Consider the following 72,089-nt stretch of genomic DNA (forward strand, 5'->3'; position numbering starts at 1 on the left):
ATGAAATTTCTTTCACTGGTTTATATAATTCTTAGAGGATCTACATTTTTATATGATGATCTAACATAGGGATGGTGTACAAAGCTCAAAAATTACTTACCCATGAATATATTTCTTATGGTTTTCATTTAAGCTTTGTTTTGCCCATGACAATTTTCACTCTGTTCATCTATACAGACTTTTGTCTTATTGATCAAATATCCTGTATTTTAGTTATATTTTCTGAGTTCTTATTAGCACATTTGGGTCTTTTATAAAAATGTACAGATATAGTCAAGTGTTAAAGAGGCTTTGGAATTAAAAATTGACCTTCATTGCATGGATTCTTTTGGGATTTAGGGTTTCTTCCCTGGAACTCATTCATTTCTAGAGAAGATTTTTGTTTTTCATGCTCTGGCCTCTATAGGTTCTGTTTGAAGACAACTGCTAAGCTTCCCTAACTTCTTTTTTTCTCTCTCTCTTTTCTTCTTGGTTGTGGTCTTGAACTCTGGGCCTGGGCACTGTCCCTCAGCTCTTCAGCTCAAGGCTAGCATTCTACCTCTTGAGCCACAGCACCACTTTAAGTTTCTGAGTGGTTTATTGGAGATAAGAATCTAATGATCATTCTTGCCTGGGCTGGCTTTGAACTGTGGTCCTCAGATCTCAGCCTCCTGAGTAGCTAGGATTACACATATGAACCAGTGGCACCTGGCTTCCCTAACTTCTTATAGGTGGGCTTGCACATTCTGCTCCTGAAACTTCTCAGACAAACTGCCTATATATGAGGGACTGCCATGACTACAAACATCACTCTCTTTGAATTCTTTTTTTTCTTCTGCTTATGTGGTGCTGAGAAATCCAACTCAGGGCCTCAGGCATGCAAGGCAAGCGCTCTACCACTGAGCCACCTTCCCAGCCCCACTCTCTTTGAATTCTATCCCTAAACTAGATACTCTAAAAATGAGAGAAAACAGAAGCCAAAAAAAGTCACGAAATATAAATTAATAGTATATATTTAAGTGGGGCACTGTGCAGGAGAGGCTGGTAAAATTATATTGCCCAAGTGTGAATTATGATTTATTAGTTTCATCTGCCAATAGTAGCCTTGGTCTATAGAAGATATTAATTAAATATTATATTTGCCAAAAGAATAAAGAATTATCTGGAATTCATTTTAGAAGAGTTTTCTGGAAGTACGTAAAATTCCTCAAGTGTCTATAGAATTAAAAGGGTATTATTGTGAAGTGATTATTATAAAGTATATTATTGTGTTATATATATACATATTTGAAGTGAACTTACTTACATATTACAGTTGAAATCCAATCTTATGAAATTGTACCCGAATACTTACAAACTTGAAGCAACATGTTCTACAGACTCACAAGCACTTATTAAGGCATCTACCACTTTTGTATCTTTTACAAGCATATTTTGCTTTTTTGTCTGACAAATTGAATCCATATCACTAAATTTTTGTTTATAATGTTCCCAAACCATCCATCTTAGTACAATCTCTCTCTCTCTCTCTCTCTCTCCTCTCTCTCTCTCTCTCTCTGAGCTAGTATTGGGGCTAGAATGTATGGTTTTGTAGTCATGACTGGCTTTTTGCACTCAGAGCTGATGCTCTACACTTGAAACCTCTCTACTTCTGGCTTTTAGATGGTTATTTGGATATAAATAAGGCTCTCTGAGATTTGTCTGCGTGGGTGGGCTCCAAACTATGACTCTCAAATCTGTCTTCTTAGTAACTAGGATTATAGACATGAAGTACCAGCTCTGTTCTGAGTATCTCTAAACTGTAACTCTCAACTTTCAGTATTCTTGGTAGCTAGAATAATGGAAAAAACAAATTATCTTAATAGGGATACAGGTGGACTCATTGCAACAATGAGACGTACAAGACGTCATGTTGAAAAGCGAACTTTACAAGTTTGGCATGGGGGAGGGAGGTGGTAGAGATGGGAAAAAAAGAAAAAATAAAATTATAGATATATGTCACCAACCCTAACCTGTGTATGATTTCTTTATTTTAATTTTTTTGTTGCTGTTTCTGGTGCTTGAACTCTGGCCATTGTCCTGAGCTTTCTTTATTTTTATTTTTGGACAAGTCTAGCACACACTACTAGAATCACAGCTCCACATTTTTTTGATGGTTAATTGGAGATAAGAGTCACAAAATTTTTTTCAGCTCAGGCTGGCTTCAAACCGTGATCCTCATATCTCAGCATCCTGAGTAGCTAGACTTTTAGGCATGAGCTGGTGACACTTGACTCTAAGTATGTCTTTTATTGGATCAATTGATTTTTTTTCAGCTTTTAAACTTCCAGTATATAAATGTAAATAAATAAATAATTTAAACAGATTCCCTATTATTCTAGTCTTTTATAATGACAAATATACACACACCTATATATACATATATTTCTTTAAAACATCCACAAGAATAGTAATTTCTGTTATCAAATCCCAGTCCTTTTATTTGCTTAGATTCTTGAAGTCATTTGCAAAATGATAATATCCATTCACATAAGATTTCTTTACGTATTAACTTAGACATACTTTCAATAGCAAAAACTCAGCTTGCAGTGTAGACAAGTTTGAATATTCAAATTATAGACCACTTATTAAAATAAAGAATGCTACTGAAGTTATGTGAATGCAGCACAAACTGAAAAAGAAATAAAAGGGGAGAATTTTTAGTAATGGAGAATTAGGGCTACTCAAAACTGTGATATGCAGTTAGAAAAGTATTTTCCAATGAAAAGGTATTATGTAAATATCTATAGTAAAGTACCTGAAACAGAATTTTACAAATCCTATTTCAAATTGGTCTTAAAATGAACAAGATACCTAGGAAAAATTATAACCAAAGTGGCAAAACATACTAAACCTACTGATAACGCTGATAAAATAAATTAGAGAGAATATAAAAAATTGGAAAGACATTCTATATTCATGGATGAGGAAACATACTACCCAAAGCAAGCCACAGATTTAAATCAATTCCTACAAAACTACCAGTGACATTTTCAACAAACTAGAAATAGCAATCCTGAATCCATGAAGAAGAAGAAAAAAACCAGAATGGAATGGCACAAAGCAGGAAGCATTATGCAACCTGACTTACAACAAAGCTAAGGTAATTAAAACAGCATGGCATTGGCATAAACTCAGACACAGAAACCAGTGAACAGAATAGAGGCCCTGGAAACAAACCCATACATCTCTAGCCAACTGATTTTTGTCAATGTGCTATGAAAAGACATCAGATAAAAGCTTGTCCTTTTAATACATGGTGCTGGGAAAATTGAGTATCCACATGTGGAAGAATGAAACTAGATTGCTCTCTTGCTAAAACAACAACTCAAAATGGAATAAACATTTAAAGGTAAGAATAGAAATAAAGCATAGAAAGAAAGCACTAGAGGAAAGCATAGAAAAAAGAAGGGCTTCAGGACATTGGAACTTGTAAGGTTATTTGGACAAAACCCCCAAAAACACAAGAAAAAAAATCAGAGAGAAATCAGATTATCGTAGCTGGAATAACAGGACTGTGCTACTGCCACAAGCACCACATGCACGTATTTTGCAAGGGACTGTAAAACTGATGGCATTCGGTAGCAAGTAATTTATGGTAACCTAGCTGGGGTACAACTGATGGTGGTATTGGGAAAGTTTTGAAAAGCAAGATAAGTGAGCAAGGTCTAAACTTCAGCTACAGATAGATTTAAAATGTCTCGATCCCTTGGAAGAAATTACGTTAAATGAAATAAATCAGGCCTGTTTTCCCTTATAGTTACAGCTAGATTTAACTTATAAACTTATAAGTGAATATGTTGGGTGGTATGCAAGTAAATACAAATATATTAAATGGTATATGCTATATTCAAGGAAGGATTCAAATAGCGTAATTCCTTAGAAAGGCCAAGTCAAAGTTCAATAAAATAACACACCAGGAAGCAGGTACTTGAAAGGAGTAGGGTGGGGTCAAGGGGAAAGGAGTAGATGAATGAAGAGAATTGGGAGAAAATGCAGTCAAGAATCCAATGTATATCCTACAAAATTAGAAAGAGGGAGGAAAAGGATGGATAGGGGAAGGGATGTGTGAGAATGTTGAAAGGGGTGACATGGATCAAGATACATTATATTCATAAATTACGTTGTTAAATGGCAACTCTGTACAACTACTTAAGCATTATATATATATATATAATTTCATATTATAATATATTTCATATATATATATATCTATATATATATATGAAAAAATATCTCTACTGCCCAGATAACTCTTTCCTTCTTTAACTCAATTTTTTAAAAAGTAATCACACCAGCAAAGAATTTGTGGTATCTCTTGCAAATGCACCATGGTCTTAAACATGTGTCCACACGACTGCATCTTTTTCTTCTTTATCATCTTTGTTTTTCTAAAACTAAAAAAATCTACATTCTGCTACACGTATTTGATTCACTTTTGTAACAATACAAAATGATGGAAAATAGGTTTGGAAATTGAAATTTATTTCCAAAAGAATACAGATGGCTTCAAAACCTATTATATAGTCTTGGGTGTAATAAGCTGAGAACTTAAAGTCTTATACAAGTTTTCAACAGCTTTAATTGTCTCACCACATTCATTCCTCACTGTCATCTATTGGGGGCTTTCTGGAAAAGGGTGTGCTCTAGCCTTTGATGGTATCTTCAATTTAATTTACTCTATCAATGAAAACAGCACATTTGTGTCACACAAATCCTAATGACTGGTTGAGCACACATCCTTTTCTCTTGATTTCCCTATTATTCACATATCTCTGGTTTCTTTACCCCAGAAAATAAATTTGCATCTCTAAGGGACCAAAGCCAATGGTTTGAGTATCAAAGCCAGTTGTTTGGGTAACAAATATTGAGCACTGACATCCTAAAACACAGAAGTCAATTCTCCCCAGCTAATCTGGCTGGCACAATCTGCGCACAGATGACACTAGTACTTATTTTTTTGAGTGACAGAAAGAGAATGAGTCATTTATTAAAGTAAATATAAAGATCATCCAAACCATCAAGGTCCAGAGAAAAATGGTGGAATACTACTTCTTGATTGTATGTGTTTATAGTTCTTAGCAAGGAAAGTTATTTGTTTTTCTGTGTGACGCTGTGGCCTCTATGACAAGTTTGTTTCCTTAAAACTAATATTTTACTTTGTCAATGGATCTGTGAGTTAGATGTCAGCATTCCATTTTATAGATGAGGACATACCAGGCTCAAAGACAATAAATCAGTCTTTACAAAACAAATACCTAACTGAGATCGGATTTGAAGGACTTTTTGCTTCTAAAATGCATTTTTTGTTTGTTTGTTTGTTTGATTGATGGAATGCAGGGACTTAGACTTGCTAGACTGGTATTTTACCACTTGAGCCATGCATCTAGCCCTGTTTTCCATAGGTAAATTTAACATAGGATCATGAGGTGTCCACCTGAGTTCCAGTCCATCTACTTTAGTTTCCCTTCATTGGTGGGATCATAGGCACAAGCCAACACATCTGGCTTCCCTCCAAGGAGTCTTACAGACATGTTTGCCCAGGCTGGCCTGAAACTGTGATCCTCTCAATCTTACCCTCCTCAAAGTGGCTCAGATGGACCATTGGCACAAACTTCTTTTTAATGTTAACACTAATCTTCATACTTGTCTTTGCTTACCATTTCTCCTGCTTTGTGCAACTTACTTATTTTATAAAATCACAGTAACCAATGGACTTCCCGTGTAACTTAACCCCCACTAGTATTTCATAAACAGGATCATCACAGAGCTTCCCTGGCTTTGGAAAATTAACTGGCATCTCAATGCCTTAGACTTTTCAGAAGAGCATTCGTGTTCTGAATTTGTCACTTGGTTTTCAAAGATTTTTTGTTCTGTTATCAAACCCCCAAAATGGCACAAATAAAATGAGCAAACTACTTCTATAGATAGTGTTCAGCTTTAGAAATTTATTTGCTTTAATTAGTTGTGCACGGGGCTGCATTTTGACATATGCATCTCTGTATCCCGCATGCATATCTGTCACTGTCTCCTGTCACTGTTTCCATCTGTCCCTCTCTCATGTCCACTATGCTCTTTCCAAAACCAGTCTAACAAACTTCAGTGTTCCATTTTCATCCATATATATAAAATATTTTTCACCCAATTCATTCTCATTCGGCCTTCTATTCACTCTCCTTCCTCCTATTAGTATTCTTACACCTGACAGGACACATTTCAACTTTCTAGCATTCATTTTTGTCAGAGTACATGCATGTTATTTGTTCAAGGGGGCTTTGCTATGGTATCCCACTCATGCACATGCTGCATTTTAATCAGATCTACTCCTGTTCTTACTTTCCCCAAACCCTGTTGTCTATTATTTGACAGTTTTAAGGAGTTCATTTTTGCCAGCTCCATTCACAGATACAGTGTTTTAAGTATTGTTCATCCTCCAAGATTCTCTTCCTTCCTCTGGTCCCCTCAAGTTTACAATAATAAACCCTGTGTGTGTGTGTGTGTGTGTGTGTGTGTGTGTGTGTGTGTGTGTGTGTTTATCTGTGTGTATATATGTATATGTGATCCTACAAGTATTTACACATATGCTTACCTTTTAGGTCCAGCTATCACATGTGAAAGAAAACATGATTTTTTTTATATTTGTATAGCCCTTTATTTGATCTAAGATAAACATTAAAATATAGTAAATTAGGGGCTGGGAAGATGGCTCAGTGGTAGAGCGCTTGCCTTGCATGCCTGAGGCCCTGGGTTCGATTCCCCAGCACCACATAAGCAAAAAGAAAAAAGCTGGAAGTGGCGCTGTGGCTCAAGTGGTAGAGTGCTAGCCTTGAGCTGAAGAGCTGAGGGACAGTGCCCAGGCCCAGAGTTTAGGCCCCATGACCGGACCCCCCCCAAAAATATAGTAAATTACAACATAAACTTGTTAGCTACCTAATGCCCCATTGCAAATTATCCCAAAATCGGATGGATTAAATAATATTGATTAGGTCATGGTTTCATTGGTAACATACCTAATGTGGCTTAGCCTGGTATCTCTGGCTCTGGGTCTTTCACAATGCTAAAATTAACACAAATATGTGATATTTGTTGTGTGTTTTATTTGCCTTTACTGCATTCCCTATCTTATGCAGTATTTCAGTTGAGAAGAAATAGCTCAATTTCTAGCTCTTTTTCTTCAGCTAGAAAAATCAGATTAGAAGCAATTTGTTGTGACCTGTCTGTGCATTGAAAAGGAACTGATATCTGTCCTTGGAGCATGGGAGGGAAGAGTGGCACAGTTTGGATCTTAGGCTAGAAATCATGAAACCAGTGACAGACACATGAAAACTACACGGAGAGAAAGCAACAGATCCATCAACCCAGGGTCAACAGTTTATTGGAGGAGTGGTAAAACAGATTAGGGCATCAAAACTATAATAAAGTGAGACTAAGAGAAATTAAAACACTTGACAATATCTGTATGTGATCTCAGAAATGGGGTAGGATGAGGAAAACAAAACACATAAAATAAATAGATACAGAATGACTCTATACATTTTGGGAAGCTGAGGAGACTCAGGAAATATCTATAGTGCACATGAGGAGAGGGGTAGAGAAGCAGATACTCTTAGCCAGATCAAACCCAGAAAAATCCTAAATGGACATTAACATTAACTTTGCATACAGGTGGGCCAGTGAAAGCATTCTCCTCTTAACCATAGTCTGAAGAGACTAGGAAAGTGACTTTTTTGAAAATGACCACTTATCAACCAAACCAAAAATAAAAACAAAAGCAAAAAAAAAATCATAGAAAACCACAAGGTGTTCAAACACATGGAGAAACAAGGCCCATTAAAAGAACAAACTAAATCTCTAGAAATTGCTCCCAAAGAAAAACATCAAACTTGCCAGATAAGACTGATACATTTGCCAGTGGCTCACGCCTGTAATCCTAGCTTCTCAGGAGGCTGAGATCTGATGATGGAAATTTGAAGCCAGCTTGGGCAGGAAAATTCATGACCAATGCAAAAAGAAGGTATTATTACAGTATTGGTTTATATTTCATTTTTATTTGTAATAGGAGTTAGAAGATAAGTATGTAATAATATATATACACAAATATATAGACATATTTTATATATCTATATCTTATAGATATGTAATGTATATAAAAGTATACAAAGTATATAGAAAGTATATAAAAAGTATATAAAGAGATTGTTAACATTAACAACACAGAGAGAGATGAAATGACTAGAGTTTTCCTAGGCATTTAAGCAAGTATGTGAAAAAATTCTGAAGATGGTTATGGTGGAAAACAATAAAATATATTTAATCCTATAGAAATGTACATTTACATAGTTAAAATTAGCTGGGCACCAGTGGTTCATACCTGTACTCCTACCCCCTTAGGAGGCAGAGATCTGAGGATGATGGCAGTGCAAAGCCAGTTCAGGGAAGAAAGTCTATGAGACTCTTACATCCAATCAACTACCAAAAATGCTGGAAGTGGAGCTGTGGCTAATGTGGTAGATTGCTAGCCTTGAGAACGAGAAGCACAAGGATATTGCTCGGGCCCTGAGTTCAAGCCATAGAACCATCACACACACACACACACACACACACACACACACACACACACACACACACACACTTACACACACAAGATAAATATTATATTTTGTTTAACTACAAAACCAGAACTAAAATTTGCATTTAGCTAATTTCTAAAATTATGGCTTCATGAAAACCATGCCATATGACATCTTAGAGAAAAATTATACACATCCTAATTGTCTCAACAACATACCAACTAAGTTTTCAATGTATTTGGAAATGAATGGTACAAGAAACAAATGAACCTTCACCTAAATCACCAGGGAAGTGATGGAGCTGTCACACTTGCTGCATGGGTGAGAGCCCGGGGTCCTCTGTCAAAATCACGCTGTCCCCCTGGATCATTTTAATGCCTATTTCCCACGTGCCATCCCTAGTTTCATATGACTGGACAAATAATTATTTTTCCCAACACAGAAATGGAGCATACAATCATTTTCCTGCAACAACTTCAATCATTACCACTCAGCTGTGATTCCAATGTCAAAAGATTGGTTGATACCCAATAATACAAGGCAAATGTAGATAGACTACAATGCATTAATTAGCTAATGGGAAAGTAAAAAATAGAGCAAACAAATTGAATTGTAAGTTGAATGGTATTTTCAGACTTGGATATATTAAAAGAAGTGAATTTTTATATAATATCTCATTTTCTTATAAAGGGAAAATGTAAGTCTCTTTAGACAGGGTGTTCTTTCAACATAGAATAAAACTATGACATCATATCACAGATCTTAATACTTCCTTTAAATTTCTATATACCTTTCCATTTGAAGGTGGATTGAAAATTCTTGTTGTGGGGTGGTATACCCATAATTTTCAGTTATCACAAAAAATACCAATTGAAATCACACTGTTTATCACCACATAAATATCAGAATCTAGAACAAAAATCTTTGAAATTATTAAGTGTTGGGTAAGTTGTAAAGCTAGCCAGTGAGAATTAAATCAATCTGCTCATTAGGGAACCTGGCAATTAAGCCACTTAAAAGAAATTGTACAACCAAAGTATCACATCCACATCCCAAAAGACATACAGAAGGATAAAAGACCACAGATTTCCCATGATGCAACACATTAAAGAGATTCTATAACAGAAATCAAAGGTAATATTGAGAACAAAAGACCATCTGTAAAACAAGTACAAACCTATAGTTCCCTTTCTATAAAACTAAAAAACAGATGGAATAATCCATATATTAGAATTTAGGAGAGAGATTATCCTATGAAGGTTTGGATTTGTGGATTTGTGACTTGCACAGCATAAAGGGTAAGCACTATTGTCTTGCTTACGATCTATTGCCCTAGTCCTAATGGATGATACAAGCTTACGAGCCCTGAAAATTCTTTAAGTGTTTCACTTATGATTTGTATGCCATTGGTATGCACAGATTGACAAAAATGTTTAACCTCTGATAAATGATTATTTTATATGATTAAAGAACATAATAGGAAAAAATTAAAATCAGTGATTATTCCCACAAAGGCATTGTATTTTTAATATATGGAGGTTCACACATGGACAATAGCTCTTAAAAAGTGTTGATGGTTTTCTTAGGTTAACACAAAATTATTAAAATCATTTAAGAGAAAAAAGAAAACCTGAATATTCCAGTAACTAGAGAAGCATAGGAAATTAAAACTACCAGATTTGTTTAAGTAAATCATTAGTTTCCCATAATTTTTAAAAATAGGCAATTCTCATTATATCATACACACACACAAACACACATATATACACTCATGCAACCATGCCCACACATGACACATACAATCTCATACACAGCAAATAATATCTAGGATGGCAAAACTCTCCATTTAGGTTGCAAGCAAGATTTTCTCCTGTGATTTTTATTTCCCACTTCCATTTTCCACATTGAACATTTTCCCCTGTCATTTTCATCATGTGTCCTGGCCCTTGGCAACTGGGAAGAAACTCAGTGCTCCATCGGTTTGCTTTCTACAAATCTGAGTCTGTTCTGTATTGTCTCCAAATGTAGATTTAATTCCTCCCTTGCATTTTTCCATTTTCTTTCAATTCTTTGTAAGTCAATTTATTTATCGCTAAGCCTTAATTTCTGGATCTTTCACCGTAGAAGTTAGGATGGTAAACAATTTCCTCACATTAATTTCTGGTTTCTGTAGTAACTGGTTATGCACATGGGTTTTTCCTTTGGAGCGTTTATTACTTCCATGCAGATCAGTTTTGCTCATCTTATTTTTTTAACTAATCTGAAACTAGGAAATGTGTTTTCTAATAGACAATTGCTAAAACCTAACTTCTCCTTAGCCCTTTGTTTTACAGATAACTTGGATTTTAGCAGAAAGCTTCTAATTAAAGATTTGGCAGCAATCACTACCAATCTCCTGCCAAAATTCCAACAATTGGGTAGAGAGAAGCTGTTCAAATGCCTGTGCAAATAAAGCAAGCTTGCTAGAATCTTTCCCTCTCTGTGAACCTCTCCTTGATCTGATAGAATTTCTTTCTGTCTCGTTCTTTCTTCTCCCTCTTTCTCGCTTTCTCTCTCACACACATACCCATAAGCACTATTATCTCTATTATTGTTACAGATGGAGAGCTGTTTGAAAAAGTATTTCTCTTTCCTTTATTATAATGCATGACTTCAATTGTCACTCTTTTCTTTTCAGAGTGATCAAGAGAGGTTATCTGTAGACTGACATGGCTATGATATCACTGAAAAAGTAAACTGTCCACATATGATTTCTTACCTACCTAATAGAAATCTTCAACATCTGAGTTAAAAGGGAACATAACAGGAGCAAAGTGTCTCCATATACTATTTAAGGCATTTAAGGCCTTAAGTTTGTTCTCATTCATAATCACTTGCAATTTAACAATACAGTATTTTCCCGGAAGCTAATAACAAGATTTGCTGAACATCTCAGTGATTTTGCTTTAATTTTTATGTTGCTAGTGATCCAGTCTCACCAGTCTCACTGATCTACCTCTGTAGCCTTATTATAGCCATTTTAAGTTGCATCTGACACGAACGTGCCAGTGGAAATTTACAAAACCTTATTTGGATAAAATCTCAATCTTCGAGTATTTACTCACAGTCAACAGTTATGTCTGAACATCTGTGCAATAATATTTTGACACAGATGGTAAAATAATTATAACTAAGATAACACATGTAAATATTTGGATTCAGTTCTGGAGAACTGAAGAAGACACAAAAATCGTCTTAGAAAATTATTTCTCTCTGCTGACTTCATGTGCCTTTTTCCTTGCCTCACAAGTTCTTCAATTTTCTTTAGTCCTTGTTGAAATGAACAACTATTTTCAGTCCTCTTGAAAGTAATGGGGGAGATGTAGGCCCTTTTTTATTTCATAGCAGGCCAAGATGCGTTTTTATTCCTTAAAATTATATACAGATCTCTATACTGGTTGGGAAATGGCAAGGTCTGGTCTTCTGAATACAACTTAACTTTTCAAAGAATAAATCACAAGCAATGAAAGAATAAATAAAAATAACATCTTGAGAAAGTCTTTCGAAAGCATCAAAGTGTTTAGAAGTTTTGATGTCATAGTCTATCATTCCTATAGACTTCCAACTGTTTTTCACTTTTTCTCATGCCAGTTATTTCCTGAACTTTTTCAAAAGATATTTTGTCATCAGTTTTCTTACACCTGCTTCATTGGAACTATTTGGAACTCAATCTTCTTTTCCCTTAGATAAATGAGGGGATTCTAGCCTACGTTGAGGCTGTCCAGAGTACTAGGAAAAGACCTGAGCTAGAAGCAGACAAAGGAGGGTAGGACGGAATGGGACTCTTGCCTCCTACGAGCTCTCTCAGCACTGAATGATTTGTTTCCTGACTAGAATATTACTGTCAGTTTGCAGACAGTAACAGGTCTGCACCATGAAGAATATGGAATTTGAGAAAAAGCATTAGAAACTTCTACTGACATGTCATGGAATTTTTGTGTTTGCAGAATAATGAGAAAGAAAAATAAAATACATAGATATGCAAATTTTCTCTCTGCTTTTCAATCATTTAATTTCTCTGGAACTTACTCTTTAGAAAACTTATGAACATTTGGTCTTCAAGGGATTAAAAAAATACCACAGAAAGTTTGAGAGACACTGCACTCTAAGATATCCTGTTAACTTCATCAAACCTTCAATTTCTCTGTCTGTAAAAATAAAAATGATCCCAGGCTGCTTTCCTGACAGTATGCTAATACTAATTAAATTTATATATTCATAACTATTTTTAAATTATGAGATCTCACATAAATACAACTTGCATATTGTCAGTATTATCTTTAGAGAAGTAACATGGCATATCAGCTAAAAGTAGTTGGGAATACATTAAATACTCAACAAATGTTTGCTATAAATACAAGAGCAGAAGTTTCGCCAGCAGAAAGTCATTCTCTGAGAAAGCTATGTCAGGGAGCATTGCATGATTTAACAGCATAGGTTCTTCAGATTTTATTAAGAAGGTAATTATGCCTACAAACTTTAAAGTGAAGATTACATAAAATAATGAAATATTTTTATGCATTATTTGGCATATGTAAGTATTCCATGAGTTGTATGGTTTAAGTTCTTTCTCTATGCTACAGAAACTCCTAGTCTTCATGTTGTTTCTTAGTGGTCTCAGAAAAATCTAACACAATAACAATTACAACCTACATTTCACAATGAGGAAATTAATTTCAAAGAATGCAAATGATACTTATAAAATCAGCTACTTGAAATTATACCCCTTTTGTACAACTAAAGATAATAAAAGATAAAACAAATATAGCTACTTTATATCCTTGTCTGTTTATAACAAGTTAATGATTTTCCCACCAAAATACCTCCTAACTTTCATCCAAGGCAGGAGAATCAAGGCTAAAGTTTTGAAGAATTTCTAATAAAAATATTAGAGGCATTGAGAACCATTGGGGTGGAAAGCAGGACCAATCTATTCCATGATACATATAATAAGAGACCCATGGATCACATTTGACCACTTACCAGTTTCAACTGTAAGGATCTTCATGCTGGTGGTGGCTACTTGTAATATTCCTCTCAGAGCCTCTTCTTGTAATGTTATTACTAGGCTACAAAATAAGACATAAAAGAAAAAAAAAAGAAAAAGAAAAATGATCATTTCAAGGAGGATATTCATGAATTAATAGCCAAATAATAATTCATATTTACATGGCACCTGTTTTGCAAAACTTTTGAAGAAACCCAATAGAGATTAGCTTACTTGCTCTGTGTGGAGTTTTCGGTTTTAAAGACAAGCATATTGTCACATTTATCTTGGCATTCCCAGCATATGATCTATCTATCATCCAGGCACTCATTCAATTATTTTATTTTTTATTAAGTTCATAAATAAATGACAATCCAGTTTAAATTCACTCATGTTTATGAAAGCCCATGTAGTTCAGATTAATAAGGCAAGCATTTCTTTCATAATGCAATTATTTGCTGGAGCACAGAAAATATACCTCAGGAGCCAAGCGTTTTTGCTATTCCCCTTAAACCAACCATTCCAATGTTTAAGAACTGTCACAGGTAGTCAGCATGTGAGTCAGATGATTTCTTGAAGTCTCAGTATTTATTTGTTTGGCAATTATTGGACAGATCTGAAATCTTATAAAATAATTATGATAAATTAAGCCAGGAAATTTAAGTGTAATCATATAAAAGCCAGAATTTGCTTTTGGACTGAGTTTAAAGTTGCAAAAGGAAATGGAATACACATTTTTTTAACAGTTAGAATTTTATCTTTCCATCATCCTTATCAATCTTTCCCTCCTACCCTTCTTTTTACTTCCAACCAAATCCTCTTCAATTATCCATAAAGAAGATAAACAGAAATACAAATTAACACAGAAAATAGTAGAAAGTATTCTAGATAGATTCAGTTCACTCAAAAGCAGTATAGTGGAGTGAAATAATTTCTTAAGATAATTGGAGTGTCAGTCACCTTCTTTCAAATGTCATATTCACAGATCAGATTTACTACCTGACATTGCCGTGTGTATAAACAATAATAATAACAATTATTATATATTGCTCACAATGTATCAGAAATTATTCCTTGCATTTTATAAACATGATCTCACTTAATATTTGTAACTCTGTGTGTGTATCCATGTGTACACTCACACATTTATATGTATATGCATACATATATTTATATATACATATATTTGTATACATGTATATATTTACATATATGCATCTACATTCATATGTGTGTATACTATATATAATTATTTTAATCCTTCATCCATTGTTAGGTATCTCAAATAAGTTCACAGTTTGGCTAGTGTGAACTCTGCTATGAAGGTGAGTGTACAGGCTCTTTTGAGCAATCTCCATACTGATTTGGACACACTAATGTACATTCATACCAACATTCCCATGTTCTCTCCAGTAGTGTTTGTTGGCTTTTGAATTCTTGATGATGGTCGTAAAACTAACCAAGAAGTGAAGGACATCTACAATGACTACTGTAAAGCATTGAAGAAAGAAATAGAGGATGATTCAGGAACTGGAAAGTCCTCCTATTTTAATGGATTGGCAGAATTAACATTATGAAAATGGTCAGACTGCTAAAAGGTGTCTCTGATTTTAATGCAATACTTATCAAAGTTCCCAAATCATTTTCCTTAGAGATAGAGAAAACAATCCAAAACTTCATATGAAACCACAAAAGACCCCAAATAGACAAAGCAATCCTGAATGAAGAAAAGCAATGCTGGAAGTATTTCACTTCCAATTCAAACTTTACTACAGTTGTAATAAGAAATGCAGCATACTATTGGCATAAAAGGGACCCCAACCAACAGAACAACTACAAAACCCAGAAAACCCACACTCTGAGAATTACCTATTATTTGCAAATGAACCAAAATGTATGTTGAGAAAAATAAACAGCCACTTCAACAATTGATTATGGAAAATTCTGGATATCTATCTGTAGAAGATTAACATGATTTATCACGTATTAGTATCAATTCAACGTGGATCAAAGATCTCTCTATACAATTGGAAACCTTGAAGTAGTATAGGAAGGAGTGAGATAAAGACCAGAACTCATTGGCATTGGCAGTAAGTTCCTGAGCCTTCCCAAGGACTCAGCCAAAGGAAAAGATCATTGACAAATGGGATTGCATCAAGCTAAAAACGTTCAGCACATTAGGGATACAGTTTCTTAGCCAAAATAAAATAACAAACAACAAATAAATAAAACTCAACTTAGAGAATGGGAGTTCTTTGCCAGCTATCATATGACAAGGACTCAATATAGAATACAGAATATACAAGGAGCTCAAAAAGCAAAACTAAAGCCCCACAGAATCAGTAACTCGATAAATAAATGCACAAAGGCACTAAGCAGACACTTCTTTTTTAAATTTTTTATTCTATTGTAAAGATGCTATACAGAGCGGTTACAGGTACATATGTAAGTTAATGAGTACATTTCTTGTGGCACGTTGTCACCCCCTTCTTTGTTTTTCTCCTACTCTCCCTTCCCTCTCCAACTTTCCCCATTCCAGAAGTTGTAAAGTTCATTTTCAACATAGTGTCTTGTGAGCATCATTGTTGGGATGGGTCATCCTGTGTCCTTGTTTTTCCCCTTCCCCTCCCCAAATTAGGAAAATGTATATGCAAGATGCGGAGTACCAAAATCAAGTAGTGTGACAACAGGGGATATACGATACAGGGAAGAACATACAAAAGGAACAAAAAAGAAATCACATAGCACATTAAGAACAACAACAACAAACCAGGTGCCAGTGGCTCACACCTGTAATCCTAGCTACTCAGGAGGCTGAGATCTGAGGATCGCAGTTCAAAGTCAGCCCGGAGCCTGGGAAGGTGACTCAGTGGTAGAGCACTTGCCTTGCATGCATGAGGACCTGGGTTCCATTCCTCAGCACCACATAAGCAGAAAAAGGCAGAAGTGGCGCTGGGGCTCAAGTGGTAGAGCACTAGCCTTGAGCTGAAGAGCTCACGGACAGGCTCAGGCCCAGAGTTAAAGCCCTATGACGGACACACACACACAAAAAAAAGCCCAACAAGAACAAATAAAAACCTCTTGTGTCCTTATCTTGGGGTTCATTTTGTTTAGCATCATCTTAAACAAACACTTCTAATTAGAGCATATGTTCACTAATCTTGGCTATAAAGGAAATGCACATCAAAACAACACTGAGATACCATCTCACTCCACTAAGAATGGCTGGTCATCATGAAGAATTGTTTCCTCATTTACTAATTGGATTATTTGCTGTTTTATTTTCTGTTGAATATTTAAGTTTTTGTATATTCTAGATACAAAGCCTTATCTATTTAGACAAAAATCCTTATCTATTCAACAGCTAACAATAATTTCCTCCCATTTCTTGGTTTGTCTCTTGGCACTGATAAGTAGGTTTTTTTTTTCTCTGCAGAAACATTTTTAATGCAGTCCCATTTATCAATATTTTCTGGTCAATTATGGCCCCATTCAGAATAACTTTGTTTGTGCCTAAATCTTCCAGAGTTTTCCTGTAGTAGTTCCAAAACCTGAGCTACTACATTAAGATCTTTGGTCCATATGTTTAAAGATGAGAAAAGTAAGGCACACTGAAAAGGAAAACAAAACAAAACAAAACAAAAAACCCCCAAATCCCAACCAACTGAAAGAAAATAAAAACACCATGGAAATAAAAAGGCTTTGGTATTATTCAAGTAGTAAAGGACTTGTTTATAAGTGTAGTTTTAGGGGATTCATGTCTAGTAATAAGGAAAAAAGAAAATATGTTCTTTGATAAAAATCACCCATCAAATTGTCTTTTAACATTTGGTTAGAGTCCTTTTCTTTTTTTTTCTTTTTTTTTAAATTTGGTTTTTCTATAACCTATGTAACTGAACTTCCAATCCTCCTGATTTAGCCTCCTAAGTGTTGAGATTACAGGTATATGTTAACGCGCTTGGTCTTGTCAGTATTTTTTTAATAATTAATTGTGCTGTCATAAGTTTAGTTTTACAAAAAAGTTAAAATGTAGTATATCCTTTCTCTGTATGTTCCCTCATTCTCCTAGTGTTAATGTACCAGTATGTAATCACTTTATGTGTGTAAAATAAAAAAGCAACATTGGTCTATTGGTATTAAAAAACAGTAAGGCATACTTGTTCAAGATCCGCTGCTGAAGAAACAACTGCCTAATAAATAAGTGGGCTAAAGACTTAAAGAGAAACTTCTCTGAAGAGGAAAGAAGGATGGCCAATAGACACATAAAGAAATGCTCAACCTCCCTAGCCATAAAAGAAATGCAAATCAAAACAATATTGAGATTCCACCTCACCCCAGTTAGAATGGCTATAATCAAGAACTCTAATAACAACAGATGCTGGAGGGGATGTGGACAGAAGGGAAACTTACTGCATTGTTGGTGGGAGTGTAAACTTGTTCAACCACTTTGGAAAGCAGTATGGAGGTTCCTCAAAAGTCTCCACATAGAGTTCCTCTATGACCCAGCAATCCCACTTTTGGGCATTTACCCAAATGATCACAAACAAGACCATAGTAAAGCTACCAACACAAGTATGTTTATTGTAGCATTATTTACCATAGCTAAGATATGGAACCAACCCAGAAGCCCCTCAGTAGATAAATGGATCAAGAAAATGTTGTATATATACACAGTGGAATTCTATGCCTCCATCAGAAAGAATGACATTGTCCCATTTGTTAGGAAATGGAAAGACTTGGAAAAAATTATATTAAGTGAAGTAAGCCAGGCCCAAAGAAACATAGGTCCATGGTTTCCCTTATTTGCAATTACTAGTATATGTTTGAGACAAGCAGAAACGGTTAGATAAGTTGATGTTAGGCGAAATGAACCCCAAGATAAGGATTCAAATGTTTTTTTTTCTTTCTTGCTATTGTTTCTAACATATTTATAAGATGATTTCTTTGTTACTTTGTATGTCCCATCCCCATGGTATAAACCCTGTTTTCACTGTATATGATGTTGGTAAAATTTGTGGAAGGGAAGGGAAAAAATTGTTTAAATAGGGATACATGTGGATCCATTGCAACAATGAGATGTACAAGACATTATGTCAAAAAACCAACTTTACAACTTTGGCGGGGGTGGGGAGGTGGGGGAGGAAAAGGGGAAGGGGGAGGGGGGAAGATGGATGGGCAGTGGAAACAAAGGAGGAGGCAACAATGCGTGATAAAAAATGTACTCATTACCTTGCCCATGTAATTGTAACCCCTCTGTACGGTATTTTCACAATAAAATAAAAAACCCTTACTGGTAAATACTAAAGTAGGATGTGACTTTGTCCAGAGTCTATTCTCTTGAATTCCAGTTCATTCTACTACCTTACAAACTTCACCGAAGTTGGACTCTTGATTTTTCTGATATGCCTTCTCAAGTCATCGATTTTCTAGGAAATCAATGCATGTTTTGTATTCAATTCAGAAATCATCACTGAATGTTCTTTTCCATGCGAATTCTATGTTAAATACAACTAGATCACATATCACTACCTTCCCTTACTCCAAACCCACGTAAGACCACCTTTAGCTATCACCTATACATGAAGAGGACCTTCTATTTGTTCTCATTTATCCCACATATGGCCCCTTCTAAAACATATTGTTCACAGGATTGAACTTTTTCTTTTTACAGAATAAATCATCATTGCATTTCTCTGCTTACAATTCTTCAATGTCTTTCTGTTGCTCTTGGAATAAAATCTCATCATCTGATCACAGTCTACAAGTTTTGACATGAGCTGGTTATAGCCTGTCTCTAAAACATTATCATGTTCAATTCTCTATTTTCCAATAAGCTCCTCTACTTGTAAGTTATCATCTTGAGCACCTAGTTTGCTCTTCTAAAATTCAAACCTGGACTAATCTGTGACCAGATTCATCCTATGGATCTTAGTTTAAAAAATTATTGTTTTTCAAAAGGTTTTCTTAGCATCCTACAATGTTTCCCTTCCTACCACAGCCTATAATCATACTCTTATTTTGTCAATTTTCTATAATTTCTGTTATTATGCTAAAATGAAAACTTTAATTACTTTTTAAATCTAAATATTCCTTTTTAAATAATCACTATTATTCATATGGGACAATAAAAGACCCCGAATAGCTAAAACAATCCTCAACAGAAAGAACAGTGCTGGAGGAATATCAATACCAAATTTCAAACTCCACTACAAAGCCTTAGTAATCAAAATGGCTTGGTACTGGCACAAGAACTGACCTCAGGACCAGTGGAATAGAAATGAAAACCCAGAAATGAACCTACAGACCAATAGCCATCTAATTTTTGATAAGGGAGCTAAAAAAATAGAATGGAAGAAAGACACCCTCTTCAATAAATGGTGCTGGCAAAATTGGTTAACTACTCGCAGAAATCTAAAGGTAGATCCTTACATAGCACCCTGCACCAGAATCAACTCCAAATGGATCAAAGACCTCAGAGTCAAAGCAGACATCCTGAAAACATTACAGGATGGAATAGGAGAAACCCTAGAACTCCTTGGCACAGACCGAAATTTTCTTAATAGAGACCCAGAAACACAACAAATCAAAGAAAGATTGGACAAATGTGATTTCATGAAATTGCAGAGCTTCTGCATGGCAAAGGACATAGCTAGCAAGATAAATAGAAAGCCCACGGATTGGGAGATCTTCACTAGCCATACAACAGACAAGGGTCTCATATCTAAAATATACCTGGAACTCAAAAAATTAAATCCCCAACAACAAATCCTCAAAGAAACAACTGCCCAATAAATAAGTGGGCTAAAGATTTAAAGAGAAACTTCTCTGAAGAGGAAAGAAGGATGGCCAATAGACACATGAAGAAATACTCAACCACTCTAGCCATGAAAGAAATGCAAATCAAAACAACATTGAAATACCACCTTGGAAAGCAGTATGGAGGTTCCTCAAAAGACTCCACATAGAGCTCCCCTATGACCCAGCAATCCCATTTTTGGGCATTTACCCAAATGATCACACTAAAGCTACCAGCATGACATGTTTATTGCAGCATTAGTTACCATAGCTAAGATATGGAACCAACCCAGATGCCCCTCAGTAGATAAATGGATCAAGAAAATGTGGTATATACACACAATGGAAATCTATGCCTCCATAAAAAAGAATGACATTGCCCCATTTTCAAGGCAATGGAAGGACTTGGAAAAAATAATATTAAGTGAAGTAAGCCAGGCCCAAAGAAACTTAGGTCTCGTGGTTTCCATTATTTGCAATAACTAGTATATGTCTGAGTCAACCAGAAAAGGTTTGATAAGTTGATGTTAGGGAAACGAACCCTAAGATATGTTTTCAAATGTTTCTTTCTTTCAGGTGATTGTTTCTAACACATTTATAAGATTATTTCTTTGTTTCTTTGTATGTCCCTCCCCCATGGTATAACCCCTGCTTTCACTGTATTTGATGTTGGTATAATTTGTGGAGGGGAAGGGAAAAAAACAAATCGTTTAAATAGGGATACAGGTGGATCCATTGCAACAATGAGATGTACAAGTCGTTATGTGGAAAAACGAACTTTACAACTTTGGTGGGGGGGAGGATTAGGTTGGGGGGCAGGGAGAGGATAGGAAGGGATGGGAAAGGGAAACAAAGGAGGATGCTACAATACTTGATAAGAAATGTACTCACTATCTTGCCCATGTAATTGTAACCCCTCTGTACAGTATTTTTACAATAAATAAAAGTGCACTAAAAAAAATCACTATTATACTGAATTAGCAATTAGTTATCAAATCTTACATACTTCTGCTTTGGCTGAATTATTAATGATTCAGAATAAAATTGTTTTCCTTGCTTTGGAAATAATTGTACATATTAATGTCATGTAGCACAAGTGTTCATAAGTTTAACAACAAACAATAAATTCAATTAAACATTGTTATTGCTGACTAATAAAAATTAAAAAAAAATCTTGCATCTTCCACATTTATTTCTATACTTTTAATGTCACTTACCATACATGTTTTACAATAATTTACTAAATAAATATTACAAGAGTCTATGCTAAATATGTGTTGTTTGTATATGTCTTATGCTATTTCATTGAATTGACAAATTATAAAATTAATAATAGTAATATATACATTTTACACATTGATTAAAGGCCAGGAACTAAACTGATGTTTCTGATATTAATTTATTTTTCTTGCTTTAAAACATATTCCTGAAGCACTGAATTTTCAGATGGAGGAATTAGACCATGATTACATGTTTTAAAAGTGGCAGAAATCACATTCACAAAAATGTTTGACTTGTTCTTCGAATCAATGAGAAATTAATACACACATATATTTAAAGAATGAAATATCTTCTCAGCCAGAATTAGCTATTTTTGGATTATCAATTATATTACTAAAGTGAACACAGGAACAAACTCTTTAGTGTATACTTTATCCAACAAAATGGTTTGATAGAGTACGAACTGATGGAAAAAGCTTACACACTATCATAAAAAATTCTCAAAATACTGAATTAGTCTTTGTTTCTACACTCTAGCAAAATATCATTTTATTGCTAAAGGCTACTTGGATTTATTTTTGCTGAAAATCTTTAAAAATATACATTTTATTTGTGACTTTTGAAAGGGTGGGAAAATGAGGTAGAAATTAATGACTATTGAAGGATGGTAGGTGTCTGTAACAATATATACTGATTTCTAACATAGTATTTTAGCCAAATTCCTAAATAACAACATATTTCAGCATCATTTCTTCAGGTTCCACTAAAGAAAGTGTTACTATATCATATCCACAACCACCATTTCCTCTATTTTAAGTATCCTTACTGAAAAATTTCTTTACTACTGGGACAATATTTTGGAGAAAAACTTTAATAAGGTCACTAACTAAGCAGAGTTTCAATCATCATAATGTTACCATTATCTGCTTTGATAGATTATGTAATGCTTTGATTTCCTTCAAGGTTAATTTACATCTCTAAAGACTTGCTGCAGTAATCAATGCGGGTTAAAAATGGTTTCAGTTAGATTCAACACCTCATCCAGAGCTTTTTTTAAAAAAAATGTTTTTTTATTATAAAAATACTGTACAGAGAGGGGTTATAGTTACATGAGTAAGGTAATGAGTACATTTCCTATAAAGCATTGTTACTCCTCCTTTGTTTTTCTCCTAGCATCCCTTCTCTCCCCACTTTCCCAACTCCTCCCTGTTCCCCAAGTTTTAACAACATAGGAAAGATAGAATCTCTGCCCAGTAGGTTAGCTACTTCTGTCTGAAAGAAAAAAAAAAAAGAAACTTAATGAGCGGACCAATTTTCATTTTCTTCCTTACTCCTTTTTCCACCTTTACATGAAAATGTTGTCTTCAGCCATTTCTTTGAAAAGAAATCCTTAAATGACCTCATAATATAAAAACAGTCAAAACCTGACCACATTTGAAAATTAATTACTCAGAAGAGCTTATTCTCTTCTCACCAACAGATGGGGGCAATACTCAGAGAATTTGGTGTAAGACATAAGTGTGGGACTAAAAGTGACAATAGTTTAAGTAAGCTGTGGATAAGAGAAAAATGAAAGGTAAGTCATTTTATAGCTCATTGGTGGGGTTGCATAGCAGAGCATCCCAGAATTCTACCTGCCCCACCCCCCTACTGATCTGGAACTGAAACAGCTGGCCAGATCCTCACTGGCTTCTTGCGCTTCAACTTCTTGTTTTTTTCCTTTATAAAATTTATTTCTTTAAAGAAATTTATTTTAAAGGTGATATTCAGAGAGGTAACATATAAATCAGGTATTGAGCGCATTTCTTTTTGAGCAATGTCAGCCTCTTCCTTACAATGTCCATTTCAAAAACCATGTTCATGCCTCCTATGCAATTTTCTTGTTTTAGTTTTAATTCTATAGTTATCTAAACTCCCTTTCCAGGCCTAGATAAACTTCTAAAATATTTTAAAAGAAGCTGATAAAACTTCATTTGAAAATAAAAAGGCAATGTTGCTACTTCTGTATCTGACCATGGCAGCTCCTTCTACTCCTGCCCTGACAGGACTTAACCAAACTTCCGGCCTCTACAAGTGTCAGGCCTCTGTTTACAGATGAGATTTGGTCTGCTTGTATCAGAGTATTTCTTCCAATCAAAATAAGAATCTTGTAAATTCAGTATAAAAATGTGCTTCAGACTCTCCAGGCCCTGTAGAATACTAGGAGTAGAGAAAGTATCCCCTTCGTTAAAACAGCCTGGATTCTCGATGTTTTCAACTGCATGTACTCTGTTTTGCTAGACTCATTTATTATGTGTTAGTGAAAAATTAGGATTTCTCCTCCTTAAAGCTATTATCATCATTTGTCTACATCTTCACTACCCAAGAAAATCTTGTGACGTTCCCGTCTCTAAAGCAAAGGGCTGCCTGGTGATAAAGTGCTTTCCGTGTGCTGCAGCCATTTTGGAAATAGCTCTCCGGTCAAACTAAATGAGTTCCAGTATAAATAAAGAAGCTGAGACATTGCAAACAGCACTCAGGAAGAGACTGCAGTGACAGTTGGTAAGATGCGCTATGACCCTCTGCAGTTGATGTTTTGTATTGGGTACAGGTTCTAATAAAATGAGTTCCATCATAGAATTGTGTGCTCAATGAAATCTGTGTTAAAGCTAAACATGAGCTTTGACTGCTGCTTTAGTAAACTGGGCTGGGGGAGAAAAGGGTGGGGGGAGGGTACAGAAACCAAGCTATAACTAGAAGGATAACAAGCTTTCTATTCTAATCAAAGTGAAGAGTGGAAGAATATTTATATTATCTATGTTGCCTTGTTGTGAAATAATTTCAGATACACTGAAACATGACTTTATTTTTACTAACACCTCTGGCATATTTTACAGTTTGACTCATTTTCTAACACTTCCAAAGTGGCAGTTCCTTAAATTATACTTGTTTCATATAAACCATTCTGAATATCTACTGTTAACCTAAAAGATTGGGGGATAAGGGGTTATTTAAAATATATTCTGTTTCTTTCCCACAGATCAATGTGAACAGCTTCTTAGAGAACTTTATTCACAGCTGTAGAAAAAGCTTCAGAATCTTAGTAAGGCAGTTAGGGAGGAAGATCACTCTCTTTACCAAAATAGGGCCAGGCCGCTGGTGGCTCACACTGTAACCCTAGCTACTTGGGAGGCTGAGATCTGAGGATCATGATTCAAAGTCAAACCAGGTAGGAAAGTCCATGAGACTCTGGAATTGGAGAATTCCAGAAAACCAGAAGTGGTACTGTGGCTCAAACGGTAGAGCACTTGCCTTGAGCTGAATTGCTGAGGGACAGATCCCAGGTGCAGAGTTCAAGCCCCATAACCAACACACACACACACACACACACACACACACACACACACACACACACACACACACACACACACACCCCCAGGTGCAGAGTTCAAGCCCCATGACCAAACACACATACAAACACACACACACACACACACATACACACACACAGAGAGAGAGAGAGAGAAAATAGGCTAACTTCTCTCTGTAGCCTGGGTAATTATCAGAGACTCACTATGGACTCACTATGGACTGCCCTGAACCACTGTTTGTTTGACTCATTAAAGTTTGGCTGTCATTCATTTGGGTATAGCTTAGTGATATACATAACACACTCTTCAGTCACAAATGATTCAGGTTGTCCAGTCTCAATATGAGGATACTGGTTCTTATTGACAAGTAGGTTTACAATATATTTCTGTGCACCACGAAGTGGGTTGTTGATTCAAAATGTGTTTGTCCAAGTGTTGGACAAACACATTTATAAAGAGTAGAAATTGCCTCCTTGTACCTGTCACAGAGCAGTCCAACTTTTACCCTCTGTAACTCTACAGACTGTATAGAAATTGAGCTTAACGTGGCAGCTGTTCAAATCACTGAAGGAACTTACCATTGCCTTGCCAGGATACAGAGCATCTTTCAGATTCAACATCACTTGGCCACAAAATGACTGCCACATTCCTCATAAGGCATGTTTGTAGGCATTTCATTATTCTGATCACCTTAATTCTGGATTTTTTACAATTTTAAAAATAGATTGAATCTCCAGTGACATAGCTGAACTCCTTGCAGACATGGTAAATCCTGAGAATAATGATAAATATCTCTGGGTTACAATGAATGACAAAGCCTAAACTTAAATAAAATTTCCCTTTCCCAAAAGTGGCAAGAGAAGGAATTGTCAGCAATTAACTGATAATAAAATCAAACCATAAACCTAGTGGTGAAACAAAGAGGTGTGTGTGTGTGTGTGTGTGTGTGTTAGAGAGAGAGAGAGAGAGAGAGAGAGAGAGAGAGAGAGAGAGAGAGAGAGAGAGAGAGAGAGAGAAAGAGGAGACACAGGGGAAGGAGAGAGACAAAGAGAAGACAGATACAGAAATAAACATGATTTCATGGTCTGAAAAACAGAAAGTACTAGGGCTGGACATGTGGCTTAGTGGTAGAGTGCTTCCATAGTATGCATGAGGCCCTGGGTTCAATTCCTTGGTACCACACAAACAATAAATATGTAGAATAAATATTTTTAATGGAATGTACTAAAAATTGGAGGTGAAAAAAGATGAAGAACAATAAGTAGGATTTTAGGTAGGAGAATGGATTCTTTTTGTATTAGTCAGACTAAGCATTTAGATAAATGCTTAATTAATGCATTAGATAAATGAGGTACCAGTGGTGCCCATGTATATAATCCCAGCTACGCAGGATGTCAGATCTCAGGATTTGGTTTGGAGCTAAATGAGCAGGTAAATCCTAAAGACTCTAACATCCAATTAACTAACAAAAACCCAGGAGCAGAGGCATTGCTAAAGTGGTAGAGTGCCAGAAGCCCTGAGTTCCAGCCCCAGGATTGGATCTAGATAGACAGAGTTAAACAGACAGACAGACAGAGAATAAGCCTTTTATTGCTCTGGAAATTATACATCAACTGTTTACTACAACTTTGCAATATGTAATCACTAGGTAACAGCCATCCTTTGTACACACAACACCCCTCATCCATAGCCAGCATAATGTAACATCAATCTGGAGGTTTTATAACCTCGGTGGGACCTGTGAAACCTTGCAACTATTGGGGAATTATGGACAAGAAGGAATTTTGTGTCTATTTTGGGATATACCTGAGAGACATAGAAGACACAGATTTAAGAAAAAAGCTTGTTTTAACTGGCTTTGGAGGAGTCATTCTTAGAGCCCACTACTATGATGTGTTAAATGTTCTATGCCTGGAGCCAGCTACTGAGTAGGCAAAGAATCAGGCCAGTCCAGGGTTAGTACGACCCTATCTCAACCAATAATCTGGGCAAGGTATTATACAACTGTAATCCTAGCTACACAGGACACATAGGTAGATAGGTAGTTGGAGATCACATGTTGATGCTGATACAGACAACAAAATGATAGTTTTAAAATCCATCTAAGTAACAGAAAAAAAAGCTAAGTTCTAACTCAAATGGTACAGTGCTTGTCTATCAAGCATGATGCCCTGTGTTCAGACTCCAGTAAAACACACACAGAGTCTCTGCCTCCCTCCCTCTCTCTCCCTCCCCCCCCACCTCTCTCTCTCCAAATCACTGTTCTTGGCACCTCTATTGATTAGCACCTCAGAGGACGAGGACGCATGGCTTTAATTATGAGGTCAAGTGTGGTAGCCCTGAATAACTTTTGTTATAACATCAAACACGAGCTTTTAGAATTAGAATTAATTCCATTTTGTCTGGGAAGATATCAATGTAATATGGATGAACTGAGCTGACAATAGCATGCTGTAGCCTGATTAAGAATCCAGCAGATTTAAGCCACTGAGACTTATTGCTACTGAAACCTCTTCCAATACTTCGCTTAAATACTGGTTGCTATTTGAGTTTATTATTTTGAAGACAAGAGAGAAACTAGGAAAGTTCCAATATTCTGAGTGCTAATTCTTATACACAAGTGAAATAAATGCAGGTGCTAATATTTGGTGATTTGACTGCTAGATAGGAAGAAGGCCCAGTAAATGTTTACTAGGATTTTTGAGGTCACATAAAAGCCAGAATTACCTTGTAATTTAAAGAAAAGGGACATTGACTTCTAATCCCTTCTAGCTCCAAAAAAAAAAAAAACAAATAATCAAGTAAATACACACATAAGGAAACGTATGCACACATATGATCATGCTTGTATTGTTGCCTGTGGTTGAGACTTACTGTCCAAAGGGAGTTTCCTTCAACAAATGAGACCATCCTCCTTTTATACTGGCTGGTATTTAATGTTACAAGATTTTTTTTACATTGATTCTCCTTCAATTGATGACATAATCTTAAGTTCCCAGCAACAAAACACTAAAGAGAATTTAAAAGAGAATAAAAATGGTAATAGAAACTCAAAATCTGTGGGCAGGAATCACACCTTAGCAGACCTTAGTCTTCCTTGAGAAAGAAGACTTGTTATGAAGAAATGTAAATTATGTTAGGAGCTTGTATTCTCTATGAAGTTCACTGCTCTACCTGAAACAAAGAGAAACCATTCACCTAGCTCAGTGCCAGGCAGAAGGGACAGATGCCATTCCAGAAGAAGAGGAGCTCAGGGAATTTAAAAACAAAACAAAACAAAAGGAGAATGGCATCAAAATATCAACTGTACTGGGTCACATTGTAATCCTAGCTATGCAGGAGGCTGAGATCTAAGAATTACTGTTTGAAGCCAGAATGGGTAGAAAAGTCTAGAGGACTCATCTCCAATTAGCCAGCAAAAACCCAGGTAAAGGTCTGGCTCAAGTGGTAGAATGCCATTCATGAGTAAAAACACCAAACAAAAGCATAAAGCCTGAGTTCAAGTCCCAAAACTGAATTGAACACACACACACACACACACACACACAAATATCAACTCCATGTAAAGTTTATCAAAGAACAAAAAAGGTAGAGTTCTGATGCTTTGAAATGAAGAAAGTCCACACAAAGCCAAAGTTACTGATTCCAAAGAAAACGCTGTGGAGACAATCACTGGTCCTTGTTGCAGGGAACTTCATCTCATCATCTATGTTTTTCTAATAACTGGCTGCCTTCAAAGAGTCCATAGAACTGTGGAACCTTTTGATAAATATCCTCCAATGTGCTATTCCTACCACTGTAATTTAGGCCATATGTTAAAGAGCAAATTAATCTTTTCTATTTCCACCCACTTGGCAATTCTGGAATGCAGGTATAATGGATTTGTGTACATCATTCCTATTAGCCTTATATCATTATTTAGAAACCATTAAATAAGGTACATGATAAGTGCATGATAATTTTTATACTGAATCTTTTATTAGTGCACATTTCTCATACAGGGAGGATTTCATTGCTATTGCCCACACATTTATAGTATATTCCAATCAATTCTCACCTTTATCTCTCTCCCCTCTTATGCTGAAAGTTTTAAGGAAAGTTGCAAGAACACATTTGGAAACTCCGTTTATGACAGTCAATGCAATACAATCAACCTTCCCACGAAATACTCTTTGATCCTTCTGAACCAATATAAAATGTGTAGGGAATAGCAAATTATGGGGTGAATGACGGAATGAAGTATGCATAGATCTCCATAACCCACGGGAAAGTCTAAATCTGAACAGCAGAGCAAATCTCCCTGTTTTCTGCACAGTGATAATTCAGGTCTGGGAATGCAGTCAGCAAAATTGTCATTTGATGTTAATTTATTGCTGACATGGTACGAATGTTAAGTACTGCTGCTGTAGCCATTAAGTCCAACTCATTAATTAGGGAAGAAAATTATGAAATATTTTCCAGCTTAGCTTACTACCAAGTTCTGAGTCAACATAGGTTAGCTATTTGATGAGGCTTCTTAGATTTTCATATGACGATATGGCTTAATATGCATAATATAGCTGACAATATAGATTACTCAGCAGGTTCTCAATATTCTGCCATATGTTATTTGATTCATTCACATCTGTGATGTATATGCTATCTTTTATTTTCAAATGAAAAAAGACAAATGTTTTCTTAGATAAGTCAAGTAGTCTACTCAATATCTGACCAAAGAATTACCATGCTGAAACCTTAACTCAAGTTTTTACTTAGACATAGACCCCTTTTTTAACTACCACAAAACAGAAAAAAGTTTCTAAGCATACTTAATGATATGTTCACAATGTAATGCTCACAAATATTTAGAGTCATGTTTGGCATATATTTTATAATTCACTCTACCTTACGATGTCCATGTGATCACACTGCTTGAAAAGAATATTAGGCTTGGCACCCTGGGTTCACACTTGTGATCCCAGCTACTCAGGAGGTTGAGATCTGAGTTTCACTGTTTGATGCCAGCCCCAGGCAAGAAAGTTGAGGAAGTTCATAAGACTCTTACCTCCAATTAATAACCAGAAAACTGGAACTAGTGCTGTGTCTCAAAGTGGTTAGAACACTCACTCTGAGGGGCAAAGCTCAAAGGACAGTGCCCAGGCTCTGAGTTTGAGTCCCATGACCAACCAAAAAGAAAAAAGGAAAAGACTATTGAGCTCAATGATGGCAGCTCCTATTTCTCCACTGTCTTAACTGTAATATTTTGTTCCCAAGAAACATGGGAACATCAATATACCGAAACTGTCAAATTTACTAAATATGCCCACAAAAAGACACCACCTTGAAGAATAAATTATTTTAAAATGTATATTAATGAAGTGATAGCTTAAGTAGATTCAGACACTTTAGGAGGATCATTCATAGTGGCAATACCTTAGCGTAGTGCTGGTAACAGAACTGCATTAAAACTTCCACTGTGAAGTGAAACCTGGAGTTAAGGTTTCAGCATAGCAATTATTTGGTCAGATATTGAGCAGACTACTTGACTCATCTAAGAAAACATTGCTTTTTTTTCATTTGAAAGTAAAAGATAATATGTACATCATATATCTGTGTGAAGCAAATAACATATGGCAGAATATTTAGAACCTGATGAGTAATCTACATTTTCACCTCCTTAAAAAAAACTGCCAATGTCTTTCTTATTTACAAGCAAAACTGAAGCTATTCTTCAGTGAGAATTTGATCAGCGCTGACTTACCAGATACATAGTTATCTAGTTACATCAAAGTCATAGTGTCAGGTTAAACTGAAAAGGTACCTGGGGTTAAGCATACTATTGTGCTCTCAGTAAATTGTCTGATGACATAAAGTATTGAAAAATGTTTGAACAATTAAAAAACACTTTTTTTCCCAGCATTTTAAAATTTACAAAATGTTTTAAAATAAATTATTTTCTTTGCATTTGCTTAACTGTTTTTTTTTTGAGACCTACTCAGGCTTCAAGGAAGTAAAGAAGGCAAATTTTTCAAAGGAATTACCTCTGTTTTAAAAGACATGTATTCTATTTATGTATCTATAGAAGACAAGAACAATTCCTTTTCATGCATCTTTTTCCTCTGCTGTCAATGATAGCCATTTTCTAGGACAATAATTGGACAACACTACCAAGTAGTGGTGTGAACGCTCTGAAATACTAAACACCTTGGACCTGTGGCTAGATTTTTGTTTCCTTTTTTATGAATGTAGATAAGTCAGTAAACTACAACAAAACACTTTTTTTTGGTAGGGGGAGGGGTCCGGTCGTGGGGCCTGAACTCTGGACCTGGGTGCTGTCCCTCAGCTCTTCAGCTCAAGGCTAGCGCTCTACCACTTGAGCCACAGCGCCACTTCCAGCTTTTTTCTTTTTGCTTATGTGGTGCTGAGGAATCAAACCCAGGGCCTCATGCCTGCAAGGCAAGCGCTCTACCACTGAGCCACCTTCCCAGCCCCAACAAATACTTTTTGAAGACAGGTTTGAACTTTTGCTCTTATATCCTTTTTATTTTTCTGTGAGTTTCTCCTTTTAAGTCTATTGATAAAGCTGAGGTTCAGGGAGATAAGATTTCATACAGATGAAGTTTACATAAAGAAAAATAGTTGTTATTCTAATAGACAAAGCAATGTTTATATAAATGGCTTCAATCTTTTACTAGAAAGTTAAGAAATATACATATTTATATACCTAAAATCATCAGTAAAACTATATAAACTTCAGAAATTAATACTATATAATTTCAGAAATGAGACTAGCTAGAAGTTTGTGAACAAATAACAGACAGTGGAAGAAGAAATGCTGATATATTAATAATTTCTGACTTTAAACTAGTGCACACATGGGAAATGAACACTCTGGCTACTTTGATGAAGTTGCTGAAGAGTCTTCAGTGGAGAAAGGTTTCTCTTGTGTATGGCCCCCAAATTAATGAAAGAATTAAAACGTGTTTTTTCTATTAAATATCACTTTTTGTGTCTTACCTAATATAGTCAGATAGCTGCTTACTGATGGTGTAAGAAATAACTGAATGTTTATTAGCAAAGAAAATGTTCTAGTCTCTACTTCCAAGAGATTCTGATGTGACTGTGAGTATGAACTAGGAAAGTGCATTTTGAATTTCCTTAGGCAAATAGGGAGTGATACTTGTGAGTAATTGGGTTAAATGACTCATCTAAAATCACAAATCCAGCCAGTGACAATGTAGGGATGAGAAGCCATTTTGCCAAATGTTTCTTTTTAACAGATTCATTAAGGTTAACGTGGAATTAGTTTAGTCTATGCATGTACAAATATTCTTAGATTAGGGGAAGTGTCCTATCTACTGACCAATATAAAACATATACTTGCCAACATTTTGATGATATTAGCAATGTCATAAGGAAATGGCATCGGGACTCAGTATTGGGATTTTATTCATTAGTTGAAATCTGCTGAAGTACAAAATTTCAGAATCTATTAAAATAGCCAGATTCTTATTCATATCGATTCCAATAATATCCCTTCAAGAAACATATCCAAAGTTTATGTCATTCACATGTGTTCAAGGATAAATGTAAAGATGCTTATTGTAAAATTGTTTGTAACTTAAGATATCTGGAAGGCTTGATGGAAAATATCTCATGTACAACACTTGGTGTTACTGCACATGGTGTTTTCTAAACCAATTTTCAATCAGATTTCAGAACTTTAGTTTCAGATCTCTACAATGATTCTGTGGACAGTAATCTACATAGGGCTGAATTCTATGTTATGTATGTTTTATTTTCCAATTAGAGTAAGAGAGGGGAAAAGAATAATAACTGATCAATCTTCTCAACTATCTAGTTCTGGTATCTTGGGGATAGGAATCTCAGGATGCCAAACAAAGCATTAACTCAGATGCCAAAAACTTGAAAGCTTTGTGCTAGCCTGGAGCGTACTTTTAGAAAGAATCCAAAACCACTTAAAGGGCCGGCATAATAAAACTCAGCCAGACTCATGATGAAGGACAAACCAGAGCTGCACTACTTGGCTTCTGGTTACAATACAACACCACACAGAAACGTCAAGCTTAATTTTTCCATTTTCTTTCAAAGGAGGCTTTGGAAGTCACTTTGGGTCTCTTCCAAGCTTCTTCTAATTTCTGAAATCCTGACATCAGATTATCATTCCATTTACTGGAGAAGATACATGCAATGGCCTCCAACTCAAGAGATCTTTCTCTATTTGTGGGTCTCAGAATTCTAAGGAGCATGAGGCTGGTACAAGATCACACTCTGGGAATGATTCCCTCACCAGTCTTGGAGGGAAGTAGTCAATTAAAAAAAAACTACCAAAAAACTGTTAAAAGAATAAAAGGTTATTTTAACATGGGGGCAGTTTATTAAAAATAATTGTAGAATGCCAGATTCCATAAATTTTAGGTAAGTGTTAGCCCATTACATTAGTCCACTTAGCAAAATTAATAAAAAGAGAGGTTTATTTTTTTCAAGTTAGTTGTATGGTGAAGATGTTAAAAGGCTGTCTTTATGGATACAAGTTTCTAATGTGTGGCTTCTGCCCTATTGTCTTCCAAGGCAATGATCTGCATTTCCTGACAGTCAAAAAGGGAATGATCAAATGGAAAAGGGTAAAGGGCTTCTTCTCACAAAGCTTCTTCTTTTTAGTCTAGAAGGAAATGCCTTTGTTAGTACTTCTGCCTCCATTTCCTTTACCACAACCGAACCCACAGCTCATCCAATCCCTCATTGTCAGGGGATCAAAGGAAGGAGGTATTTTTAGCTGACAGATTGCTTCAAAAATCAATATTGGGATCTGTTCGTATAGATGACAAGTGAGAATGAATATTTGGGAGATATCCAGGGATAATACCAGAGGCCTTCTATAGAAAGTAAGGTGATAAATTATTGAAGACATACTGGGCACACAGAGTACTAAACTTTTACCCATCAGAGAAACACTTTTCTAGCTATTTCAGAGTAACAGAAGTGAGTAATAGTTTGTTAATTATTTGACTATTATTCAACCAACAAATATATAAAATGATACCTATTAAACCCCCACAATTATAAATTTATAAGTTCTTCTATATTACATAACTATAGATACTTCATTTAACTTTATTAGTTAGGAAGAGAAGAGACAATTCTGATTGTCTAAACTATGGAGTAGAGATAAAAGTAAACCTTGTGGGAAACAAAACAAGCCAGGGGCTCGTATTGTGTTAACTCAGACATTTCTTTTTATCTTTTTCTCTAAATTTTGTTACTAAGTGGTAATACAAATAGGTTACAATTCTACAAGTCAGCTCATGAATACATTGCATTATGATTAATGCCACTTACTTTTATATCTCAACAGAAAGACAGAAATATAGGGACTTTATCTACATTCATAATGCCTGACTTTCCTAAGAAAATAGCCTTAAATTTATCTACCCATACTCTGAAGAAGGCTTGCCAACTCCAATACTTTACAACTACTTTTACTTTCACCTTCCTTTCTAAGGATAGAGAAGAAATGGAAGTCATTTGGAAAAAGGCACCATCGTTTTGGACTTATTATATAAGATATATGGTTTGCCAGCTTTCTGAAGTGCCCAGAGTGAAATATGAGGAATGAGGAAATAGAAAGAAAGATTTAGTCAGTGCTCTCTAGGTTATTTATATCTTTATATTAACTGAAAAAGTCCTAGGTGATAATCATATTTGTGGGACAGCCTTTTAGGCAAAGATCAATGACTCTTAGCTTTTGTTTAATAGTAAATGAGAGGGGAAATTCTTGTAGCTAGTTCAAGCACCTAGTAGGTTTGGTTTTGGTTAATTTAGATATGGGGTCATCCTACATAGTCCAGGCTGAACTTGAACTCATGATCCTACTGTCTCAGCTTCCAAATACTGACATGAGAGCTATGGACAGATGTGCTTGGCTTCTCTATTTTATTTTGATGATACAGATTCAAGCCAATATTTACTACTTGCTAGCCGAAAGGCTTTGAGCAATTTACTTAACACGATGAATCCTGATCTTCTTTGTAAGTAAAGTGAGAACATTATCCTTCTTAAAAGTATAATGGATATCATACAAAAGGATAGAACAGAATATGTGGCTGTCGTAGATGGTAAGCAAATGTTATTTCTCCATCACATTCCTGCTGAAAATCCATAAGTTGCACATTTTGACAGGGGAGTGAAGAATATCTCTCTATATCTCTCTTTTACAATCCCATCTTTCTCAAGAAGCTTTTCTAGACTAATAAGAAAATTGCAGTTAATTTTCTGACATGCTGTACTGAATGTCACAGCTGGACATTTACATAGCTGAGAAAGAATGCCACTTCCTAGAAACTTTCCTTCTAACCTAATATCTTATTACTACTTTTGTTTTTGGAGGGGGTGAGGAAATAGGTGCTTTCACGATAACCTGTTATCTTGAGGTGGTTTGCTTCTTATCTAACTTAGCAGATTCTGAAGCTGGGCAGGTAAAAAAAAAATCTATGCTTAAAATAAAAAAAAGTAATGTTAACCACTGCAATGTCAATTTGTTAAATTCCTTGACTGAATGACAAACTTTCATTTTGGAACAGGGAAGGCAGAGAAGAGAAAACCCACTTTTTGACTAAGCCTTGTTTGCAAGAGTTATATGTAAGAAGTTCACACACACACACACACACACACACACACACACACACACACACACACACACACACACACACTATTCTTTCCACCTGACACTTTATTAACATAGTTTATAGTTTTAGTTTTTATAGTTTATAGTTTTTAGTTTCCATGATTTTTCTTTCTTTTTTCTATGGTATCACTCTCTACAGGTCTATACTTTTCAATTCAGTCTACCAGGTCTCTACCTGTTCAGTTAATTTCACTAACTAGAAATTCATAGTTTATTCCTGTTTTATGATCCATATCTTCTGCTTACCTAAATGCATGAAATTCCACAGAAGAAAAGACTATTGTCAATAAATTTGCAAGAAATGATCGATCTTTTGACTAAGCATGGAAATGTAAAAATAACTTAAACTAATACTTGGGTCAAGTGGAAAGAAAAGAAAAGAAAAAAGGCAAAAAGAGTGAGACTAAGAAACAAGAAAAAAAGAGATAGAAAAATGAGGGAAAGATAGATGAGAGAGAAGAAATAAAAGTAAAAATAAAATGGGAGTCAGGAAGGAGAGAGAATAGGAGAGGAGAGAAAAAGAAAGGAACAGAAAGAGGAAGGAAGAAAAGGAAAGGAGGAAAGGAAAGATAAAGAGGAATAAAATGTGTAAAAGGGAAGGAAGGGGAAAGGGAGAAATCAAAAGTTTGAAAATATACATTTTAAGTTTCAGTTCTTACATCTCAAGATGAGAGAAACATGCACACACTCACAAACCTAAACAAAAATCCATTTCTTTGACCCTCTGTTTCACAGACTTTTCTTAGATTTTTCTTGAGATCCTTCATTGGTCATTTTTTTTCCTTCACTTCTGAATACTTATTCTCATAGGATCTTGTTTATTTACTATCTCTTAAGTAATTCATCTTCATTTCTCTCTTGCCATACTATATTCACCATTTTTCACATCCATTCACCTAGCTTCAACAAGAAACCACGCAGAGCAAATCTTGGTAATTCAGGCTCTCCACTTGAAGTTTACCTATACATATCTCAGGAGAAACTTATGTTCAGTATGTCTAAACATGAAAATACCTTATATATGTATTTAGTATTTGAGCTTCACAACAATCTATCAAATCATAGTCAATAATACATTTTGAACTGCTGGTTTTTAAAAGAGATCGTGAATTAATTTCATATAAATCTTATGGTATCATCTGCTATTCAACAAGTGTGAACTGACAAATCTTAAAATCAGAAATTAATTAAAAGAACTGATAATGGCTTCCAGTTCTAGATTTTTTTTTTGTAGTTTTATACAGTGCAACAAGCCAATAAATGCAGCTGTAAAAAACAGTCCTTGTTATACAAGTATTGCTTTTTAGTGCCATAAAGCTGTACTTTGGGGAGAGTAGCACATTATGGTTTAAGTGAAGCTCTTCATTAGATAGTATGAGAAAATGAGGCATGAAAGGAAGATGGAAAAGCCTCCTTAATAGTTCCTGTGCAGATAATGTAGGCCAAAGACAATCAATAGCCATGCCTCATTTATTTTATGTCTGTGAACACTTAGAGGCAAAATGTTAGTGTTTGCTATCCTGTTGGCTTTTCTTTGCTCTGCATCAGTAATGAAAAAATGGATTTGCATATTATGGTGTAATTTTTACACACTTAACAACAGGCTGTTATTGTTCACCAATATGGAAAGAAATACCTTATATATTACTTAGGGTCCATTAAAGTCTCTTCTAAGCAGATCTGAATATAAATTTATTTTAGTTGAGACTGAGTGAAGCAATCAGCATGAAAGTTCATAAATGCTACGTTAAATGAGCATAAACAATTAAGATTTCCTTAAAATACCTCTGGTTTTTTGCTTGCTTATTTCGTTTGTTGGCATGCTTTCCTTCCTTCCTTCCTTCCTTCCTATCTTTTATTATTTTAAAGTAGTTGTAATAAGGATTTAATGCATCACGTAGGTTTAGAAGTAAAATGCATCGTGATCAATGTAACCCCTTTCGACATTTCCTACTCTCCTATCAATTGATCCCAAATCCACCCATCCCTCATTGGTGGGCCTTTGAGAGAGGATATCACTAGACATTCTAGATCACCTTTGAACTTGCCATTCTCTTTTCTTAGCATCAGGTGTTAGGGTTATAGGTATGCATTACTGCAGCTAGCCTTTTAAGGGGCTTCAAGTTAAAGATAGCTTTGAATACTCAGGGACCTGACAATCAGATGATCAAAGTTTGTAGCCAGCCTGGGCAAAAATGCCTGGCAGTTGGTGGTGTACCAACCTAGTAAGCAAGCTGAACAGATGTGAGGCCCTTAGTCCAAGTCCTAGTACCAGCAACAAACAAACAAAAAAGGTATATCTGTAGAGCTCATAAAGATAGTTCTAAAGTTAACATATCACAGAGTACTTGGTTTCAGAAAAGTCTGTTGGCATACCATCATGGAATTATGGAATATTATCGAACACAACTTGAGGAGTAAGGGATCCATAACATGGACTACCTGTTATCATTCCCTTTAAGATGATAGCAAGCAAACTGGAGTATAAGTCTACATTAAGTCAAGTGGCTGATTTCATTGTTATAATTTGAGGGAACAGGAATCATGTGAGAAAACCCTTCAAAAATAGTTATAAAAATCAGTGTTTTATAATAAAAACCTTGAAGGGCTATATACATAGGATACTTATATTACATAATTTTATGACAGGCATTATGCCTTGAACACAGAGACCAGTTGGTATTTGTTAGAAGTACATTTAGACATTTGTATAGACTTGCATACCACCAAACATATTGAGTTATGAGTTTGTAAGCAAAAATCTAACTTCCACATATAAGGGACAACATGGATCTTTGAGTCTCTGGACTGAGTTCTCTTAACATAATTTTTTCCACATACCCATTTCTTTGCAAATAGCACATACCATTATTTCTAGTGGATGATTAAATTCCATTGAATATATTTACCATATCTTGTTTCCTCTTTTTTCAGACAGTATGTCTTTTACTTTTTATTTTTCTTTATTGTTATTGTTACTGTAAGTCAGGTAACAAGTAAATATCTGTTTGAATAGTGTCACCTCTTACTTTGCTTCTCAGTTTTCCCCTCATGACTCCCTCACAAGTTTGATAGTTCCTTTCCAATATAGTGTCTAGTGAGTATCACTGTTGCATTTGTTCACCCTTTCTTTGTCCCACCATTTCTGTGCTTTCCCTTACCCTCTCCAAAACATAAACCTACATGCAAGAACAAAAACAGTGAAAACAGAAAAGAATAAATATAAAACAATATAACTAGAAACCTCTTGTCTCCACTTCTTGGAATTCATTTCAAAAAACATCATTTTATATGATCTTATGCATATAGCTATTGAGTCTTTGTGATCTGTTCTTTCTTTTTCTTTTTCTTTTTGTCCATCCTGGGCTTGAACTCTGGGCCTGGTACTGTCCCTTAGCTCTTCAGCTCAAGGTTAGCACTCTACCACTTGAGCCATGGTGCTACTTCTGGCTTTTTTTCCTGTTTGTGTAGTGCCGAGGAATCAAACCCAGGGCCTCATGTATGCAAGGCAAACACTCTACCACTTCCCAGCCCTGTGATCCTTTCTTAAGAATATCTTTCTTTGGGCTGGGCAGGTGGCTCAGTGATAGAGTGCTTGCCTTGCATGCATGAGGTCCTGGGTTTGATTCCTCAGCACCACATAAGCAGAAAAAGTGGGAAGTGGTGCTGTGGCTCAAGTGGTAGAACGCTAGCCTTGAGAGGAATAGCTGAGGGACAGTGCCCCAGCCTAGAGTTCAGACTCCATGACTGAAAAAAAACAAAAAAACAAAAACTAATGAAGTAGAAAAAAAAAAAAACATCTTGGGAGTCACAATAGTATCATGGATGTCATTTCAAGATCTGAGTTATAATCACTACAAATTGTTCTTAAGACAAGTTCAGTAAATATTTTCAAAGTAAATTAGTAGACTGAATTCATAAATCTTAATTTATAGAAGAAATATTTTCAAAAGAGAATATAACAGGGGCTGGGAAGGTAGCTCAGTGGTAGAGTGCTTGCCTTACATGCATGAGGCCCTGGGCTCGATTCCTCAACACCACATAAACAGAAAAAGCCGGAAGTGGTGCAGTGGCTCAAGTGGTAGAGCAGTAGCCTTGAGCTGAAGAGCTGAGGGACAGAGCCCAGGCCCAGAGTTCAGGCCCTACGATGGGGGGGGGGAGGGGAAAGATACCTTCCTTTGGTTTCTCTGTGTGAATGTCAAGAGTCCTGTATAATTTGCCATGTGCAAGTATTTTTTTTTTTGTCTTTTGATATCCAGTGTTTTTACTTTTAGATTTATAGGCACATTCTAGTTACAACTGTAAGCATTATGGCCACATTTGGTCCTCAGCTCCACCCAGACCTGTTGGCCCCTCCCTCTTCCTGTCCAGACCCACCTGAACTCCCATCTACCTGACTTCCTAACCCCCAGACCTGCTGCCACCTAGATAGTGGAGGCTGCCATGCGCTCTCACTCCAGAGCAAATATGGCTCCTCTAATATACATTGTAATCATCTTTCTCCTGTGCCTGCCTGCCTCCCTGTGGTCCCCTGAGATGGATGTGGTGGATCCTTTGATTGATCTTTTTAACAATAAATGAGGGAAGCCATGAAACCTATGATTCTTTGGGTCTGGCTTACTTTGTTTAATATATATTTTTCCAAGTTTTCCATTTCCTTAGGAATGGTACAGTATCATTCTTCCTGATGGTGATGTAGGGAGGTCAGGTCTGGCCTGCTCCACATTGGCTACATGGTGAATGATAGGGGCCAGCACATGGGCTGACAGTGCCTGGGACTGGGAATTTCCTGCCACCCTGACCCCAGCTCTGGCCATATTTAGGCCCGTAATTGTTAGTTTTCCAGATACTGGCCATTCTAACTATGGTTAGGATGTTGTTTTGATTTGCATTTTCTTTATGGTGGAGAAGTTGAGCATTTATTTTTGGACAACTACATAAAGATAATAAAAATTATTTAGTTAATTAAATAATTAAATACAGTAAGAAACTCCCATTTGCTATAGCTGCTAGTTTGGGATCAGGATATACTAGTCATAAGCAGAAGAATTATTATGAATGTTCTCATGGCAGCAGAGAGGAAAAGGAAAAAGTAGAAAAGGAGAAAACAACAGAAAGAAAAAATAAATGAATGCTTAATTAGCCTCATTAGGAAAGACCAAACATGTCAAGATGATCAAGAGTGAAAATAATTTGTAGCGTTCTCCTGACATCTTGCAGAAACTTCTTTCACTGTTCAACTAATTCCAATCTCTGTATGCAGAGAACAGCGTAATACCTAGTGTAACAGAAAATCTGTCATCAAAGCGGAGATTGGGATGGGTGGGTGGAGAGAGGAAAGGGCTAATGTGGATTGAAATATGTTGAATTATATCCCCTTCATACAACTTTTAAATAAAGTAAAAATAAACAAATAAAACATGATAAAATTTAAAATAAAAGTGAGATGGTTCACATATTCCTAAATAACCTACTGTCACTTTAATTTATATTTCAAAATATATATCTTGGGAAAATACCCTTCAAAAATGATTCAGTCTCAAATGATTCCTTTAATGTACAATTCCTCCCAATTTTCCTTCACCATTTTTTAAAATATTCTTTGTAGTGTTACTTAGCATTTAAAACATTGGGTTAACTCCCAAATTACTTCGGCTGACTCGAAAGTTTGGCAAAGTAGCAGGATATAAAATTAACCCTCAAAAATCAATGGCTTTTCTGTATGAAAACAATGAGAACAGTATGGCTGAAATCAGGAAAGCAACTCCTTTTGTAATAGCCCCATAAAAAATAAAATACCTAGGAGTTAACTTAACAAAAGAAGTGAAGGACCTCTATGATGAAAATTTTAAAAGCCTGAAAAAGGAAATCAAAGCAGAACTTAGGAAGTAGAAAAACCTTCCGTGCTCCTGGGTTGGAGGATCAACATCGTGAAAATGGCAATACTTCCAAAAGTTATCTACAAATTTAATGTGATACCTGTCAATATTCCAACCTCATTCTTCAATGAAACAAAAGAAGCAATCCAAAAATTCATATGGAACAATAAAAGACCCCGAATAGCAAAACTGATTCTTAGCAGAAAGAACAGTGCTGGAGGAATATCAATACCAAATTTCAAACCCTACTACAAAGCCATAGTAATCAAAACAGCTTGGTACTGACACAAGAATAGACCTGAGGACCAATGGAATAGAACTGAAGACCCAGAAATGAACCCACAGACCTTTAACCACCTAATCATTGATAACGGAGCTAAAAAAAAAAAAAGAATGGAAGAAAGACAGACTCTTCAGTAAATGGTGCTGGCAAAATTGATTAAACACCTGTAGAAAACTAAAGCTAGATTCTTATATAGCACCCTGTAACAGAATCAACTCCAAATGGATCAAAGACCTCAGAGTCAAAGCAGACACCCCGAAAACATTACAGGATGGAATAGGAGAAACCCTAGGTCTCCTAGACACAGGCTGAAATTTTCTTAATAGAGACCCAGAAACACAACAAATCAAAGATGGTTGGATAAATGGGATTGCATGAAACTGCAGAGCTTCTGCATGGCTAGGAAGATCAATAGAAAGCCTATGAACAAGGAGAAGATCTCTACTAGCTATACAACAGACAAGGGCCTCATATCTAAAATACACTTAGAACTCCAAAAGATTAAATCCTCCAAAAACAAATCCTCAAAGAAACAACCACTGATCAACCATTGATAAGTGGGCTAAAGACTTAAAGAGAAACTTCTCTGAAGAGGAAATAAGAATGGCCAATAGACACATGAAGAAATGATCAACCTCCCTAGCCATAAAGGAAATGCAAATCAAAACAACACTGAGATTCCACTTCACCCCAGTTAGAATGGCTATAATCAAGAACTCTAATAACAACAGATGCTAGAGGGGATGTGGACAGAAGGGAACCCTGCTGCATTGTTGGTGGGAGTGTAAACTTGTTCAACCACTTTGGAAAGCAGTATGGAGGTTTCTCAAAACACTCCAGGTAAAGCTCCCCTGTGTCCCAGCAATCCCACTTTTGGACATTTACCCAAATGATAACAAACAAGACCATATTAAAACTACCAGCACAACTACGTTTATCACAGCATTATTTACCATAGCTAAGATATGGAACCAACCAGATGTCCCTCAGTAGATGAATGGATCAAGAAAAGGTGGTTGGTGTGTGTGTGTGTGTGTGTGTGTGTGTGTGTGTGTGTGTGTGTGTACACACACAATGGAATTCTATTCCTCCATTAGAAAGAATAACATTGCCCCATTTGTTAGGAAATGGAAAGACTTGGAAAAATTTATACTAACAGAAGCAAGCTAGTTCCAAAGAAACATAGGTAGCATGGTTTTCCTTATTTGCAATAGCTAGTATACATCTAGGACAAGCAGAAAAGGTCAAAAGCTATGTGCATATGACCATATAAGATGATATGAAGCGAAATGAACCCCAAGATAGGGACACAAATGGTTTTTTCTATTTTGCTATTGTTTTTAATGTATTTATATTGTACTATGCGATTTTTTTTTTTGTTTCTTTGGTATGTTCCTCCCCCACGGTATAACCTGTTTTCACTGTATTTGATTTCAGTGCCCTGCATCTTGTGTATACATTTTTCTAATTTGGGGAGGGAAAGGGAAAAAACAAAATTCTTAAATAGGGATACAGGTTGACCCATTGTAACAATGAGATGTACAAGACACTCTGTTGAAAATGAACTTTACAACTTTGGTGTGGGGGTGGGGTGGGGGGATGTAGTTTGGTAGCCAAAGAAGGAAGGGATGGTAGGGGAAAAACAAAGGAGGAGAAAACAATGCTTGATAAGAAGTATACTCATTACCTTACTCATGTAGCTGTAACCCCTCTATACAGTATTTTTACAATAAAATATTTTTAAAAATTGGGCTAGCTATCTACTCTGTCTTCCCTTTTCCATTAAAACTTTTCATTTAGGAATGTTTATGTGATACTTCCAAATACAGTAATATAAGCAGCAACATGCATCGTGTCATGACGAATAAGACAGACTGTGGCAGAATGCTTCACAGGGTCCACTTCAAAAAAAGTAAAACAGGCAGAAGGAACCATAACATACACAAGGCTTCCAAATTGGGAAGATGAAGATATGAAGTCTATTGTCTGTCACATTTTCATCGGCATTGTCCTAATGGGGTTTGAAAAGTCGTTTTTCATCTCTTTCTGATCTCACCGTTCTTTTTACATATATTTATTCTATGCCAAAAATATGCTGGATACTAAAAATAGTTACTGCAGGAAAAATAGGTCATTGCTAGCTCTCTAATTCTGCTCATGAATTATCTGGGAAATAAGGAACCTAGAAATGAGGACAAAGTAAATGGCAGAACCTACTGTTGGCAAAAGAATGTGTTCAATTTCACTTTGAGTCAGAAAGACTTCACTGAAGAGGCAAGACAAGAACTTTGGCTTAAAAAGAGAATGGGCGAGGGGCACTATCAGTAAAAGAATGAGCACAAGAATGAAAGGAAATAAAGAGACCAAAATGATTGCAATAAAGGATGCAATTACAGAAACCTAAGAAACAAACTTGTTTAACTCAGTGTGAACCATTCCAGAGAGGGACTTGGAATGCCATTTTGAAAAAGTGAAAATCAGCCTCGTAAGAAAAGGTAAAGAAAAAGCCACCAAGATATAGTAGTTAAAAAATTGAACAACTGTAATGATTTGAGCATATACATTGAAGGATTTATCTTTTAACCTGAAAAGATTATGAGAAACTCAGTCTAGAACTCATAAGCAAAAGGAAAGGTAATGGAACCATTTTAAATGGGACAAAAGAGACACTCAGGGCAGAGAAGCAACTTGTGTAGGACCAAAGGCAAATGTCAAAAATTCCTCACTAATTAGTTGATTTCCTAACATGAACTTCATAGGCAGCCATTTAGAATTTAGATAAACAAGAATGAAAAAAAATCATAAGCAACTTTACTTGACATTGTTTATATTATTTTCTAGTTTTTGGCAAGATGGAATAAACATTTGTTTGATTGTCATCTTAATTTTTTATAAAGCAATTCTATGAACTTTTTTTACCATTTTTTAGAAATAGGTCACATGATGATTATAAACAAATATTTACTAGGCATGGAGGTCTTTCTGTTCCTCAAGGTTTCAAGAAGATCAACATTGCATTTATATTTCCTTCCATATCCTCAAGTTAATAATTACTATGTTTAGCTACACCTATATAACATTCCATTGCAAACCTTAATTCAGAGCCTAATATTAGCAAAACTAAGCCTAACTTAATTTCAAAATTCTTTATCTATCAACTCATTTTTGTTTCTCTTTTATTTACTCTTGCACCATGGATTACATATTTGCTAATGATATATATTGTCCAATTATTTTCCTTCAGAAGGCTAAGAAGAAACTTGCATATTTTCTTGAGGTGGAGAGTCATTTGCTAGAATTAATGGTTACTCAAAATCATGGATGATATGAACTAAATAGCATTCTTCATGTCTTTAAAGGAAAATATAAAAGTATATTTCCTAGTATTTGTTTTTTCCTGTAATATCCCCAGGTGCATCATTTCAACTTGAATAGTTTTACTTTCCAATGGAAAATATCCCTCTTTTCACTACTAATAACAAGAAAAGAAATAATTGTGTATGTTTAAGATGCTTTATATATGTTGCATAGTTATATTTTATTATTTGTAGCAATACTCCATGTCAAATAATCCAATTTGATATTTTACGCTGAAGAAAACAAAGGCTAGTTAGAACTTTTCCACATTTCACTCACAAAGCAAGTCATAACTTGGAGTTCTACTTCTTCATTTACAAGGTTTGAGTATCATATTATATTCAACTCTGTTCAAAAAAATAAGTTCCAATAGATTATTACTGGAGGAATGAGTTATCCTGATAATCTTTTCCTGTTTTAATTGGGGACTTCCTAGATGAAAAATAGTCTGGGTGTCCTTCTTTATGGTAAACAACTATTAACTCATTTATACCACATGGACAAAAGTTTTTGTGTACACTACTGGCAGTTTGTTTATTCCCAGGTACCATAGTATTGACTCTATGGAAAGTATTGAATAAAAGAATTGTCATGTGGGTCACATGAAAAAGCATTTCTCACAAGGGAAAAATAACTCTAACTGTTAAAGTAGATGAATTTTTCTAGAGATATTAAGCAGCTTGTCTGACTAATATTTTTCCTATATTAATATAAAATTTAAAAGTGCTATAAAGTCAACTATGCATAGAATTTGGATTTGAACAAATCAACGTGAGTTGAATTTAGTTTTCCCATTTACGGGTTGACTAACATTGGACATCAATGTCTAAGCAGGCAGAAGAGATGTTGCCAGTGAACCTCCAACTGAGGAAAGCTTGGTCTCCTGGGTAGCTCAATAGGATTTGTAACAGATCTTACTCATTTTAGAGAATACTAATCCATATATGTGTACACATATAACCCTATACTTATTGGAAAACGATTATCCTTTCCTGAAAGCATTTTATAGCTATTTCATAAGTATAAAGGGAAAGTATATATCTCTACTGCATTCTAAGAAATGCTACAGCAGTGGGTAGTGGTGAGGAACCAAACTTTGCCATCCTCGAATCAATCAAGCTCAGTTTTTCTCCCTTCCAAGCTACTGGATTTCATATTCTACTCAAGTCCCACCCTTAATGTTTCATAGATTTATATGTGTAATCTCAGATTTATGTGTATGAAGCTCAACTTCTGATTTTTCCCTCCTCCTATGGTGAAATTCACGAGTAGTACCAACAGCTAAAGAAGCTCATGATTTCTTAGCAAATAAAAGAATGATTTGCAGGACCATATGCCAGGTATAACTTAAGTTTTGTCAAACCTAAATAAATAAACAAGTACATACACATGATATTTTATAAATTTACATTTGGTAGACTTTTGAAAGGTCATATATTCTAGTATTCACAGTGGGTATATCAAGAATGAAAGAAATCCAGAAGGCATTTAAGAGCCATAAAATAAGAAATTGATATATTAAAATATATCTTTCTACTAAAATATAATATTTTTATAATAAGGAAAAATTATTAGAAAGCCAGTGTAAGTTTAGTTTGGTATTTTTTAAAAGAATTTCATCTGAGTATTTTATTTTGTGACTTAGAGAAAAGCTAGGATGACAGTGAAGGGTTCATTGTAAAGCCAGCCTTTCTAATAATATATTTTGTCATATTTGGAAAGAATAATAACAGGTATTCAAGATCAATTTTCCATAGTGGGTGGGTTAAGTGTATGTGGGGTAATCTGGGTTCATTTCAATTCCTGTCAATGATTTAGAATTTATAAAAGAACACTTGGCTTTCTTAAAGCACCAATTTATGATTCTAAATAGTGTTGACAGGAAACTATGAGCATGTATCACCCCAACCCCAATTGCTTTAGTCTCTTGCTTTGTCTAATTCCAAGAATTTCACTATGTCTATTTGTATGCTAGCCGATTATAGTTTTAATATATCATTATTGACATGAGAAAAGAATAGTTATTAAGTGCTCATTTGTATGTGCTATTGACTAGGACTCACCAGTTGGATAATCTTTACTCAGATGAAATGTAACAGCCCTATAAAATGTCCTGTTCAGTTATTGCAGAAAATGCTAAAGGAAACCCTTTTCACCTCCCTTCCTCATGTATTCATCCATCTTTCCTCCTTCCTTCCTGCCTTTCTTCCTTCCTTCCTTCCTTCCTTCCTCTTTCTGCTTTTTGCTATTATAATTTTTAAATTTTAGCCCATAGGAATAAGTTTCTTGCCTTTTCGTAATATATTTATCTAATAACTCTGGTGTGTGTATGTTTTTATTGTGTTTTTTTTTTTTTTTTTTTTGTCGGTCATGGGGTCCTGGGCACTGTCCCTCAGCTCTTCAGCTCAAGGCTAGTGCTCTAACTCTTAAGCCACAACACCACTTCCAGTTTTTTCTGCTTATGTGATGCTGAAGAATCGAACCCAGTACCTCATGCATGGCAAGAACTCTACCACTGAGCCATCTTCCCAGCCCCTTGTGTATGTATTTTTTTGGGGGGCGGGGTCCGGTCGTGGGGTCTGAACTCTGGGCCTGGGCGCTGTCCCTCAGCTCTTCAGCTCAAGGCTAGCGCTCTACCACTTGAGCCACAGCGCCACTTCCGGATTTTTTCTTTTTGCTTTTGCGGTGCTGAGGAATCAAACCCAGGGCTCATGCATGCAAGGCAAACGCTCTACCAACTGAGCCACCTTCCCAGCCCTTGCACATGTATTTTAATCATTAAATTTTGTATTCAATTCCAAACTCAATCCTTGCTTAATTGGACTAATAAGCAGAAAGTTAGCTATGTGAGTCATCTCTTGGGAGGTAGGAGAAAATATTTGTAAAATATCCTATATCTTTCTGCATATATTTAATATACAAAACCCCATTTGTGGAGTCACAAGACTGTGAGACTTAGAAAATAAGAGATGTCTCTAACCTTGCTGACTTTTAACATAGATGCACTTTAGGTTAGTTTCTTAGCTATTTCTGATGCACAGAAATAGCTTGATAGAATTGTTCCATGGACTACATAAAACAGTATTCTAAGAATCTAGCAGACTGTGATATTATACTTGACTTCTTTCAGCCTCGAGCTCATCTGCTCTTGTCTAAATCAGACTCACTCTGATGTTAGCACTTTTACCTTAGTTTCTTTCTTGAAGAGAGAAGTAAGATTTTACTTTAGAAAGCAATCCTAAAATCTGTCTGTGGCTTCCCTATGCTCTATGTCTGGTAGGTAAGTATCTTCAGAACTGAGGTTTGACAGCTTTCTACTACTCGAAAGGGAAATAAATTCAACAATTAATTCCTACTCCAGTACCTTTTAGAGGCTAGCTCATTTTTAACAGAGTACTTGACTAGTTGAATCCCCTTTGAACCTCTGTTTGATATATTTTCCTGTCTGGATATTCTTTAAGTTAGTAGCTTACAACCATTGCCTCTAAAGAAGATGTTTAAAGGCAAATATTGTATATACATAGAACTAAAATTCCTATCTTGATGAATTAACCACAATGCATTTAGTGATACAGAGCACAAAGAGGTAATAGTTTAAATGATATCAAACGATATGATCTTAATACTATAGGATCCTTTCAAAAGTTTCAAAAAGTGTCCTTCAAAAAGATGTAAGGAGATGACCTCCACAAGCCAGGAAGGGAAAGCTTGCTCAGAAACTAAACCTGATGCTGCCTTGATTTTAGGTTTCTAGTCTCTAAATCTGTGAGAAAATAATGTCCATTGGTTAAGAGATTAGGCCTACGGTGTTTGTTAATGCAGTGCTAGCAGATGTCAAAGATGTGTACTCTAGATTTAGAGTTTCTGATGCTTTAACTAAACTAAAATACTTTTCCCAGAAAAAATAGTAAGTACTATAGCCAGAGTATAATCATTACTACAATTTATAATTGTAATTGACATAAATGCAGGGGAAGTTCATCACCTGCACTATAAGCTCTCCCAGGATAGAGATCACCTATCATTCTACATTAAAAAAAGGCTTGGAATGTAAGAAACATTTGAGTAAAATGAGATACTTGTTATTAAGAAAATTCATTGAAAGCATTTCTTAAAAACAGTATGCACATATACAGAGAGACAGAAATATTTTAGCTTTTTCTAGAATGTCTACACTTGTCTCTCCACTTTATTTGTTGCAAATAATCAAACAGAAGTAACTAGTATAGATAAACATTTTCATCCATCAATGTAATTTGTATTTGCACAATAGCTCCTATAGGTTAAGTCTAGTTTCCATTGTCACAGTGTCTAAATTACAGACACAAAAGGAATATTCTTTTAAACAAGATATGCTTACCACAGAGACTAAAATCCAGTGTTCTCTATAAATATCATAAAAATGCATGATTTAAGGTCAAGAAATGTACTCTTAGTTTCAAGAGCTCTCTGAAATCTCTCCAATTATATTTAAATCCAAACAATGATACAATTGTATAAAATGCATTTGACCTAGAGATATTTGCAGGTTTTGCTCCATGTAAAAAGATTTTAAGGAAGTGGCACTGTGGCTCAAGCTGAAGAGTGCAGGGACAGGATCCAAGCCCAGAGTTCAAGCCCCATGACACACACACACACACACACACACACACAAAGATTTTAAATACCTTAATATTTGTTAGATTGTCCCATGAGCTCTAAAACTATTCATTTCCGATAGTCTGATAAATAAAAATGCTGGATAAGTTTATTTTTCCTTATATTGTTTTGTGAGCAATTCAGACAACTGTCCTACAAAATTCCCATGCTGACTATATATCCCTTGTATTCCTACTGTTAAAAAGTATTTCAGAAGGAATAACCACTAACATATTTTGGAGAAAAAGTAGAGGGAGATCCAAGTAAACAATCTTATAACAAAACATAATAACTTTATAGCTGTAGGTATAATGAAATTGGTATGTTTCCTTGCGATCCTTCTTCCCTAAAAGGAGGAGAACCGTCAGTTTAAGTGAGATCATTTCATAATGATGTCAGGATACTTCACTATCTTTACAATAAAAAAGAACAGAAACTAGATTTAAGTTTCAGCAAATTGTTTTCCAATGTAAGAGAGGAGTAAAATGTCAAGGTTGACTCTATTAGTAGTAAGGAGCGGTGGCGCTGTCTCTGGCTCCAGAGCATACTCCTGGGTGTGCATGTTTCATCATTCCACTTCTTCCTAGACTCTAGAGCCACATAATTTTGCAAACTCCCTTCCTAAGGCTAACGGGGCAATAACTATTGCATCTACTTCATACAAACAGGGTGAGAATTAAAGGCAAACAACGTGTAACCAGCAAAGAGGACAATAACATTTATATCATCAGTATTGCTATTATTGTCATTATTCCTTTGTTGTTACCTTACTGAAAAACACTGTACCTCAGGGAGGAATATCTCAGACTTAAATATTCACTCAGTGAAGACTGGAGTCCCCAGATGATGTATGGCTATACTTTCTCTGTCAGACTTAGGGCGATATTTGAAAACGTGAACCACAGGGTGACATGCCGTTAGGTCACCTTTTTTTTATTCTGTCATAAGTATTAGTGAGGATGGCTACAAAGAGTGATCTCAAAGTAAAGCGAGTACCATGGAGACACATATTGTCAGCCTGGATTTGTAGGAGGTAACTTTCAAGGCATTGAAGCAAGTTGGCAAACGTCACATAGGCCCTTCATGCATGGAAGGCAGAAAAACTACCTCAATTTTCCAAGGTCATTAACCTGATTAAGTAAAAACACAGATTCTCCATTCATTCATCTTCCCTTAACCAGATGGAAAGGTGTTTTCTACAGAGGTAGTGTGATTAATCCTACTATTCCGCCACCCTCCCCCCCGCAGCCTTTTTTGGTCCTTTCATCCCTACCACAGCAACCAACCCTTCTATAGAGCCAGACTTTTAACCTAACACTACACTCGAGGTCCTTCATTTTCAGAGTTCTATGATTCTCCCTCTTTTGTTTTAATTGGCAACATTTAAGAGACTTTCTAGAAAATAAATGCTAGAGCACCAACGTCTGAATGACATTTAATCACTCTTTTCAATCAGTTCTCATGTTTATTTATGAGAATGGCTGTACCTGCTAAGTGCTGAATTAAAAGGATTGAAGGGGAGGGAGATACTATTTGGAGATCAAAAAAAAAAAATAAGAAACGCAGAAAATGGTGCTACCTGAAACATTTATGAACATTTATTGCGAACACTCTTTTAAAACTGGTAAATTGCATTTTAATTATTTTGTAAATGTACTGAAATTAAAGAGCACTTGGAAAGCAGTCATTGGGAGTTGAGGAGCTACAAATTAATCACGTGGTGAAAGTGAATATTCAAAAAAAATTCAGGATCCTTAATGGAGCAACAATAATTCCCAAACAACGTTGGAATTGCTTGGCACATGCTCAGGGCTGCTTGAAGCACCTTTTACACTGCCGATGTGTTTGCTCTACTCAGCAGCCTATTTCCCCCAATGGTAACACAATGAAAATTCAAACACTATAAATCATTCCCCAGGTTACAGAGATTCAAATGCCACAAGTGCTTTGATTCACTTTTGCTTCAGGGGTGGAATTTGTAAATGGAAGAACTTTTAAATTTGTTAGAACATAGCACTCTGGAAATGAGAAAAGCAAAGCCAATTGGAATCTGAGATCGTATTTGTGTGTCATTCTGCATTACTCTTGAAAGGGAGTCACTAGCCTAACCTATAGACTACTAAAGTGTGATGCAGGAAGCAGTCGCTTCACTTTTACAGCCAGAAGGATCCCTTAGGTCTTCCTGGATGATCACTCCATTAAAAAAAAAAGAAAAAGAAAAAGATAAAAGTAAAACAAAAATCTAACAATTGGGCCAAAGAAATCTAGCTTTCCAATGATTAAATCAGGTTTGCTGATTCCCAGCCATTTCTATTTCTCTCCAGCATTCAATAAAACACACCACTTGGAATGTGCACACGTATTTGTCATTTCCAATTAGTGAGTCCCTTTACAAAGAGCAGCAGAGCATGACACTCCCGAAATATGCCCCTTTGATATCAGATGACTTACAGCTAAAGTCACTCAAAAAAAAACAGGTGGTACACGGAAGGCATTCTTATCTTCCCTTCCTTCTGAGAAAAGGAGATAAAAACTCCCCCATGAAAGACCCTTCCAGAGAGAGAAAGAGTTGGGGGGAGGGAGAACAGTGTTGGGTAGTTAAAGCTGAGAGAAATATATATATCAGGCCTTATTAAAGTATCTCTCACCTTGTAAGCCTCGACTCACAATTCAGCTCTTTTTCCTAAGTTTCTGCTTATTTTGTCCAACTCAGTGTATACAGATTGATTCTAACTGCTTATTTGGGTCTCCATACCTTTGTGTTATGTAAAATTTATTGGTTTTATATGCTTCTCTCCTGTTGATCTATTCCACTTCAACTTAATTCTCAGTTGCACATCTAATGCTAAGAGGAGAGAGGTAGTTTGACTTTCTATATGCTTAGTCATGTACTTTTTCACTTTTCCTACTTTCAGGAATTGCCTTGGTAAAGAATATTTCTCCAGATTTTATGCTTTTATCCTACTGTTTTCACCTTTTCAGTAAGTGATATAGGAATATCAATAAAGAACTAGCTCTCCTCTTGGAAGCACAGGGCTATGTTAAAGCATTTGTTGAACATTTTGTGCTATGATGAAAAAAATTACTCTTCTTTCTGAGTATCAGTAGCTCACAACTATAATCCTAGCTATACAAGAAGTTGAAATCTGAGGATCCTAATCCAAAGCCAGCCAGGACAGGAAAGTCCATGAGACTATGATCTCCAACTAACTATAATAAAAAGTGGGAAGTGGAGCTGTGGCTCAAATTGTAGAGCACAAGTTTGAGCACAAAAGCTCAATGACAGAACTGAAGTGTGAGTTCAAGCCCTAGAACTGGCACATGCACTCATATTCACATGCACAGAGACACAGACACACACACACATGTACACACAAAGACAGACACACTCACAGTTATACTCTTTTCTCAGTCCTCATAACATGGACATTTGCAGAACACTGGTTCTTATTTTTAAGGAGCTAAACCAAAATTTCTTTTAATTTCAAAAGGTATAATTTCTTTTTCTTTCATGTATCATGTTTTGATGTCTGTTCTAAGAACCTTTGCCCACTCTGCATCCCAAAAATATTTTAATTTTCTTTCATTTTTAATATATATATTATTATAAGAAACTGTACAAACAGGTTACAGGTACATGAGTAAGGTAATGAGGATACTTCTTTTTTTATTGTGAAAATACTGTACAGAGGGGTTACAATTACATGGGCAAGATAATGAGTACATTTCTTGTCAAGCATTGTAGCCTCCTCCTTTGTTTCTCCTTCCCATCCCTTCCCATCCTTCCCCACCCCCCTACCCAATCCTCCCCCCCCCCCCCCACCAAAGTTGTAAAATTCGTTTTGGAGATAACGACTTGTACATCCTATTGTTGCAATGGGTCCCCTTCCTTTGTTTTTCCCCTACCATCCCTTTCTATCCCTCCTCCTCAACTTCTTCCACCCTGCCCCCTACTTTCCAGAGTGATTGAACAAGTTTACATTCCCATCAACAATGCAGTAGTGTTCCCTTTTGGCTACATCCCCTCCAACATCTATTGTTATTAGATTTCTTGATTATAGCCATTGTAACTGGGGTGAGGTGGAATCTCAATGTTGTTTTGATTTGCATTCCTTTTATGGTTAGAGAAGTTGAGCATTTCTTCATGTGTCTATTTGTCATTCTTATTTCCTCTTCAGAGAAGTCTATCTTTAAGTCTTTAGCCCACTTATTAATCAGGCGATTGTTTGACAATTTGTTATTGGGAAATTTAATTTTTTAAGTTCTAAATATATTTTAGATATGAGACCCTTGTCCAATGTATGGCTAGTAACAAAATTGACAGACCCTTAGCAAATCTTTCCAGAAAAAAATGAGAACTCACCCATATAAACAAACTTAGAGATGAGAATGAAAACCTCACCACAGAAACAACCAAAGTTCAGAACATTATAAAAGAATACTTCTCAAACCTTTATGCTAATAAGTTTGAAAATCTGGAAGAAATGGACAAATTTCTAGCAAATATTGACATGCCAAAACTAAACCAACATTATTTAAACCAACTTAACAGACCCATAACAAGCATCGAAATAGAAACAGCAGTAAGAGACCTCCAACCCAAGAAAAGTCCCCGACTGGATGGATTTACAGCTGAATTCTACAAGGCCTTCAAAGCAGAACTCATACCAATACTCCTCCAACTCTTCAATGAAATTGAAAGTGAAAGTTCACTACCAAACTCTTTCTATGAAGCCATCATATCCCCCATCCCAAAACCAGACAGGGACTCATCAAAGACAGAGAACTATAGAACCATTTCTTTGATGAACATCGATGCAAAACTTCTCAACAAAATTCTGGCCAATCAACTTTAACAAGTCATCAAAAAAATCATACACCATAATCAAACAGGATTCATCTCAGGGATGCAAAGCTGGTTCAATATATGTAAATCAATCAATATAATTCATCATATCAACAAGAGCAAGGATAAGAACCACATGATTATGTCAGTAGATGCAGAAAAAGCATTTGACAAGATTCAGCACTCCTTTATGATGAAAGTTTTGGAGAAGCTAGAAATAATAAAGGCTGTGTATGACAAACCTACAGCCAGCATTATACTTAATTTTCTTTTCTGTGTGGATGAATGGTTTTATGCTTTCTATTTATGATTCACTTTAAGTTGATGTTTTTATAAAATATAAGTTAGGTCAAGATCTGTTTTCCAGTTTTAGATAAATCCCAGGTGCTCTCTGAGTTACAGTGTCTGGGCTTATAAGATTTCATCTTTTAATGAGACAAAATTGATATATATATATATATATATATATATATATATACACATACACACACACACACACACACACACACACACACACACACACACACACACACACACACATATATATTCAGTGGAGGGGGAATCAATAGTAAAGTCTCTACTCTGAATTTTCATCTTTTTTTCAAGATGGTGATATATAGCAGAAACATTCCTAGTGTTGGATATTTCCTGGTCAGCTACATGGTCACATGGTCACCACTGGTATTCTACCTAATGCACATTTTGCAAGCTATCATGTGTGGTATGTTAGGAATACATAATGAACTTTTCGACAAAGAATATCTTCAACTTAGACTAGGCCTGCCCCTGCAGGATATTACTTAATAATAAATAGAGGGCATCTGGTCATACAAGAACACTGTTAGTTTTCAATTTTTCTTCAGTTAGGACTATGAGTTTGTCTATACAAATCATTTGGATTCTCAGTATAAGCAACAAATATTAGGGAAATATAGGAAGAAGTGCTAGCTTGACCTGATTTATTTTTACTTAGGGTAAGTATTTCCAGTCCAAAATATCAAATTAGTGTATGTCAAAATTTCAGATGGTAGACATTATTTTTGAATTTTGAAATATCTGCAGGTAAATATTATGTTATCTTGTAGGCAGTTCAGGGATGGAATTTATATTTCATATATATATACATATATATGGTGAGAGACAAGAAATTATACAAGAAATTAAAAGCTTTTCTCTTATCTTCTTAATAATTTTGTGTATGAAAAAGTGTCACAGTCTACAAATTTCCAGTTGTAGTATCATGTTGACAGTCAAAATATTCCAGATTTTGGATCATTTAGAATTTCAAATTTTCACGTTAGGGGTGTTTAACCTGTACTGTTGCTATACTGATTTTACCTCAAAGGTAATCTGTCCCTTCTTTCAAGTTGTGAGTAGGATTTTAATTCTAAATTTTTATGTCTTTATATATGTTTGCATTGTATTATTTGCTCAATATTTTCATACTCATATTTTAAATGAAAAAAATCACCTTTTTGAGCAAGTAAGACTTACTTTGAAGTTCCCTGTTGTTTAGTACATTTTAAGTAAATTTATGCTCTAAATATAGATGGTTGTAACTGAGATGATTCATTTCATCCAACCTTTTTGTTTTTGGTGTACTTTGAGGAAGAGATATTTCATTTTATTTGTTTCTCTTTTTCTTCTCAATTCTTGTTTTTTCTCCCCCTATTTATCACTGCCATCATTCAGTTACCCTTATACTCTACTCAAAACTAATTTGGAGACCTAGCTAAAAGGGAACAAACCTTCTTTGGGGGCATAACTGTATTTTCTAAAATTGCATTTCAGCAAGTTACATGTATCTCAAAATAGTGCTATCAGGAAATGGAGAGCATGCCATATTATGGAAAAATTTACTCATAAGAGTATTACAAATTAGAAATATTTTCTGGCACCCAGCCAAAGAATCAATAACTCATAAAGACTTACAGATTAAGCAGCCAAGTAGGTGTCTTAATAGTATGTATAATGCCTTAATAACAGAGCAGAGCAGATGATACAGGATACTCGGAAGAGTAGTGTTTGCATTCCTAATGCTGAATCTTAAGGAATTATTAGACTTCTTTTTTTTTCTGGGTCCGGTCGTGGGGCCTGAACTCTGGGCCTGGACACTGTCCTCAGCTCTTCAGCTCAAGGCTAGCGCTCTGCCACTTGAGCCACAGTTCCACTTCCGGCTTTTTTCTTTCTGCTTATGTGGTGCTGAGGAATCGAACCCAGGGCCTCAGGCATGCAAGGCAAGCGCTCTACCACTGAGCCACCTTCCCAGCCCCGGAATTATTAGACTTCTGCATCTACTTTGATCAAATTTGACAATTTGAGTAAGCTTACCATGGATTTAACAACCTGCTTGGCATATCTTAAAATGAAATAGACAATAGATGCTCAGGTTTCTAAGAGCAAGCCCTTTGGCCAAACAGCATCAGCCTCACTGCTTTTAGACATTCTCTAACCTTAGCAATTTTACCTGCTGAAGGACATGTAGGGCTAGACTTTTGTGACCAGCCAATCACATCAACGCGACGTTTTTGTTTGTTGGTTGTTACTATTTTACAAAGTAATGATTTCTTCTTTGTGTAATTTGATTTTTAAATAGACTACTTGTTACTCTAAAAGATTATAATACTTTTCCTAGAAATTTAAAATAAATGTTTGTCTCTGAAGAGCAAGCAGAATAGATTCCCTCTACAGAGTAGTTGGAGGGGCAAACTAAATCAGTCTGTGATTCAGAGAAATAATTTTCTAGGACTATTAAAGCCCATTTTGTTTTGTCAAAGAAGTGAATGATTTTATATGCATTCTAGATATTAAAAAAACCTTAGAGATCATACAACCTAACTTTCTCATTGTACAGGTGAGCAACCTTGGCTCCCTGAAAATCCCTGGCAATTAAATAATTGCTAAAGCTGAGGCCAGATTCTAAGTCTTTGATTGCTTCTCTAGTGCTCCTTAACCTGACGCATAACCTCTTGTCATTTTCTGTTTGCATCTGGCCTTGTAAGCATGTCATCATTTAATTCATTCCATAAATATTTATTCTTTGTCTATGATCTATGAGCTTTTTCTCTGAGGTGCCAGCAAAAAATTCAGAGTCCAAATCCTTAAGGAGGGACTATTCTCTGATCATCAATTACTTTTGCAATGTTTCAGTTGGTCTTGTTGACCATTCTCCTTCCAGGCTCAAATTTATTCAGGTGACTAAATTAAATGCAAATGAAGTTTCTAAATGGAGTGACTTGTTTTCTCTTTCTAAGTGTGTCACTGTCTACAAGCCTGCCCTGGATCTTCCTTAAAATTTCCTGTGCTATCTTTCCCCAGTTAGGGTTCTTGACCCTGCTCCAAGCTCCTTTAGTACAGAGTACTGGCCTCAAAGGCTTTGTTACTTGGGAAGATGTTTTGTGTTTACCATATGTTCCTCTTTAACTCTGACCTCCATGAGGAAAGTAATTGGTTATAGGACTTCTTCCAGTGTCTCAGTATCTGCATAGTACATTAGACCAAATGAGTACTGGACATGCCAATAAGCATAGGATTTACCATGGGCCATTGCCCTTCCCTGTGAACAATTGTAAGTATTCCTCCAGTATTTGCTTTTGGCTCATACCTGAAATGCTAGCTCCTCAGGAGGGTAGATCTGAGTATGGTTTTCAAAGCAGGCTCTGGCAAGAAAGTCCATGAGACTCTTATCCACAACTAACTATCAAAAAGCCAGAGGGACACAAGTGGTTTTTTTTTTCTTTCTTGTTATTATTTCTAACGTATTTATAAGGTACCATGTGATTTTTTTTGTTGCTTTGTATGTCCCTCCCCCACAGTATAACCCTTGTTTTCACTGTATTTGATGTTGGTATAATTTGGGGTGGGAAAGGGAAAAAACAAAATGTTTAAATAGGGTTACAGGTTGACCCATTGCAACAATGAGATGTACAAGACGCTATGTTGAAAAACAAACTTTACAATTTATGGGGTGGGGGGAGTGGGGAGTGTAGTTGAGGAGGTGGGAGGAAAGCCATAGTAGGAGAAAAACATAGGAGAAGGCAACAATGCTTGACAAGAAATGTACTCATTACCTTGCTCAAGTAACTGTAAGCCCTCTGTACAGTATTTTCACAATGAAAAACTTATTTTTAAAAAAGGCACAAGTGGAGCTGTGTCTCAAATGGTAGGGTGCTGGCCTTGAGCACAAAAACTCAGGCACAGTGCAGGACTCAGAGTTCAAGCCCCCAAACTGGAGCATATTATTTTTTGCTAGTAGGTTTATTTGGAGCTTTTTAACTCCTCCTAATTATTAGCAATTAATGTCAAATATATACTTTGGTTTTGGGACTTTTGTTCTCCACATGGATATCATGTGCTCTTTATCAGCTAGAACATTTCAAAACTATAGGTAAACAGAGCCCCTTCCTCTACTTAACCCAGAATAAGATACTGATGCTGGAAATTTAACATAACAAAGACATATTCCATTGGATTTGGGCAAATTATGTCAACTAAATGTCAAATTGATCTTAAAATTGCTGCACTATGACTTTCAGCATAAAGGAATATACAATTAGGAACTTTTGTATTAGAAGGTATCTTTCCAAGTGGAGCTGTTGTCATTGTGATCAGCAGAGGGAGATACATCACCTAGTTTCCCAAGCAGAAAATAGTAACAACAAAGCCCTCAATAACAAGGCAAAAATCTTTACATTCAAGTCTAATAATTACACACTCCAATTTATAGTTCTTTCTCTGTTAGAATCTTACATGGCAGAGTCAATAGATTCATTCAAGTTCTTTTATCCCGCACTGGTCACACTCTGAAAATGAGCACCGTTTAATCTTTGTATTAGGAATGTGTAGACACTCCAGGTTATCTTTGCATTAAAGGAAGCTACAGGAGTTGGTCTACATAATTCTTGGAACTGTATAACAAAGAGCTCCACAGGAGATAATAAAATTTCACCTTACTTTCTACTAAATACTGAGAAAAATAATGTCAGCTCTCCATTTATTAGTATTTGAAGCAAAGTTACATATTTTATATGCCATTGCTTGGTTTTGTCATGAATATGTAACTTTCTCAAGCAAATCAGTAACTACCTTTAAATGTAGCCTCATTTTCTTTCTTACTTCAATCACTGAGGAGTAGGTGTACAAATTATTAACAGGAACCGCCACCCAATTTTCATTTTGGATTTATACTTAGATCTACCTTTTAGAGTAAATCTAAGACAGGAATAATTTTTGAAAGTCCTTTATGTTTCTTCTTTCATTTGGAAACTCCATATTAGCCCATGGGATCCTATTTTGAAACTATGTAGGTCACAAATATTATAAAGACTTTCCTACCTCATAAGTGGATTTACTGGAAATAGGATAAAAATATAATCAATATGCTTCCTTTTTGAATATTCACGTATTTTTTGTGCTAGGCCTGGGCTTGAACTCAGGGCTTGGGCACTGTCCCTGAGCTTTTGTGCTGAAAGCTAGCACCCTATCTTTTGAGCCACAGTTCTACTTTCTAGTTTTTGGTAGTTAATTGGAAATAAGAGTCTCATGGGCTTTCTTGCCTGGACTGTCTTTGAATCATGATTCTCAGATCTCATCTGCCTGAGTAGCTAAGATTACAGATGTGAGCCACAGCTGCCCAGCTCATGCACATTTTTTAAAGTCTAAAATAGAATACACTAGGATTAACTACATATTTTCTACATATTTATGTCATTAAACTTTTTTGTCATTGTTGGTTGTGGGCTGGAACTCTGGGCCTGGGTGCTGTCCCTCAGCTCTTCAGCTCAAGCCTAGTGCTCTACCACTTGAGCCACAGTGCCACTTCCAGTTTTCTGGTGGTTTATTGGAGTTAAGAGTCTCACAGACTTTCTTGCCCAGGCTGGCTTTGAACCATGTCCTCAGATCTCAGCCTCCTGAGTAGCTAGCTAGGATTATAGGTGTGAGCCAACGGAGCCAGGCTCACTTCTTTATTACTTGATTTGCAAATAAAAAGCTTTATGTTTTATTTTTTGTATTGGGTTTATAAACTTTTTTATTGTTGTTGTAAAGTTGATATGCAGAGGGGTTACAATTACATAACTCATGTAATGAGTATATTTCATTTTGAACAGTGTTACTTCTTCCCTCTCTTTCTCTTAGTTTTCTCCTCCCGACCCCCTCACAGTGGCATTATTATGTCAGAACTCTAAGGTAGTACTTTTTACATATTAATGAACAATGAATTTGTGTCCCTTAATTTATTCTTACTTGTCAAAAATGCACAGTGTCATAATATAATGATAAGGTGGACACACATGATTGAAAATAGCAGTCCTTCCTGAGGTCTTAAATCCTACCTGAACTCCATAGAAGTGTCTGTTAAGAATTTTAATGAATTTATTTGCCATCCCTCTACTTAGATGGTTTACTGCTCTGGGAAATAGCATGTCTGTTGTAAATAAAAGTTGAATTTGACTGTTTAAAGAAGTCACATAAATATACAACATAATAAAGAGTATAAGGTAAAAAATTAGTTCTTTTGACAGTACAGTGTCTTATACCCATAATCCTAATTATTTGGGAGACTGAGATCTAAGATCAGGAAGAAATGTGGCTCAAGGCCAGCCCTAGAAAAAAATCTCAGAGAGCTCATCTCTCACAATCAAAAGCTGGATGCAGTAATATTCAATTGTCATCACAACTAAGTGGGAAGTGGTTCAGGATGGCTTAGGAAAAAACAAAAACTGTTCTGTAGCTGAAAAATCTTCAAAAGCAAAAGGGGCTTGGAGTTAGCTCAAGTGAGACTCCTATGCAGAGCAGCAATTTTGAGGCTCTCAGTTCCAATCTCATGACTGGAAACAAATAAACAAAACCAAAAAAAGATATTATCCAGGTTGATAAGCCTACAAATACATATCCAAATATGTGTTAAATGGAATATTATACAAGAATGGGAAAGGACCTACATTTCAAGATGAAGTAAAAAAGCTTAGAAATCTGACCATCCAACTGACTCCGCTCACAAACAACATTTTTGTTCTATTTAAAACAATATTAAGTTTGTCAGACTTTTTTTTTTTTTTAGCTTTAACACATTGTGATTAGACTTAGAAAAGCAGGTAAAAAGTGGTTCTTGATCTCTGGGGGAGGGGAGAAAGGGTTGTTGTTTGGTGGAGTAGGAGTCACTTGATATGACCTTTAACAGATTAACTGAATCCAGATCCACACAGGCAGGGAAAGATGCCAACCTAGAGAAGAAATCAGGTTAAACAATGGGTTTTGTTCAGACAATTCCAGGTAAGCCCAACAGCAAAGTGATGGTGATGAGGATGATGGCAAAGATAATGTAAAATATTTTCATTATAATAATGCATCACAATGTACCATCTGCCACTCCACTTTGAGCAAATCATCCCTTAGGCAATAACTGCACTTGCCAGGTTTTTGTACAATGTACAATACAGTTTTGCTCAAATAAAAAAACATCTAAAATTGGAATGTCTTTGCTCCAACAACAACAACAAGAAAGAGTGTGATGTCTTCATTAATATGCTAATTCGTACATTTCCGAACAGAGAAAACAGAAAGGCCTATGTACAGGTTGACCCAATTAACAACATAGAGTTGGCTCTCTCAAACTAAAAGGGTACTTTTGCCAAAACTATTCGTTGAAAAGGATGAAACCTGTAGGGAACTCAGATTTCAAGGAGAAAGTACATGAAAGGAAGAAACCTATGAAAGGGCTTAATATCATTTTCAATCTCCAGAAGAAAAATCAATAATATATTATAAAAAGACACCATCGATCACGTGTTGTACAATTTAACCAAGTAAGACAGAATCTACCACTATCCATTTTCCTCTTCTATCTTCTGATGGTGATACACTCTTCTCAGAGTTTCCCTTCTCTAAAATTTAATTGCTCATTTATGTACACTTGATTATATATTGTCTGCATAATTGAAAAATATATTTTTCTGTATTCGTTTCTAATTCTGTTATTTCTTACCAGTGTTCAAAATTTCCGTGTGAGAAGTCCCCTCATATCCTCAATCACCAGGGCTGACAGATTGAGCAAATGAAAATAGAGTCAAGTAGAATTCTTTTTTTTTTTTTGGTCAGTCGTGGGGCTTGAACTCTGGGCTTGGGAGCTGTCTCAACGCTCTTCAGCTCAAGGCCAGTGCTCTACTGCTTGAGCCATAGTGCCACTTCAGGTTTTCTAGTGGTTTATTGGAGATAAGAGTCTCAGGGACTTTCCTTCCTTGGGCTGGCTTTGAACCGTGATCCTCAGATCTCAGCCTCCTGAGTAGCTAGGATTACAGGTGTAAGCCACCAGTGCCTACCTTCAAGTAGAATTTATACTTCAGGAAATCACAAAATAATTTAGTTAACTATATCCTTAACAGCTCTGGGATGTGTTTATGTTTTTGGGGGTGCTTCTAACTGATATAACCAGTATCTTGCATTTTATCTAGCAATCTTAATAATAACTAAAATGCTTGAAGAAGAAAAAAGAGATGATTGTTGAGCAAGCGCTTCTTATCTTCTCTTTCCTTCCTTCCTTCCTTCCTTCCTTCCTTCCTTCCTTCCTTCCTGCCTGCCTGCCTTCCTTCCTTCCTTCTTTTCTTCCTTCCTTTCTTTCCTTCTTTCTTTCCTTTTTTTTCTTTCCTCCCTTCCCTCCCTCCCTCTCTCTTTCTCTTTCTCTCTCTCTTTCTTTTCTCTCTTTTATGTGCTGATACTGACACTTCAATTTAGGGTATTGGGCCTTAAATTTAGGGTACTGGGTTCTGTCTCTTGGCTTAATGTCAGTTCAAGGCTGACAGTCTACAACTTGAACTGCTGCAGCTCCACTTCTGGCTTTTTGTGTATGTGTGGTTAATTGGAGATAATTCTCACAGCCTTTGAACTTCAATCTTCAGGTCTCAGTCTTCTGAGCAACCAGGATTATATACATATGGGCCATAATTTTTGTTGAAGCACAGACACAGCCTGATTACCAGTAACCTACTATAAAAAACAAACTTTATCTCTTTCAAGCCAGGCAATCTTTGAGGCTCGAAAGCATTTCTATATTGTCCTTGTTCCTCCCCAAGTTTCAAGGCTAACACTCCATTATGCCTTGTCTAATTGTTTCCTTTTCCAATGTCACCTTCTAATTATGTCTATCAGGCAGCAGCATCTCATTTACCTTTCTTGAATTACAGACAGTGATAACAGGAGAGACAAAGGACAAAGTTCTCAGATTATATAAAGGAAACTTACTCTTTGGAGTAATTATGTTATTTAGGAATCTATGCTCTTCTTTGACGCAGGCAATCCACAAAGTTAAATATAATATCAGAAATAGTGATGTAAGTTATCAAAAATTCACCAGGAAAACATGTTTAATTTTCAAATGTCTACTCACTGTATTTTATATTAAATTCATGAAAAGATAGCTATGATATTATTATATCATAAAGACTTGATCTTGATTTTTGCAGGGTGAGTATAAAGGAAATTTAGTGCAAGTCCTGGAGAGTAAAAAAAATATATGTACATAAAAATAAATAACAGAGCTTTTATATATGAAAATCCTGGACTGTTTCCAATACAAAGTTTCAGAAGCACTGAATTATTCATTTTTATTTGAAAAGTATGAAGGGCTAGCAGCTGAACAAATAAAATAGCATGTTAAAATTGTAGTTATTGGTGTCTAAAAGCATAAAAATGGTCTTTAAACTGTTATGAGAACATTTTACCTTATTTTCAAACTGCTAACATTCCAATAAGAGGCATTCAGATTTACAAAAATGAGACACAGGCACATATAAGTGGCAAAAGATGCTAACGGAACAGCAAAGACTCTGATAGCAGGGCCTGAACTCCAGGCTTGTGCTCCCTCTCAGCTTGCTCAGGCTGGCGCTCTACATTTCTCTCTTCCTTCTCTTTCAATATCCCTTGCTCATTACCTGGCTTCAGATTCCACAGGATCTTGTTCTCTAATTTTTCTCGAAATACTCTCTTCAAGGGATCAATACAGGCAGCGAGCAGAGAGAAGGAGAGGTCAGGAATGATGAGAGAGAAGAAACAAAGAGGGTTGATGTCAGTACAGCAGAATGGGGCACTGATTTTGAGTGCTTCAGAAGCTCATCTGAAGCAAGTCAGGAGAAGCAAAAGTCCCCAAAGCTTCATTGCGGCTGAGGGTGTTTGTCTAAGTCACGAGTTTTGTCCTCACTTTTTCTTCCCAAACCTCCCTCCTTTTTTTTTTTTTCCTCTCCAGAATTAAAAAAAAAAAAAAAAAGCCTGGCTACTTTCATGTGTTACATTGCAAAACAGAAGAAAATAACACTTTGAATCTGACCTGGGATCAAAGTTTTTCTTCAGGTTCACATTCCTTAAATATTGATTCAGGATTGGTGGAGAGCTGACACTCTCCAAGAGAAAGAAATAGCAGAAGAGCTTCAAGTGACATTGCTACTCCTATCTCTTGACTTTCAAACCTTTCAGCTCTAAATTCAGCTAGAGAAAAAGTTAACTAGTGCAGTCAAACTTGGAAGGCTCTTTGCTATGCCTCTGGTGGTGGATGCTGTGGCATCCCAGCTTCCTTCCAGCCACAGATAGCTTCTTTCCTGAAAGCTGGAAACAGACTTTTCTTCTCCATCACACATTGCTATGGAGATTGACTTCCTCTTACATTCTTATGTACAAATTTACCTTCTGTCAGTTTTGGCAACACATACCTTGAACCTTGTTCATGACAATGCTTGACTAGTTGGTCTTCTAACGTGAGTCTTACAATGCAGGAATATGGACCAAAATGTAGTCCCAATGTCTCAGTGGAGTGAACATGCTAAACTTAGGTTCAATTATTAGTAGTACTACTTATATGACAATGCTAAAGTATGAAGGTAACTAAAGATTTCTCCATATTTTCTTATCTCTAGATTATGCCTTCAAAGAAGCAGTATAAATAATACAAAGAATGGTTTAAGAAGATATGAATAAAATAGTATTTTGAAATGGCACCTAAATTCTCAGTACAAAAAATACTTGAGTTAGGAAATATTATTTAATTCAATTTCAGAATTGAAAATAAATTAACTCAAATCTAGTGATGATTGTCCTGTGCAGAAATTATTCTGTTCAAGTTTAAATATCTATTTTGGAATGCCATGCTAAAGGCATGCTGATTTAATACACACAAAAATCCTCTGTGACCTGTAAACTGGTCAATAACTCTAATAGTTATAACTAGGCTCTTTCAACTTAGTGGAGGGATCTGAATCAACTGACATACACAAAAATATGATGAGCAACTTACTTCCTTTTTATTGAACTGGTTACACAGACCTGTGAAATGAACACATGGTTAAATCTAATTTTGTTTCCATGAAATTTCTTTTTGCTTTCTTAAATTCTTAAATGGATTACTACCTAAATATATTCAGAGACTAAAAAAAGGATTAAATAATTCATTTTAATGGCTTGAAATGCTAGGTTACAAAGCATATATGTACAGGCACTGTTAAGAGTCTTACAAATTACTGAATGCTTACTATTGTTGAAACCCATTTTAACTCCTGGTATCTTTGCTGTGATTTGGTTGCTGTGATAGTGATACTTACTTAATTGTGTTCTTTTTATTCTGAGAAAGCAAGATAAAGTAGGTAAAATGTTCATTTATCTAAAAAGAATATTTATTTTTAGGTAAATGAATATTTTATATGTTGTTGGTTGATTTGCTCTTTTGTATAGTATATACTTCTGCTGTTAGGTGATCTTACTTCAAATCTAAGTTTATTTACAAAATGATTTCTCCACAAAGTAGAAAATTCAAATGTTCATAATAGACACAAAGCTAGACAGGGAACATGAACCAGTTAGGTGTGGGAAGTGAACGCAGGGTAAACTCAATACCTGTGCTGGGAGGTAGCTTCTGCTCAACCCCATCTAAATATTGAATTTGGGGACAGTGGTCACAGTTTATCTAGTTCTTTTGATCTTTCAAAGGAATACAGAAATTAGCATTTTATGTGATACCTTCAAATTTCCTTTTAACCAATAATTCTATGCAACCACATTAATTTAAAAAATTAGGAAAAATACTAACTGTTGAAATCAACCAGACTTCTAAATTGCCCACAGCACTCTAGTTTGTGACTGCTGCACTATAGTCCTTTCCTTTCCCTAGCACCAGGCAGAGCATAGTGTTTTCCTTTCTTGATGATTTTGTTAGATCTGTTCTTTGAACTCTCCTCTGATTCCCAAGTCAGAATAATAGCTCCATAAAAAAAAAATCTATCTCTGTGTCAATTAGATATGGCTACAAAACGTACACCACAAAATGTCAGCGTCACACAATAAGCATGTGTTTCTTGTTGGTGAGGTGCTGGGGCATCTGCACTTCAGGGTGAGGTGTTTGATGCTTTATACTTTCAGTTGGATGAATGTCTTTCCTTCATTCCCCAGGAACCCTGCACCGGCTAGTTGGCTGAACATGTTCACTGCCAGGATGCATGTCCAGCAAAAGAAATAGAAACATGTAAGGTTTCTTAAAGGCTACACTGGGACTGGCAAACTGCAACTTCTCTCTATGTACTACTGTTCAAACAAGCCACGTGGATGAACCTAAAATCTCCTCTGCAGCCGTTCATCACTTGTATGATAACAGCTATTCACTGTTTCCCACATTTGAAAGTTATACATCTTGCCTTTCTTATTTCTTTCTAAAAAAACGGGTTTATTTCCATCTTCTTTTGATATAATACCATACTACTTAAATGGTGTAATGTCTGCTTCCTCTAAAACCTAAAATAATGAATAATTATCCAACGTTAAAAAAGTCAGTCTATACTACTGAAATCCATTTATTCTACTGAATTAAATATATCTGCACCAAAGAAGTAAGCATGACCACTGCCATCATCCCAAAATGTCTATTTATAATTTAATCTCAGCTGTCTGGCAGCCATGTCTCAGCTGGATTTAAAACTCTGCTTACTATTCACATCACATTATCTTGGAATTGTGTCAAAAACCAAAACAAAGCTGCTCTATTCTATGTATAAGGAAAGTTAAAACATGGTACATATAAACACATCCATTTTTAAAACATAAATATAACTGACAATGACATTATGCATTCAAAATTGGAAAAAATAGCCATTATTTTCCCCCAAATTCTCACTCTGAAAAGTTATACAAGGACATTATTACAGTGTTCTGTTAGTTATGTTCAAGAATATATATTATAAGACAGTAGCTGATGGCTCATGCCTGTAATCCTAGCTACTCTGGAGGCTAAAATCTGAAGATTGTGGTTTGATGACAGACAGGGCAAGAAAGCTCTTTAGATTCTTATCTCCACCTAAGCACCAAAAAAGCCAAAAGTGGAGATGTGGCTCAGTGGTAGAGCACTTGCCTTGAGCAAAAATACTCAAGGACAGTACCTGGGCCCTGAGTGCAGGCCCCAGTACTTAATAATATATGTATATATCAATGCTTATTTTAGCAAACACAGGAAAATGAAAAATTCCCACAGCACAGGCATTTCAATGTAAGTATCATTATTGATGACATTGAAAAGCATGCTTTATGAAAATATTGAGCTAAACAGAAAATGAGTTTAATCTATTTCAAAAGGAGAAATATTTGCAAAATTAGATTCAGCCCCAGTGCAGGTCACTCACGCCTGTAGTCCTAGCTACTCAGGAGGCTGAGATCTGAGGATCGCGGTTCAAAGCCAGCCTGGGCAGGAAACTCTATGAGATTCTTATCTCCAATTGACCACCAGAAAACCAGAAGTGGAGTTGTGGCTCAAGTGGTAGAGTGCTAAGCTTAAGCTGAACAGCTGAGGGACAGTGCCTAGGCCCAGTGTTCAAGCCCCACAATGGCCAAAAAAAAAAAGGGAAAATCTGTGAAAATATTTGTTCAGCATTTATTAAGTGTCTGATGTATGTAAAGGATAATTTTCACCCACAGTACTAGTCCAAGAATTTGGGGTGGTATTTAATATAACTTTATTAAGTTTATAAGCAGCTTACAGTATAGAGTAGAATATAAAAAGTATGTATAATTTTCTTAATTCAGTGATGTAGTTAGGATAACTTTAGTGTTGGATGACAAAATCCAGGCAAACTACTAGGGTACACAGAACCCAATGAAATTGCTGGTGTCATTCTGATCTCTTGGAGAAGTTTGACTTGCCACACAGTAAAACTGTACTGAGAACAAACAATTCTTCCAACTCAACCCAGGTAATAAAGCTTAAAATAGGTTTAGAAAGAATGTCCAGAGGATTTTAAGAATCAGCTCTAAGACAGGCAGTACAAATTTAATAGAACCCAGGATATGCCAGCTTCCAGTAGTCTTTAAAGGAAGTGAGTCACAACCAAGTATGGGTGATAGATCTCCAATAAATTAGGACCAAATAATTAGATAATACAATATCTTCAGTCTGAGAAAGATCACCATCCTGAAAGGACAGGTATTTGGACTCAGCTCATTTATAAAAGAAAAAGTCACTCTCAATGAGACCTCATGTCATGGTCATGCTGGCTTGTGAAGGCCAATTAGCCAATTTCAAGGGATCCCATTGGAAAACACAAGTACTATTAAATATTAAATTTACAGTGAAAGAAATGAAGAAAAACTAACAAACATTTAAAATTATTAATAAATTCTCAAAACTGAAAAGGAAAATAATTGTTGTTTCATTGTTTATAACTATTCATTTATAGAGATAAAACATTCCTGGAATTGAGCAGCAAGGTAAACCATTGCAAAGGTTTCCTTTCTGCTACAAACACCAAGAAATGCTGACTAATATGTATTCGTATGCATGCGAACACACACACACACACACACACACACACACACACACACACTGATAGTTATGCTATGTGAACAGAAGAAGAGGACATCAGAGTCATAGATGGCAGCAAATAAATTAAGAAAAAACAATTATTGATACTCCCCTGTCTGAAAGTTCCTGAGAAGGATCTAAACTCTAGTCCTGGACTTTTCTTTCTATTAAGGATAGCTAATGTGAACTCTGGCCTCAGGTCAGAAAACTGGACTCAAAACTTGAACACAGTATAGTCTTCCTTGGCTGAGGAATGTGGTGAAATCTTATTTCATGAGTTTGTTTTTAATGATAAAGTAATTTTGGTTTGTTTATTTTTTTTATCAGATCATTTGTGCTTCAGATCTGTATTTTTTTTAAACTAGAAAAAGATAAGAGTGATTTTTATTCTGAAAGATAGACTACTGAACATGAAGGTCTAGGCTGTCAATGAGAGACTTTTGACTCTCCAAGCCTAAGTTTGAAGAGAGATCGGAGAGATAAGATCCTTGGAGATAGAATCCTCCTCTTTGTGCCTTCCTTAACTGAAATAACTTGAAATCTCCACTGTTTACTTACTATGAATTCTTACCTCTTATAACAATAAACACTGTAATTCCATGAAGGAAATAATTTTAAATTACATTATAATTTCATCAAGGCACTTTTCATCATTTTCTAGTTCAGTCAAAAGTAAAAGTAAGGCTATTGCAAAAATATAGCTGTCATTGTCAATTCCATAGAGCTGAGCAATAATGCATGAACGAATACCTCCCCTTGCCCAAAGGCGGTTGTTTGAGAGAACCTTGAATAAGCAAATGAAGCACAAGGAATAGAGGTAGACAGAAGGTGATTGCATGGGTCACTGTAAGAGTTTACTGAGATTCTGTTAACTGGGGAATATTTTCCATGCATTCACATTTAGCAAAAAAATATGGGATAAATGTAAACGGTGTCAAAACCTAGGCAAGATTTTTAATAAGCAATAACATGCACAAAGTTCAAACAGAGCATGTACCACAGTAACCAAGTTGAATAACACAATGAGACACATCATACTATGCAACTTTTAGAGAGCAATGTCAAATGCTTGGGACAAATATGCTGCGCATTGTGATTTAGAAATCCCAGGTAACTGTAGAAATAAGAAAAGTTAAAAAAATACCTTCAAGGATCATAAGGCTATTATATAGCTTGAAATCAGTCTCCTCAATTTATGACCCTGGTGGCATTATACATTCTATAGAGTCAAAGAGACTTAGTATCAATGTAGCTTTGAGCAAGCTATGCAACTTAGTTGCACCTTGGTTTCATCAACTTTAGGGTGGAAGTGACCATCTTCAATGGCTGGGAAAAGATTTGCTGATTGAAAATGTTAATACACAGAAAGAGCAGTATAGTGGAAGGTGCAGTGCTTACCTATCAGTGTGTATCCTCTTCTAGTGTATTCTCTGGACAATACAATTCTATTTCTATTCACTGCAGATGTTTTTGTTCCATAACCCCACAAATTCCAGAATGTGCAATGCATGTAGGAAAAACTAGAATAAATACGAGGCTCTGGTAGTACATGTGTCCCAATTAGAAATGAAACCCACAACTCATTGAGAAAATAACTCATGGTAGTAAGTATTGTACTTCATGTACAATACTAGTTCTAGTAATTCTCACAATGTAAATATAATTGCTCTTCTTTTCATAGTATTGGTATTTGAATAGGGTCCTGGCACTTGCCAGGCAAACACTCTGTCAATTGATTCATGCTCTCAGCCCCCATAAGAGAGGATGAAAAACAAATTTGTGGAAGGTAATGATTGGCAGTGTTGAACTTCAAATAGATCCTTCAGACTATAAAAACTCACACATTTCTCCTTCAAATAATACCTCTGCTGTGGTTGGACTCATGTGAAATTCATATTTTGAATCTCTAACCCCATATATATCATAATGTAAACTTTCATAGGAACTGATGTAATTGGCTAAGATGCAGGTCATACTAAATTAGAATTGATCCTGAATCCAATATAACTGATGTTCTTATAAAAAAGAAAGTTCAGACATAGATATGAACACAAGGTGTGGTGAAGAAACTGAAGCAATATACAAAGCCAAGAAGGAACAAATACTACTACCAAAGCACCAGGAAGCCAGAAAGAGGCATAAAACATTTTCTCCCTCAGATCTTAGCATGTGACTAATACCAAATCTCAGACTTTTAAGATTCTAGACCTTGGAGACAGGACATTCCTATGGTTGAAGCCTGCCAGTTTTGGTAATTCATTTTCACAGTGCTAGCAAATTAATATAACTGCCTTCTACATACATCAATCTCTCATGCATTCTCCTTTCATTAGTATTGTCAACTTACAGATTATTTTTGTCCTGGGTACTGTCCCTTGTACCATTTGTTCAAGGCTAGCACTCTTCCACTTGAGCTATAGCACTACTTCTGGCTTTTTCTGTGATTAATTAGTGACAAAGATCTCACAGATATTCCTGCCAGGGCTGGCTTTGAACCACAATCCTCAGATGTCAGCCTTCTGAGTAGCTAGGTTTACAGACATGTGCCACTGGCACTTGGATGGGCTAGATTTTTATTAATGTTTAGAATGACTAATAACT

The sequence above is a fragment of the Dipodomys spectabilis genome, unplaced genomic scaffold (assembly GCF_019054845.1).
Source record: "Dipodomys spectabilis isolate Male_0828 unplaced genomic scaffold, ASM1905484v1 ptg000006l, whole genome shotgun sequence".
NCBI lineage: Eukaryota > Metazoa > Chordata > Mammalia > Rodentia > Heteromyidae > Dipodomys > Dipodomys spectabilis.